The sequence below is a fragment of the Thermobia domestica genome, chromosome 3 (genome assembly GCF_964235325.1).
Source record: "Thermobia domestica chromosome 3, izTheDome1.hap1.1, whole genome shotgun sequence".
Taxonomy (NCBI): Eukaryota; Metazoa; Arthropoda; class Insecta; order Zygentoma; family Lepismatidae; genus Thermobia; species Thermobia domestica.
Genome location: NC_137456.1, coordinates 72,344,409 through 72,416,497, shown reverse-complemented (window position 1 = coordinate 72,416,497; position 72,089 = coordinate 72,344,409). Strand labels below are relative to the sequence as shown.

At 36.5% G+C, this 72,089-nt stretch overlaps 2 protein-coding genes and 3 non-coding genes across 5 annotated transcripts in view; 2 read left to right on the top strand and 3 right to left on the bottom strand.

Moving 5' to 3' along the window:
* Positions 1-9,820, bottom strand: part of retm (real-time) — a 157,947-nt gene extending 148,127 nt beyond the window's left edge. The window contains exon 1 of the mRNA XM_081751096.1: positions 9,559-9,820. Within this exon, the coding sequence (XP_081607222.1) occupies positions 9,559-9,621 (63 nt within the window). The 5' untranslated portion in view covers positions 9,622-9,820. The remainder of the gene's footprint in view (positions 1-9,558) is intronic.
* Positions 9,821-34,126: 24,306 nt separating this feature from the next.
* TRNAR-UCG (transfer RNA arginine (anticodon UCG)) lies at positions 34,127-34,199 on the bottom strand. Its single transcript has one exon. It is a non-coding gene; the product is annotated as a tRNA-Arg (tRNA).
* Positions 34,200-38,174: 3,975 nt separating this feature from the next.
* TRNAR-UCG (transfer RNA arginine (anticodon UCG)) lies at positions 38,175-38,247 on the top strand. Its single transcript has one exon. It is a non-coding gene; the product is annotated as a tRNA-Arg (tRNA).
* Positions 38,248-45,136: 6,889 nt separating this feature from the next.
* On the top strand, positions 45,137-45,209 carry TRNAR-UCG (transfer RNA arginine (anticodon UCG)). The gene has a single exon. It is a non-coding gene; the product is annotated as a tRNA-Arg (tRNA).
* A 22,265-nt stretch (positions 45,210-67,474) lies between these two features.
* pths (probable ATP-dependent RNA helicase DDX47) overlaps positions 67,475-72,089 on the bottom strand; it is a 39,672-nt gene continuing 35,057 nt past the window's right edge. The window contains exon 9 of the mRNA XM_081751095.1: positions 67,475-67,664. Coding sequence (XP_081607221.1) covers positions 67,533-67,664 — 132 coding nt within the window. The 3' untranslated portion in view covers positions 67,475-67,532. The remainder of the gene's footprint in view (positions 67,665-72,089) is intronic.

Here is a 72,089-nt window from a genome sequence, read left to right as displayed (position 1 = left end):
CCCCGAGAAAGCCTACGCACACAATATTTTGTATATTATTATTATTAGTAATTAGTATTAGTAATTATTATTATTAGTAATAATAATAATAATAATAATAATAATAATAATAATAATAATAATAATAATAATAATAATAATAATAATAATAATAATAATAATAATATGGAATTGCATATTAAGAAACTCACTGGGTAAATTTTAAGAAAAGGTTTCATTCTGCAAGTTTTTGGCCAAGCGAGATTTTGGTCCGCGAGGATTTGACCAGGCGAGATTTTGGCCCGGTGAGATTGTCCCGCGAGATTTTGTCCATATCCCCCAACTGTGACGTCAATAATTCGCTGCTCTTTCTCTCTCTCTCTCTCTCTCAGTGAAGCACATCGTGTATCGATATCTAAAGTGACCCCAAATCTTCATACTTAATTAGTACTAAATAAAAGTAAAATCTTAACTTCGTCCAACATGATGAAACATGTAAAAGACGGGGTACAACGCGTTAGAAGGATTTAAGTGCAACAAGTAGTTTCGAATATAAAAATGTCAGACAAGCTGTTTAACTTAGCAAAGTCTCGTCACACACTCACTTATCACTTGTTTGGAAGTCTTTAACTTTCATGTGAGAAGACTGTACAATACTTAATATTCACTTCTTAATTCTGTTATGATTCAAAGACAACAGCTACTGAGAACCATAGCCTTGTTACATCACCAGTGTCAATATAGGGTGAATGTGCCAGTACTCAGCCTCCTAACTCAAATTTTAAGTTCGAATGTCATTTTTGATTTTAATTTTGAACAGAATGAGACTTCTTCATGGTATATGTATTCATTATTTAGTCTAGTTTACAATGAAAGGAGTGTTTTTAATGTTATTATTAGGATTTTAACAATATTTATAAATTTCCTAAAAATGCCGAAAAATACCAGTACTCAGCCACTACATTCTAGAACTCAGCCATTAACGAACCTAAAGTCAGCCAACAAAATTTGAAACTAATGATAAAAACAGATGTAATATCATGGAGCGTTTTTTATTTTGCTACATGACACTACAAATATAACAGATTGCATTATAATTGTCTAATAAAGAAAACACATCATTTATTTCTCGGAAAAACAGGAACAAAATTGTATTGAGCGGACCCTTCGTAAAAATATAAGCAACCACGAAGCTAAAACATTTCAAATAGAACTAAAGTTGTTAGATCATAGCTAAATTTCATGACCAGTATATCGCAATATTATTTGATTACTCCAGTTAAAAGTTAGAAAACGCCAAAAGAAAAAAAAACTCACAAAAATATAAAATAAAATCGAATTATGTCTTCATAAAAATTCTACGAAGTTAGGAATATTTCTCATAGAACTAGAGTAGAAATATGTCACAGCCATCAGTTTATCACCATGTTTGAACACCTTTATTAAGTTAGAAAACGCAAATAAAGCATTTACTTCTTACAAATAATAATAATAATAATAATAATAATAATAATAATAATAATAATAATAATAATAATAATAATAATAATAATAATAATAATAATAATAAAATTGTAGTAGTTGTCTTTTCACAAAAATTCCAGGAAGTTGGAATTTTCTTTTTTGCTCTTTTTCTTTCCTTTTCTTTCTTTCTTTTCTTTTCTGTTTGGCTTTAATTGCTTTCTTCCGTTCTAAGATCTTGGCTATCATTATATTTCTCCATTCATCTGACGATATGGCACTTGATAATTTATTTTGCTTCGTTGCCTCTTTGAAGTCTTCCAATTGGTTCTGGCCAAAATAAATTATTTTCAAAATTTGGTGAGACTTGTCTACTGTTATTTGAACTTTTTTCGGGAGCTTTATCTATGACTGTGTATGACTTCTCAATATTATCGTTGGCGCTTTGAACTTGAAGTAATGTACCATCTTTCAAAACACCGTACCATCTTCCATTACATTATGGACCAATATTTCAGTACGATCTGCTTGACAAGGAAATAGAGAAGGGATATGCGAGGAAATCAGTCAGCCGATACACTTCAATCTTTTTCCAAACGTCTTTTCACTAAGCTATTTTTAATGTATTTAGAGTAGTCTACAGTATTTGCATTGAAAGGACACAAACCACATTTCCTGAAACCATTTCTAATTGAATGGGAGAGAAAAGAACGGTTTAATACTGTTGACAAAAGTGAAGAGAAATGAGATTTTGCTACAGACTTATGTTTTTGGGTTGGCTTTGCCAGTCATGAACTGTCTTCTTCCATTCTATCTTGAGGGGTTTGAAGGCACTAACATCTGCTGGCTGAAGAATGTGTATTGTATTAGGTGGTAAGGCATGTAGAATTATTCAGTTTTCGATGCAAAACACATTAAATTCCATAGTTGGATGTGTGCGATGCCCTTCAACAAATAAAATTATTGGTCTTTTAACGTTATTTCTTCCAGCCATTTGTTTATACCATTTACAATATACTCATAAAAAGTATCAATCCTCATCCAGGCCTGTTTCTGATCTTCCCCAAAACCAGACCTTTGGGATACTTTCTATGATGTCAGGCGATGGTTTAACATACGGGAAAATAACCATTGGAAATAGTTTCGCCGTTTGCCAGAGGAAACTAAAAGAACAGTGATTGTTTGTCAATTGCACGTCGGACTTCATAAACAATTTTCAAACCTTTCGATAGGATAACTTCACCTGTTTCGAGACAAAGGCTAAAACTAGTTTCATCACCATTAAAGATTTGGGTGGGATCTTGCAGAATATCGGATGCGTTAATGCTTTGGAGGTACCTCGAGTTCTTTAAACCACTTCCGAATAAATTCTTCGGTGACTGTTGCTCTTGCCTTCGGGAACTCTGCAAACTAATTCTGGGTTTCCTCGTAAGAACAATTTATACCATTTCTCTTCTAGATAGTTCTCTTTGAAAAGTTTCTTTCTATTGTCACTTTTACAATATTGTATACTCTATTAAATATATCCATTTTATTTTGCCCAAATCCAACTTTGGCTATTTTAGTGTGTTGCGAGAAACATTGAATGTTCTGCTAGCTTCACGTATAGTCATTCCATTTTCTACAGCCCTCAGTGCATTGTAGAGAGACTCTTCTAAGTACTGGTGAATTGACCACCGTTTTAATTTCTTAACTTCCATTTTTATTCCTTTTTCATTCATTTATATTTACTTCCATGAAATGAGTAAGTGGGAACCTGGCTTTTTGCAAATTTGGATATTGATATTTAAAATTGCAGTAAAATTAACAACAGGGCTGACTTTTGGCTTTCGAGGCACCAGTACTCGGCCTTTGCATTTTTACCGGGGCTGACTACTGGAAAAACAAAGCTTTGTGAGTCATGCTGTATGTTATTAACAGAAGGGAAGTGAATACTTGGTCTGGGCATGTGATGGACGAAATTGCACACATATGCTATAATTCCAGTACTCAGCCCCGGGGGCTGACTATTAGAAAATCACTCATTTTTCAATTCCAGTACTCGGCCCCCCCTATACAAACGAAATGCTCAAAATCTACCAAAATTTTTTTTCTGTTTTCATTTCCTTAATATATACAAATTAAAAAATAAAAAGAATATTTATTATTTTTACATTAGATAACAAATACACACTTGTAACAAAAAGTCTCGTCTGTTAGTTTTTACGTAGTAGATTCACGCATTACAACATAGTGTCTTCTTTGTCCACCTATTGCTGCGACACTAGGTGACATTTCGGTGTGACATGTGATCGGCTGTGTAGAGGATGAATGTCTAAAAGCTAAGCTTCATATTGATAAGGGTCAAAACGTAACGTTTTCTTATTTTTGTTTCGAAAATGCGTAAATGGCTGACTACTAGTGAGGGGCTGACTAGTGGCACATTCACCCTAATTAGTTTGTTCGTCAGTTCTCAATGACATTTCCATTTTCTTTCAACGAATTCTAAACCCTTTGAAAAGCTATTGCTTAATACTATTTCCTTGCTCTATCTCGCTTCTCCATTACATTAAGTTGAATATATACTAGAATTTTGAAGCTAATTTCAGTACAATGAACGGATTGTAAAAACTACCACTCCCACACTTCTTCACGCGTAGTATCATAAAAGAAGAAAAAGAAGTACACTCTGGTGTCTTAATCATTTAACTCCAGTATCAGCTACACATAATGCGAAATCTTGCCAATAATGTTCTAAATTATGTATATCCGTCTTCGAAGAGAAGAAAGCAAATACTAAACTACTCTAATTGTGTTTAGCAGAAGATATGAAAGCTTCAACAGTACTTGTCAAAAGTTCCGGGAACGGCTAAGTATCTCCGTTAGAATGAGTTAATCTGAAAATGTGAAAGTAAAAAGTTGCGGGATATCAACTGAACTAGCCCGTGCCAGTCAAAATATGTGCGGCCCTGTACGGGTCAAGTGTGATTTTTTAAATTACAGCCCCCATTTTTTATTCAAAATTCGGTATCTACGGAACAAACTACTGGTAAATTAGAAAATGTACTGTTTCAAGCTGTAGGATATGATTCCGGTGACATACTGGACCGGAAAGAGTAACAGCGTGAGAAGTGTGAAAATTTCCGGAACGGCTAAATATCTCGGTTAGAACGCGGTTTGGCTGAAAACTTGCAAAATAATCCTTACAGCAAATCAACAGAACTATCGAATAGCGAAGCCAGCCAAAATGTGAGCGACCATGTGTGGGCCTCATGGGGCCCAACTGAGTTTTTCAAATGAGAGCCTTCATTTTCTTATTCCAAATAGGACCTATATTCTCCTCCATAAGATGAAGTTGATCAGAAACCTTGAGATGATGTAAAACAATGTTCTTTCTTCTTATAGAAGATATTCAGCACAACAACGGCCTTTGCTTCCTCCAGTTGTAGTATGATCTTGCCTCCCTTATTTCTGTTTCCCAATCCTTGTTCTCCATTTATTCTTTCATATCCTGATCTTGATCGTCCCGTGTACTATCTCCTGCTAGGATGTTTCTAATATTGGTAACACCAACTCAAAACAGACGTCACGTATACTGTGAGATAAATACGGTACGTGTCACATCGTAGTCAGTTGTTATGCTATAATTCACTGCGAACCAGGCCCGTAGCCAGCCCGAAAATGTAGGAGAAGGGGCGATCCAAAAATATTAAAATTTATCACCATATTATAGTTCATTTGCAAGCCTACAGTGAAAATTTTAGAGGGGGCCAGTAAAAATTTAGGGGGGCCGGTTTCCCCTAGACCCCCCCTGGATACGGGCCTGCTGCGAACACTTACTAAACGCACTATAACAATATATTTCAATAGAGAAACCGCTTTGTTCGGTTTAAGGAAAGATAATGAATAATATCACTAAACTAACAAGTGCCTGATTCTTTCTCGACATGTCGAGATAACTTCCTCAGAACAACAAATCTGATGGTGTATATAAGTTCCGCTTAAAATCAACCTACTTCTTTTGATGTAATATAGGCCTATACCATATGTAGCCCTATTATAAACTTTTATATTATATTCAGAAAACATTTTTAGGTATGACTGCGAGATAGGCCTACACCTAATTTCTGGTTAATATCAAAGATCACTTGCAACTTAAAAAAAAAAAAAAAAGAAAAAAAAATCGGTCACGAACAAGACTAAGAATTTGTATACAAATGTCTATTTGGAATGCCCAGTTGAATTCTAAGAGAAATAAATAAAAATGCTTTTTCAACAGGATGCATGCTAAAAATAATTCATTCATGAACATGTGTACTTTTGGCACAGAGACAAAAGCAGCTCCATCAAAACTGACCTTAAGTTAAAGAGTGACAGTTAAATATCTCATGTCCATTTGATCTTTTAATCGCTGGGACACCTGGTTAAGTAATAAGTTTTTCAAGCACAGACTAGATTGTATTGAACGAAAAAATTCAAAATAGTAAATCTATAAAACAAAACACTATTCGCAAGTAAAACGACAAAATTGATCTAAACAAATCAAAGAATAACAAACAGAAATCTCGAGGCCCAAAGTGAAATACGGAAATGCAAGTTTTAATAAATCATTTCTAATATATACATTGCAAAAATGTACCAAGGTGAAAACAAGCTTGAAAAAAAAAAAATGCCTGGTAATGTTGTGAAACATGTTTATTATGCTGCATATAAATTCTTCGTTTCTTTGCAGACTGATGCGCCACTTGCAGTAGAAGTAAGAAGATAAGTTCTGCATGTAAATTACTTTGAGAATTTCTTTTAGTACGATACCTCAATTTTTGTAAATAAGATGGAAAGTAAAGTTATTTCTACTGTAGTTCATTATTTATATCAATCACTATTTGATTATCATATGTCAAAGAATTCTGGCAATACTCAGAGAATAATATCTACAGTAATTTCTCTAATAGCATGTTGGGTTGCAGCAAGTCTTTCACTATATTTGATTTTAACTTCCTAGACTTTCCGTGCACTGTACACCTGCTGCAAGCATTTTGAAAGAGTTACCCGCAAATGTAATTAATTTTCACTTGCTAGATTTTACTTGCCTCGGAGGCTTGCTGCAACTTTGTAGCAAGTGTGTCAGTTCTAGTTTCCACCAACAGGTGGCACAAAACTCTAATCTTAGAAATCTCTCCGCCAGGCCGCCATTTGTAGTAGGTGCGAAATGTGTGAAGCATTAAAACAAGTGGATAATTAAGATAATTACGTCCAGTATGTAGAGGTAATTTATATATTAAACGTGTATTGTTTGACAAAGTTGTTGAGAAAAATATATTGTGTGATTGTTCGTATACAGTAAATGTTCTGTCTGTAAAAGGCATCCAATGCAATGCAAGTATATACCTGCAGAAGACTTCTACACACACTTGCTGAAGACCTGCTGTAGACTTGCAGTGCAAGTGGTATCCATGCAGACGCTTGTGTCAAACCTGCACTAATCTGCTGCCGACTTGCTGTGCACAAGCAGTAGGCTTGCTGTGCAACTAAACGCCTTGCAGAAACTTGCTTTGCAAACTTACCATACACTTGCATTGCAGGCGTGCTGCAAGTTCGAAGAGCGTCAACTAGGAAGTTTCATTAAACTTGCACCAAACTTGCAAACTTGCATCACAAGTTTGCTAGACTTGAATTGCAAATCTGCTGCAAGTCATTTTTGCTATCTGGGTTGGCTGTCAAAGGACGTAAATTGATGCATCTATTCAATTTTACATATTTTAAACTTTATATTGCAGTGCTCTGTCATTTTACATAATATTCTGACCCCAATCACAACACACACAAAATTTAAGTTCTTGTAATTTAATACAAAGATCTACTGTTACAAAAGCGAAATTGGGAGAATAGCCTTGTTTTACTTAAGTAACCTAATATTGAAGCTTGTAATATTAAAAAAAAAAAAAAAAAAAACAATTATTACACAGTCTACGTTTAGTAAGGTGTGTTTTAAACGTAAATGCCACAATTTAAAATATTCAGTCCAACAAGAAGCTGTCCAAAACGAGAATAATAAACTCTCCTGATTTCTGGTCATACCAAGGTCCCTTACATATTAAGGCAATAAATTTTGGATATAGAAAAAAAAAAAATCTATCGTGCTTCATTAGCTATTGCTCTGTCTATATTCAGGTAAAGAATTCCAGTAACTTTATTCGAATATCACGGTTTCAATCCCCGACTGAATTACCAAGTTATTTCAATTTCGATATAAATAAAATATTTCAGTTTAACGTCCCACATTTATGGCCTTTAGGCTAAGGGAGACGTGAATGATGATGGAAGAATCGGTGGAAGGAACCGGGACGAAGAACAATTTCTACCGGCTCATATTACGTTACAGTCTCTAGTCAGTCACAATGGAACATACGTTTAAAATTTAACCATTTACAGTACAACCCTTACCAGCGGCGTACGCACAAGTTCGTTAAGGTTGGGGGGTCTAGTTCCCAAGTTCATACAGTTTTAGGTGTCTGTGTGTCTTATGAACGAATTGTATCTGTAAGTAATATGGCAAATGTTTATTCTGCATAGCATCTTCAGTCTCTTTTAGCCTAACGGGCATAACAGCGGGTTAAACTGATTTTTTTTTTTTTTTTTCATTTTTGGATAGCATATTGCTGAAGAGGGAGAGGTTAAAGCTCCGAAACTCCGATTGAGTACCCATTGATCCCTAATGAAGACAATGAATAGTGAAAATGAGCTGACCTTGAAGACGAATTAAAAAAAAAAAAAAAACTATCAGAAATGCCAATAGTTGTACGGGAGCATTGAAAGTTAAAACGAGAAAAAGAAAATGGTCACGGCAAGATTTGAAAATAACACGTATCCTGGGGAACCTGATGGTTTAGAGGAGAGCAGTGGCGTACCCACAATTTCATTAAGGAGGGGCTCAAACAATCATACATCTTCAGTACGAGCGTGATGTTTGCATATATATCTTAATACAATAAATGTTTATTTTTCATAATAGCATGCTCAAGGGGAGGGGGAAGATGTAAACTCCTAACTCCCCTTGTATACGCCACTGGTGGGAAGCAAATGAGGGATGAGAAAGGAACAACAAAATGATTGCATCCTTAATCTGCGGCAAGTAATTTGACAGTAATGACAGTTTAATAAAGCTTAGGGCTGAAAATGAAACTTTACAAGGGATCATAGTAAACATTATATAGGACTATATGTCCATGTAGAGACTCGAGACTATTCAATATCAAATTGAGAATCTTGTCTCATTCAGAAAGTACGGTATAATATAACTTTGCGTGTAACTTTGAAATAACAATCTTTTTCATGTGTTTTAAGTAGCAAAAACGATGGGAAAAGATTGGAGGCCTGCGGAATGTGAGTGTGGAAAAGAATGGAGACAATTAGCTGGGGTCGAACGAAAAACTTATCAAGAAGTGTTAGAAATAGCAAGTGAGAAAACGATAATTTTATACATAATCGAAACGAGGAAGGAAGATAAATTGATTGGAGCATTCGCTGAAACGGAACCGTATCATGGGGAGGGGGTCGTGCTAGGTGTGGCAGGGAAAAGAGGGAGAGGCGAAAGAGGCTACAGTTGATGAACGGTAATAAAACAGGAAATTCCTACGTGAAGACGAAGAGGTTAGCTGATGATTGTAAGCCATGGACACTCCTCAGCTTGCTGCAAGTGACCTGCTAACAATCAGATAATACCTATGATAATGATTTAGTTATTTATTTATTTCGGGGGAAAGTTTCATCAATTTATTCAGGTACACTTACAAAACAAAAAATTCGCTGCATTTTGAAAACATTGTTTATATAGAAACAAAACCGAAAAAGCCATCATTAGCAAATATCTATTGTTAGCAATGTATAAACTATTGCAATATAACTATATAAATATTTTAAACTCATGTAACATAATAAAAGTAGTTTCAATTGCAGTGAACATTTGTTAAACAATAGTAAAACAAAGGAAATTAACTGCTACAGACGCTTGTCACTGCATGACGCAATCAGAAAAATGACGGAACAGCTGTCCTGTCAGTGAAGTCAAAGGTATATCGTGCTTAATGTTAGTTACCTTGGACAAAAAAGGCAAAGAAACTTTGCAAGCGATAAACTTACCGCCATAACTAATTCAAACGGGTACTTATATACCCTTACAGGTGACTGATACTTCTGGACCATCTTGATATAACGTTTATTTTATCACTGATGTAAATATAAACACAAATTAAAAAGATTCCAAATAAGTTTACACAACAACACACATTACACAAAAGATTCTCACGAGCTCTCACATAGTCTCTTTCCCTGACTGGACTGCTCCGTGCTCCCCTCTCGCTCGCTCGCACAAGGAAACCAAGCAAGCCAGTATCTGTGATTTCCCCTCCTCCCGACGTAAGCAGCATGGCGGATGGTGGAATTCATTGATGACGAGGTACAATGCGCAATGAAGATGCGCAATCGGGAAAGCAGAAGCCGCAACTCGGGACTGGGCAATCGATATTGACATTGAGCAAGGTATTTTCATAATTTAGAACAATAAATCGTGTACTTAGAGATGTAGGGGAGCGGTATGACCTAATTGACATTGCTACTTTAATAAGAAATAAATTAGAACAAGTTAGACGTTATCTTAACCACAGAGAAAATCACTAGTTATTTTCTCTGTATCTTAACCAATTGTTCTTCTAGTTCATTCACAATCTGACTTCTTTCGAGTACGGAGCGAAATAATCAAATTATAAGCTTGGTTAATTTATAACCTACACTAACTGAAGTACCCGTTCTTCACACGGAGAGAAGAGGTTTAAGGAATATATTTGAACCCCCCTTACCCCCTTATGATACGCATTTCAATTAAAGTGTAATTATAAAAACCTACAAGTGGTAATTTACTTTTGGAACAAATTTTGAGATCCCTTATGATACGCCTCTTGATCAATGTCGCATTTCAAGATTCATTTCAAGCGGGTAAGCAATTTTCCGCGATGCGACCACAAACAACAGACAATGTCTATTCCAATATGGCGAAAAAAAATTGAAATTGCACCTCACCCCCTTAAGACAGGAATTTAGGAATATGTTGGTACACTCACGTCCAAAATTATTGCCGCATATCTATAACTATCTTCTTGTAAGAATACAACTTGATAATGATTTTGTAGGGCAGTTTTAATACTGCTATTATGTAATAATCGGGAAAAGTATATTTGTGGTAAATTTCATAGGAAAAGAATTATAAATACGAAAATTAGAATGAGTAAAACAAAATGTTACTAAATGGACAAGAAAGTTTTATTTTCGTTTTATTATTCTTATTTACTGCTCTTTTGACATGAAATTTGCCACATACATGTCTTTGTCGATTATACACATACTAACATTATAAGAAATACTGGGCGAATTCGTTATCTAATTATATTCCTACAACAACATACTTATAGATATGCGACAATAATTTTGGATATGAGTGTACATATATCCTCTTAATTTGTAATGAGGAGTCTATATACAGATTTTCACCTTCGTAACTTAAGGGTGTCTTGAAACACTTTATTTTCCGCCACACTTCTTTATAATACGCTCTCAAATCAAAGTGGTGATTGAACTAGCACGAGGGAGATACTAACATGTAAGCATGTTCCAAAATTAAATTCAAAGTTTTCACCCATTTTCCCGTAATGTAATCACAAATAATAAATAGAGATCTGTGTAGATCCGGATATCCGCATCATTATAGTTCTTTTGCGAACACAATCTTAGATTCTGGGCCCGCGGTGACTCAGTGGTAGAGCGTTCACCTCTGGTGCATGGGGTGCCGCGTTCAAACCCTGCTCCCGCCAAGTGAAGTTTGTGATGGACAAACACCGTGTGCGTGGGTTTTCTCGGGGTTCTCCCGTTTCCTCCCACTTTCTTCATTCCACCATTTCATTCATTTCTCATAATCACCGTCTCCTTTAGCCTAACCGGCATAATCGTGAGACGTAAAACTCAAAGATTTACAATCTTAGATTCTACGCAAATAGCGGATAAAAATGCGGATATTCGTGAAAAGACAAGATTTTTAGGTATTGTTCTTCTAAACACTTTTATCATTAATCCTAATTACAGTATAAACTACGTGAACTCATTCACTCACTGACAAAATAACGGCCTACTTCCGGTTGACGTGGAAAGTTAAAATTTGACACGATTGTAGCTTTTCGGGACTAATCCGCAGGAAAATTTCCACACTTTAATACTTTTAAATTTTAGGGTTCTAAAAGAGGGAATAAAGAAATTCCCCATGTTATTTAAACGGGCGTTTTATTGAACATATAATGTCATGTTTTTGATTCTTGGAATTGGAATAAAAAGTGAAATTCGGTGTGCTTGTACGTTTTCATTAGCGTTACCTAAGTAAATCACCAAAAATAAAAATGTCTAACTTTAGTGCGGTTTTACGGACAATTGAAAAATTTTTCTCGTGTTATTTATATGGCACACCTACACCCCAACATGTTTAGGCCTGTAAGGCTAGAATGATTAAATTTGGCATGATTGTAGCATTCCAGGATTAACCCACAGAAAAATTGCCAAAATTGAATATTTTTAATTTTAGGCGGGCTAAAGGAGAGATAAAGAAATTTCTGATGTTATTTAAATGCGCGTTTTCGTGGGATACAAACGCTTATCTTTTTGGTATTTAAAATAGGAAAAAAAAAAAAAAAAACTTGAAATTCGGTAGAATTGTAGGTTTAAGAGGTGTGAGACCGTAAGCCGAGCTATGTGCGAGTCTGGGGCGAGGTCCCCCAGCTGACCAAACTCTTGAAGCAAAGGCTAATGCATACCCAGAAACTAATCTAGTCTTGTAATAAAGCGTGATTAGGTCTACCCTTTCGGAATAAATGACCACCAGAATAAAATTGTCTCTCCTTAATTCATTTATCCTTTTTCTCTGCTTTTTAACCTTATAATCAATATAACATGCTAATTTGATTCTATGGCAGTTTGTATAAAGTAGCTTATTCTTCTTTCTGGGGAATCTTTATCTCCATTTTGTCTGTGCGTTCTGAGCAAAATACTTTATGTATTTTGCTCAGAAAAATGATTTGGTCTAAAATTAATTGACAAATACGATATTACCAGTTTTATCATTTTCTTGATAGAAATATTCGTTTGAGGGAGTCTTAAATAAGTAGAAATGTTTTTCATTAATTTCGTATTTCTGTTTGCATAAGTTTTCTTTGGACTAGTTGCTTCAGGCTACAATAGGAAGAGATGGTATTGAATATTTAGCTTGAATATTATTGATATCATAGACTATAAAGGATATATTTAGAATTGTTATAGTAGGAATTATTTTTGAAATTCTGATTGTCATATAACGAACAAAGGGTACTATATTCTTGTTCTCACCCGCGGATGTTGAGTTGAGTTGATTTTAAATTTAACGTCCCGTTAAGAATCGAGGCTATATAAAACGTGTATCTGTCGATTAACGTGGAATCCGAACCACATGAGTTCCCACCGGGAATCAAACCCGGGTCTCCCACGCCAAACGTGCGTACGCTAACCACTTAGCCACGAAGGAGCAATAGGATGCAAATCGAGATATTATGGATCCGAATAGATGTATTACGGATGTGGTGCGGATGCGATTTGTTTTTATGACCGTCCAGGTCTCTAACAAATGACAATGTCACTTTCAATGTGGAAGAAAAAAGTAATAGTAAATCCCTCTTTTTCTCTTAAAACGGGAGTTTAAAAAAACACAGGAATACCTGTCCGCTTATTTTTAGTTGAGGAGTTTATACACCGAGTTTCATCTCCCTAACTTGAGGGATTTATGTGGTACTTTATTCTATGTTAATCGTCTTTGTAATTCTTAGCACAAGTATTTTTAAAAATGCTTTCTTATTCATTGCTCTCGGAACAAAAGGAGTTTCCTGTCCCAATCTTCTAGAGTTCCAATCTTCTAGGAGTTTCTATAGCCTGAATTTTCAATGAATCATTTTCACTCTTCCATAATCGTACATATTGCCCCTCTTCACCTTGCAGGAGCGAAATTTTCGAAAACGCTGATGTAGTCTTGCCCTTATTTTTAATTAATAGTTTATATAACGAATTTCATACCATCAACTTAAGCGGATCCTCTCGTTAAGCGTATTTTCTGATAAACTATAAGAAATTTTAATATTATAGAAATTGTCTCCCTTACCCGTTTTAGAAGCCAAATTTTCACAAACGCTGAAACACAGATTTAATTATTTTCATTTAACAGTTTATATACCAATTTTCACATCTCCAACTTAAGCAAATCCTCACAATGGACACTTTCCTAATAAAGAAAGGAAAATTTGGATATTATAGTAATGACCACATTTTCCCCTTAAGGAGCGGAACTTTCGAAAATACTGAAACACGTGTCCTATTTGTATTTAAGAGCCTATATACAGAATGTCACGGCTATAACTTAAGCAAAGCAAATCCCCACATTTGACAGGGGGGTGCACGCTGGTTCAGTGGTAGAGCATTTACGTCTGGTATGTAGGGTCCCTGATTCGCTTCCCGGCCAAGTAAGTTTGTGGTAGACAACATCGTCTCCGTGGGCTTTCTCGGGGTACCCCCGTTTCCTCCTACTTTTTCAGTCTGCCATTAATAACATATCATCATCACTTACCTTAATCATCGTCTCCCTTAGTCTTAAAGGCACGTTTCATATAGCTTCGTTGCTGAAAGGGACACTAAACAAAATCACATCAGATCGCTATTTCTTACCGTCTTTTGTCTATGGAGAAGATTAATATTGCAATCGGAACTGGTAGTCAATTTATACCCCTTCCGGTTTTAATAGACATTTGTAGGTAGAAATGGTACATTTTTTTTTTCAGACGCTGAATCGATCCCCCCCCCAAAAAAAAATCTATTCCCTTTTTGTTCTATGGCGGATAACATTGAAAGTGCAAATGATTGTTACCATTTTCGGTTTGAATATAGGGTTAGCTGGTACCTATATTTTGTGACACTGAATGGATTCCAAAAGACCACTCCTCGCTATTTCTTATTTATTTATTTTTTTTTTTTAATTTTGCAATTAAAATCGGAAATTGGTTAGTTTTACCACTTCTGGTTTGAATAGTTTTTTTTTTTTTTTTTTTTTTTTTTTTTTTTTTACAGAGAAGATGGTACTTTACCTTGAGGTGGGTGAATTTATTCAAGAGAAAAACAAAACTGTTTTTCACTATCTATTACTGGTTTTGCATTTTGATCAATTTCAAACCGGAAGTAATGGTTAATTTCACACTTCTGGTTTTAGTAGAGAGATAGGAGTGAAGATGATATCTTGAGACACTGAATCGATACCAGAAAACCACTTGATGCTATCTTATACCATTTTTAGTCTATGGCGATCAATCTTGAAACTGGAAATAGTTTATTACTACCATTGCCGGTTTGAACAGAGAGTTAACGGATGAGATGGAACCTTCTCCTTGAGACGTTGGATCGTATCAAAAAAAAAAAAAATCTCGATCTCTCTTACCGTTTTTGTTTTGAATCTATCGTCAGACTTCCAAGACTTACACATAGTGTAGTTTGACTTTATTATTATTATTATTATTATTATTATTATTATTATTATTATTATTATTATTATTATTATTATTATTATTATTATTATTATTATTAACGGTAATAGTGTATTTTGGTCTTGTCCTATATAAATGAAGCTATGTGTGACGTGTGTTCGGCACCACGCGATAATCAATCGAACCACAAGGAGAAAACACTAAACATGGCCTCCAGAGATCCCTAACCTTGTAAGTAAATTTAGAGCACATAATGGTTAAAATTTTAAGCTTTCAAATAATAAATACTGCAAATCAAATGGATCCTTCTGACTCCATTGCCATACATATTTCTGATAGGTTATTGTCTCAATGTTGTTCTCTTCGCTGGCTGCTGCGTTTGACTTTGATACACGACATCGCTGGTTCGGCTCCCGGTGCGAGATTTCACTACATCAGACTCATCCTGTATATAGCCTTACTGCTGACAAAGGACTGAAACATAAATCAATCAATCAATTTCCTCAATGTTCTGCCTGAAGACAAGTTCTTGCCCACTTACTCTTAGTATGACGGGATCACAAAGCCACGAAAATATGGCTAAGGGAGCAAGTTTTTATCTCTGTTGTTCAGAAGAGCATATTACAAAACTAAAAATTTCGTAGAATACAAGGATTGATTAAGAATTAGACATAGCAAACTATTCTTCATGCTTCCAGTTTGAATGAATTTATTGGGATCATTTCTCCATCAACTACTTGTATCGCCAGGATATGTTTTCTGTGCATACGTATCAGTTGTGCTCTGTTTTACCTATTTACATACAGACAAAACATAAACCTTCTGAATTTCTGTTATATTTCACAAAATATTTTTACCGTAAAAGAACTAACTCACTCACTCTATGGCCTATAACCCGGAGGTTCAATACCGCGTTCATAAAACCTCTCCAATGACTTCTGTCCTTACCCAGCTGAATCCAGTTTCTACTTTGTACTCGTATTGCTGCGAGATTCATCTTAATATTGCCCTTCCATCTGCATCTACGTCTTCCTAATGCACGTTTTTCGATTGGATTTCCAGTCAAAACTTTAAAAGCACTCCTGCTTTCTTTCATTCTCGCTACACAACCTGCCCACCTCAGCCTCCTAGACTTGATGACCCTAACAATATTTGGTAGGGTGTAAATTATGCAGTTCCTCGTTATGAAGTTTCCACCATTCCTGTTGGGTCCGAATATTCGTCTCAAGATTTTATTCTCAAATACTTTCAGTTTACGTTCTTCCCTTAAAGTAAGCGACTATGTTTCGCAACAATACAGAACAACAGACATGATTATCGTTCTATATATTTTGATATTCAAATTCATCGGCAGAATTCGCGACGACAAAGGATTTTGAATTGAATAATAACACAGATTCCTTGCTTTCAGTCGACATTTAATTTCTTCGTGGATATAATTTTGGTCTGTTAATATTGATCCTAGATACTTGAAAGTATCCACTTTATCGAAAATATTATTTGATACTTTGACGCATCCATAATTTGCAGTATTATAATCCCAGTGATCTTCCACGTACTATTCAGTTTTTTTCTGCATTTACTTCTAAACCTGCAAGCATTTGATAATGCCTCTACATTTCCTTCTATTGTTCTACCAGATTTACATCATCAGCTTACGCCATAACCTGGTGAATACCATTCAGCTCTAAGCCCTGGTTGCTATCTTTGATTTTCTTTATAGCGTACTCTAGAATAAAGTTAAATAATAATGTCGACAAAGCATTTCCTTGTTTCAGGCCATTCTCGACGAGAAACTCGTGGACAAGAATTTTCCTACACGGACTTTACTTTGGGATTCGTTTAAACAAAATCTACTGTAACTAGCTTTTTTCAATATTTTAAATTTTGAAAGAATGTTGTATAATATTTATCTCCTAATAGAATCGTAAGCCTTTCTAAAATTAATACCTGGGAGTTGTATTCCCATTTCTTTTTGAGTATTTCTCGAATGGTAAATATCTGGTCCATAGTTGATTGATTTCGTCTAAATCCACACTGATAATCTCCAAAAATGTCATCCATGCATGGATTCAATCTTCCTAATAAAATGCTTGAGAGGATTTTATAGGATGTTGACACAAGAGAAATGCCTCGATAATTATTACAATCCGCTTTGTCTCCTTTCTTGTGAATTGGAGCAGTGAGTCATTCTTTACAATCTTGTGGTAATTCCTCCTTGTTGCAGATAAGGAGAGTGAGTTTGTGCATCTTGTTCCACAATTTTCTCCTCTAGCTAAAATTAACATAGCCAGAATTTCGTTTACACCCGCAGATTTATATTTCTTTAATTTATTTATGGCAATTTTTACTTCTGTTCGGCTAGGCTCTGAAATTTATGGTTCTGCTGTGCATTTCTCTTTTCCCATGAACATTAGTTTTTAGCTGCGTGTTAAGCAAATCGTCGGACCCAAGAGGAACGGGAATGGAGAATGGCGGAAACTTCATAACGAGGAACTATATAATTTATACGGTTTACCCAACATTGTTAAGGTCGTCAAGTCTAGGAGCTTAGGTAGGGATGCATTCGAGTCGAGTCGAGTCGAGATTTAAGCCTGTCTCGACTCGTCTCGAGAAAATGTTGTCTCGACTCGTGTCTCGACTCGAAAATATGTTTCTGTCTCGACTCGTGTCTCGACTCGACAGTCTCTGTCTCGACTCGACTCGAATTCGAGTCGAGACGTCTCGAAATTCGAGTCGAGACAAAATGTACGAGTTAAAATATACGCACACATCAGCCAGACCATCATGACTACCTACCTAATTGTCAGTATGTCGACTTTTGGCATGGATAAAAACGGCGACACGTCTTGGCATACACGCAATGATCCTTGATAGGTCGCTGGAGAGAGCTGGCACCACATGTGCTCACTCAGGTCACCTAATTCCCGTAAATTCCGGGAAGGGGGGCGATGTGTTCTGACGTCACGTTCAATCACATCCCACAAGGGACATCACTCAAATGTCCGGCTCCAATTTCAATGAAACTTTTTTTGCTGATAGAAGGCATGTATGCATCATTACTTGTGATGACAAATTTTTGCCATGGTGCATGTTTTCTATTTTTTTAATAACTTTTAAGAGTTGTGATGTGTTTATTAGAGATTACCACAGAAGTCCCTTACTACCCTTTGTAAACGGAGCGTTAATGAAGAAAAGTGAAGAAAAACCATGTGGATACATATAAGTCCTGGGGGGAAGTCGTATGGTAGATATGACCTTGATGGCAGCCATCTTAAAATCCGCCATTTTGAATTAAGGTCAAGTTTTCAAAATGGGAATAGGGTAATATGATACATAATTTCGGGCTAGAATTTAATTAGAAAAATAATGGTGATTTTAGTTTTAAGATACACCCATTTGGGGGAAAGTTACCGGCATATTGTTTTTACTTACTGTGTGCGTAAGACCCTTCTTACTTTCGTCTCAAGACCTGTAAATCGATCGCAACGGCAGAGCCCGGTTTCGCACTAGTGTTCACTTGAGGCAATATTTGTGGATTATTGTATTGTATTTTGCCTTTAATTAAATTTGAACCCACTTCATGATCTTGAGTAAAGTATCACTAAAAGAGAATTTCTGTTTTTATGGAGAACGTAAGCATAGCAATTATAAAAGGTGAGTAAGGTGCGTATGTATTTATAAGAAAGTTTATTTTACGAGTCTTTTGTGGTTCCGCCAACCTATTCTTTAGTTGTTTTTTTTTTCAAAATACTCATATCTCATAAATAAAAGAGCTATTATAAAATCTCTTACCACTATTCTTTAATACTTATAAAATTTTATTTATTGTAAAAGCACTGGCGAGATATTTCTTATCGCCCACTAAAATTATGGTGGAGTTCCTTCGTGGCTAACGGTTAGCATACTTGCCTTTGGCGTGGGAAACCTGGGCTTGATTCCCGGTGGGAGTTCATGAGGTTCGGATTCCACGTTAATCAGTATGTCCACATCTCACATAGCCTCGTTGCTGAACGGGAAGTTAAAATCAGAATCAATTCAACTCAAAATTAGGTTTTTGACTTTATTATGATGTCATTAGTTTAAACGCCCAACTGCCCAGTAATTATAAACATTGACTACATTATAAAATTGTAATTTGTGACGACTAAAATATCAGAAATTAAAGATTATTCTTTGGGTTTTGGAACATTTTGAAAAACGTGAAAAACTGGTACTGCACCGATACAACACATCTTTTGGATTTGTCATTGTGTAAAGTGATACAAACTAAAGAAGAATTACAACTTTATGAAATTGTATTAGGACTTATTACTTAGAAATAAACACCAAATAAGTGTAATAGTTCATATCCGTATCAAATATCAAGTTTATGATGAATCAACTACACAAAGTAGGATCCAAAAACGCTCATTGCAATTTGTTCCATCCTTCAGTCTAACCAGGAACTGAAACATAAAGAGTGACATTTTCTTTTTAAAGATACTTTGTCCAGCTAAGTATTGTGAAGGTTTATGTCAGTAGAAGGAATTGCATTCCATTATACAAGCGCAATTTCACAACTTTATGTACACATTACTAAATATCGAACACCCTTGTCCATATGATTAGCGTACGCGTCTTTGGTGCGGGAGACCTATTTTCGATTTCCGATGGGAACTCCTGTGGTTCTGAACCCACGTTAATTTGTAAGTTCACGTCTCATATAGCCTTGATGCTGAAAGGGACACTAAACTCTAATCTAATACTAAATACAAATATTTAAAGAAAAATGATGACGCACCAAGATGACGTGAATTTGGCTATCAAATCCATTTTGTGTTTTCAGTTATTTTCTAGTAGTATTTTTTCTAGGCATCCTTTCAAAAGACAGTGATGCAAATTTCGTAACTGCGAATTCCTGTTAGAAGCCATGAAATTATCCGATTAGATGCAAAATTTCCCTTCCACTAAAATAGATACCGTAAATTTACAATATCTAACAATAAATAATTTTGAAAGATATCGCTTTCGAGGGAAAATGAAGTGAAATCTTTGAGTTTTACGTCCCACGGTTATGCCGGTTAGGCTAAAGGAGAGGGGTGATGATGAGAAATTAGTGAAATCGTGGAATGAAGAAAGTGGGAGGAACGAAAGAACCCCGAGGAAACCCACGCACACGGTGTTTGTCCACCACAAAGTTCACTTGGTACGAGCTGGGATCGAACCAGGGTCCCCAAGCACCAGAGGTGAACGATCTACCACTGAGCCACCGCGGCCCCGCTTTAGAGGGGCCATGACGTATAGTTGAACTCATTCTCGTCGTATGAAAGGCATTATTTATAATTATGCATGATAGGATCACAAACAAATTTTAAAAATATTATGTGCACTTTCTTTTAACAAACATTATATTGTCTTTTATGGTGTGGAAGGGAATGTTATGTTCGAAAAAAAAGTCCTTAACACGATTCTTGTTGCTACACCCTGCATGTTTCTAGCCACAGAAAAGATGCAGCGATAGGTAGGCTATTTTTCAATTGCTTTACATTAGCTTGATGTTTCAAGTCCTTTGTGTGTTTCTGAAGTTCACTTTTACCACAAAAGAGCTCAATATTAACATGTCTTACATAGCTTTGGTTCGATTCTCAACACGGACTGCAACTACCCGTTAAATTGTGCATCCGAAAGGCACTCTTTGTTAAACCTCGCTTATCACCGCTCATCTTAATAATATATATAACTTCACCTTGAAGCAAATGTTGCATTTCTCTCTTTCATCCTAACACAAAACAAAACTAACCACAGCTTCGACACGAAGGAGCTATTTCAAAAAGAAACAAGCTGTGCTTCATAGAGATGTGTACCAAATGATAGAAGTATAAAGTATTGTTTTCTTTCCTGTTTATTGATATCAGTTGGTGTTCTTAATGAGTTTACTCATTAGTTTAGAAAGAGTATATATGCAATTTGGACATATGTTGTACGTATTCTCCTAAGAAATTGATGAGACCAGAAAAATTATAAGGACAGATGGAATAGGTTTAAGCGCATCTACGTGACTTTATCAAATATTTATTCTCCATAATGGTACCACGCGGAAAACTTGGTATAGGCCTACTTTTATCTTTGCCTCCCTCTCTTAGCTGTTTTGTATCATATATATCGGTTGGTTTTGATATTTCTTCTGATCATTAAAACAACAATGGTACCTGTGTGCGTGCAGAAATGCAAAAGCACAAGGTAACTTCCTATTTGTTTTGGAAACAACAAACCCATTTCACGTGTGCGAGAAAAATTGAGCACAGCAAGATCGGGTGTTTACTCACGGACAGTTCGCAGCAGGAGTCCATGGTAAAAGATTTGGCTATCTCGAAAACACTCGCAAAACCTTACAAATACAAAAGACTGCGCTTCAAAGAAAGTTTAGACACAGATGTTTCAATTTTCTTTTAGCATCGTTCTTCAGCAAAAGAGTCGGTTCATTGTATTCGAAAAAGGGAAGGGAGAAAGGGTGAATTTATATTTTGTGTGGGGGGTAACGTTATAAGTAGTATAAACAATACATACCGCTTCCGACTCTGTACTGAAGCACTTCCTTTAGCGGTATATCACTAGATCTATCCTGACCCTCATCCCACCTCAAGTTGTAAAGTAGAAAGGAACAGAAGTATTCAACATGACTGCGCACTTGAGTTTCAGTTCACAATACTAAAACCAGTGAGCAAATAAACAGTCTCGTGTGTTACTTCTTGAATTTATTTTTGAACATTTCTGTGAATTCAACAACAGAACGCAGTAGAAATACGGACTAGTTTTTACTCCAACCATTACTTTCGCTCCAACCCAGGGATGCCACATTTATGATTTCGTACTAGATTTAGTGATTTTACTATTGAACTAGTGATCTAGTACGTACTTTGGGTAAATAGGCACATTCTAGTGATTTTTTTGCATTTTTCTGATGCAGACAAATGAGAAGGAAATGGTTCTTAAAATAAAAGGAAGAAGTATATTGCAGTTCAAAACAAATGTAGAAACCTTAAATTATTTTTTCTTTTCCCTCTGACTGAATGAAACCCCTGCTGTGTAACGACCTTAGGTAAACAACGGCTATCTTTGGTCTGCTACCTCCTTTTGTTAGCCGACATGAGATGGGTTACTTTTTTTTCTGGAAGAAAGTGAAGAAATAATTATCCAGTACATTTACGTTTTGTCAGGCACACAGGCGCAGTCTGTACTTGTTTCCTAACGAATTTTAGCAACATAACATAAATGAAACATATGTACCAGAAAATAGAGGCATACAAACGGAAATTTTCATCTGTGACACATTTGATGAGAAATATAGTTAGATGTCACGTGCAAGCACTCTAAACATGTCCTATCCTGTAATTCTATTCGTATGTTTATGTAGGTGAGACTGAGAAATCAAGAAACAATAATAACTGGTTTTCTTCCAGGTGAAAAATCTAAATGTGAAGGGGTGTTACACTGAAACTTTAATTGCGTCCTTTGTACAAGATTAACAAGTAATAGCAATTTTTTAATTTATTTTAGTTCTTGGGGAGACGAAGATGGAAGCGAACCCTCGTAAGGACCTCTGCAAGGAAACATGAATACTATCCGCCACTGTTTGTTACATTACACAAAATAGTAATATATATATTGAGTATGAGACAATGTATATATATTGAGTTTTAGTCAGGGTTTTCATTCTGCAGGAGAGGGGGGATAGTAATACCTGACGAACATTTTCTATTCTCAGAGTGTTGCAATGATAGCATTTCCTCCATTATAACTTGGCCAAGCTAGTTGCATTATATGTAAGGATTAAGTTAGCCTAAAAAGCTTAAATTTCTATGGCTGTTTTACTCTGTACCCATGTTTCTCATTTTCGGTCTACAGGACTCTGTGTCCGGAAATTTTCGATAGCTTCAAAGTCGGAGAGTAAGTGTATCAAAGGCATATATATTATATGTATGGTTATATGAGGCATGGATCTACAGTTTAAAGTGGGATACCGGTAACAACTTCATGAGCTTCCACCGTAAATCGAACCAGAGTCTCCCGCGGTCAAGGCGTATGTGTTAACCATACAGCCACGAGGAAATTCACATAAGCACACACACATATATATTGTTGAGTTGATTTTGACTTTACCGTCTCTTTCAGCAGCGAGGATATATGAAATGTAGACCTACTGATTAACGTGGAATCCGAACTACATGAGCTCGCGCCGGGAATTGAACCCGAGTCTTCCACGGAAAAGACGCATACACTAGCCGCGGAGTTCACACACACACACAGAATCAGAGTCCTCAAACACCAAGGGTGAGAGCTGTGCCACTGAGTCACAGCAGCCACGGGGCTAGGTCGAGTCCACTTTACGTTCATAGTTTCTTAGTACATAAATGTTACGATTATGAAATAGATTTTCCTTAATGAGCTGCATAAAAACAAAAGCTTTCCAAATGCATTAAACAATTAGCTCGATTTGAGTGTGAACTTAAAGTTATATCAGAGTGTAAATACGGATACGCATCAAAGCTCGAAAACTTAATACACTATTTCTCCTATATAGTCAGCATGTATCAAGCAATCATTCAGCTTTCATTTGAGAGGATGGAAATCGAAGGCCCCTGAACAACTATGTTACTAATGTGCGGAATGTATTTATCTTACAGTGAACTACTTTGATGCCAAGTGGCCTAACTCCAAAATTGAAATTTTCCAGGAGTGAAAGTTGAAGTTCAATATCTCATGAACAATCCATATTTCTTTTATGTTGGGAACCAAAACCATAACTACTGTATGTAGTTCATTGTTTTATAACTTAGTGTTTACAAAAATCCTTTTAAAAAATACCTATTCATAGAAGTGGATGGTACTTATCTGTACTAGTTCTTGGCATCCAAGCAGTCCATTTATTGTAATACTAGCTTAATATACCCATTCTTCGCATGGGGACTGTATTTGGAAGTCAACACCTGTGGAAGTATCACCATTCATTTCAGTGACCGTGAAAACTATGGATTTGACACTAGTATCAATCAATATGGGCTATTTATACATGTCTCGGTATTCCTCACCCGCTGACACCCGGCCCGCATACAGTAGTAGCTGAATTTGCAAGTCATCGCTGATGGAAGTGTCACCATTGATCTCAGCGACCGTGAAAACTATGGATTTGACACTAATGTCGATCAATTTGGATTACTTTTACTACATGTCTCGCTAAACGCCCCCCTGAGACCCCCTGGTTCCAATTTTAACAAAAACGCTTCGCCTTAGACTGGGACCTGGACCAAGGTATCCGTGACCAAAATTTGGTAACTCTCGGTCAACTTGTCTGGTCCCCAGGTCGGTCCCAGCAAACGTCCCCCCTGAGACCCCCCTGGTTCGAAATTTAAAAAAAAACGCTTCGTCTTGATCTGGGGCCTGGACTAAGGTACCAGTGACCAAATTTTGGGAACTCTCGGTCCACTCGTCTGGTCCCCAGGTCGCACAGACAGACAGACAAACACACAAACAAACTCTATTTTATTTATATTAGATAAGATATACTATGTAAAATAGTCTCGTATCATAATATGTGATGTACAACAAATGTTACATTATATATTATCCGTAGCTCGTGATATGCTGCAACATATTAAAGCCTCAGAATAGTTGGGCAAGCGAATAATCCAGAAGTTACGTAACCCTATTGCGTTCATGGGAACGAAAACACAATAATTATAACTATGCTAAATTACTATAGACTACCAACTGCTCATTCAGAGAATGAAGTTCACTCTATCGCAATAGTTTTATACAAACTAGATTTAGACTACGGATAATAGTTTTATACAAACTAGATAATCAATTATTATTATTATTATCATTATATTTGCAGTACAACCAAATACAACGACATTAACTATTAGTTCTAATTAACTGAATTGAGCTGAAAATTAAATCTTGATCTTTAAAGATTAACTATTAATTTTATGCGTTCTGTACCTTTCTAAAGGAATAAAAGCTGGAATTGGTTTCAAGGCTGTTTCTGAGTGAATACTTTCTTCAAAATAATATTAAAAATTATAGAAAGATTTTCGAGACATTCGAGTCGAGTCGAGATTTTTAAGAGCCGTCTCGACTCGACTCGTGTCTCGACTCGAAAATTCGAGTCGAAAAATACGTTTGTCTCGACTCGTGTCGAATTTTACAAAGTGTGTCTCGACTCGAATCTCGACTCGAATTCGAGTCGAGTCGAGTCGAGATTCGAGACATGTCTCGACTCGAGCGCATCCCTAAGCTTAGGTGGGCAGGTCATGTAGCTAGAATGGAAGAAAGTAGAAACGCTTTCAAATTCTTGACTGGAAGACCAATCGGAAAATGACCATTAGGAAGACCTAGGCGCAGATGGGAGGACAATATAAAGATGGATCTCGCAGAGATTGGAATACAAAGTAGAAACTGGATGCAGTTAGCTAAGAATAGAAGTCAGTGGAGAGTTTTTGTGAACGTGGCATTGAACCTCCGGGTATGTTAGTTAGTTAGTTAGTTAGTTAGTTTATATCATTAACAAGTTCAACCCGTTTAATTGCTGATATTAAAAGAATCGAAATTAAAATGCTATTTGTGTGGTCACATACAGAATAAAATTACAGAAGTTTACAATTATTAGTGGAAATTAATGGTGTCACTCATTTTGAACATTTTAAAAGTATAAATTTCTAATGTATTGAAATTTAATTTCTTATCGATAGTATGAAACGTTACAAATAGTTGTATTGTAAATTTCCGTAATTGTTCTTCAGGTGGAATTGTGTACAACCAAAGGTAGCTTTGTCAAGTTTAACAAAAAGTCCAAAATTCGCCTCTTGAAAACAGCTCTTATTTGTAAAAGAATACATAATGATCGCTTTTGGCTGTTGCAATGGTCTGCCCAAGCAGCTTAATAAGAATTCAGTGTAATATAACAATAGCTGCTACTTTTCTTATACTAAGTAAAAAAAAAAAAAGGGGGAGCTTGGTGTGGTGAGTGTAGGGGGCGCCGAATTCTGCTTCGCCCCGGGCGCTGAAATCTGTAGCTACTGCTCTGATGCCATTACACATTTATAACGAAGGGAGTGCACGTTCACCCCCAAATCCGGCCCTGGGAATAGGGTATTATTATTTGAAAAAAAAATAGAAAGCATTGGGGTTGATTGGGGAGTTCAGAGCATAAGGAAATCAAGTTCAATTACCTAAGTTGCGACAAAAAGAGATACAGTGCACTAAAGTAGATAGAAATTTACTCTCTTTTTTTCATTTTAAGAGCTAACATTAAGAAATGTGTCGTTGGACGTTCGAAAACTATTTATTAAGACGTTGATATGCAGCGTGGCGCTTTACGTATCAGAGACGTGGACATTTAGAAAAGTTGAAATATCCAAGCTGGAAGCATTTGAAATGTGGTGTTGGCGCAGAATACTGCGCATATCATGGACCAAAAGGAAAAGGAATAAAGACGTACTAAAGGAAGCTAATGAAGGACGACAGATCATGAAGATAACAGGACAAAGAAGAAACAACATGCTTTGCCATCTTATTCGGCACTCCGATTGGATCAAAGTGCTGATAGAGGAAAAGGATGAAGGAAAACCAATAATCTAGAAGGAGGTATCTAGATACGGTTACGAAGAACCCTAGTAGCAAAATCGATTGGCCCAATGTTGGGAAAGTGGTGGCGATGCGACGTACCAAAGGTGACCCCAACGTCAGATCTGGCAACAATTCCCCACCCAAACCATTTCCCAACGAAAAGTGTGGTTTCCCGACATTTAGCCAACGCTAAAGTAATGAATTTCTTGGTTGGGAACACAGTCAATTATCGTTGCGTGAAGGTCGGGAGAACAGTTAGTTGGCCAACCATACATTTAACCAATGTTGGGCCAACGTAAATTTCTCCGCTATAGGCTCGCGCCGACCATCATCCACTGTTTTGACCAAATCCCACTCAATCCCTAACGGTGGGCCGACCAACCTTATTACTAGGGAAGATACCTTTTCACAGTATAAAACAGCTCCCCCAAAGAAGACTAAAGTTTTAAAATTTCCATGTTGCTCACCAAACCAACCTATGGTTGAGGAGAAAAGGAAGAAGAGTTGTTTACAATATCTGGTTATGAATATTTTACGTTCTGTAAAGAAGCTTCAGATAGAGATCTTAAAGATGAAACATACTTAAAATGATGAAAAGGTGACATAATTCCTTTAAGTACTGAATACGCCAATTTTAGTTACAATTTAAGCATAATCTATCATTCCCAAAGAGTGAATAACCTAATGTTGAAATTGATCCCGTTGCATAATACACGTGTTCAATGATAAAAGAGTCTTTCCAAACCGCTTCCAAGCCTTAACAATGCTATTGATTATTTATAAGTAAGAATCGATTGTAAGTTCCTAAAATTGAAATTCCATATGCAATTTTCGTATGTGAAAATTTAATGTGGATTCTTACAATATGTCGATTAACTCAAAAGAGTGTTCGCTTCTTTTAAGATAGAAGTGTTTCTCAAACTGTGATCTGCAAACTGCAAGGTGGTTCTTTTACATTGAACATTATTCAACAAATAAATAAATAAAAATAAATTCGATCGAATTGCGTATCATACACTGTAGTTCAGAATATCAAACAAATACTCTGTATATTGTAGATTATACAAATAATAGATTATAAGCTACTTTTGGTAGCCTTGAATTGGGTGATCTGTAGAGTAGGCTTCCAGGTAACAACCAATAGCATCATTTCAGGTTTTGTTTGGGAGGAGAAAGGGACAAAACTCTCTGACATAAGTATATTTTCCTATGTTTCGATAATATGTTATTACATTACTGACTAAAATGTATACATATCACGAACTCGAGAAAACGGAGAGAGTACGGAAGGCCCAAAATGATGCTTTTGGGAAGAAGTAGTAGTAATGAGAAAACGATAATTCTCACCCTCTTTGTTCTTTATAACATGTAATCACTCTTTCTAGATATAAATCGGTCACTTGATATGATTTTATCGCAAATGTTGAAAGTAAAGTTTTTCTTTTGGTTTTAGCTGAGTAAACTTAGATTCATTTCCTTCCGGAATCACTTGTTCATTTCTGACACGATAAGAAAAAAAAAAAGTTAGCAACATTTTATTTCTAGTTTACTCTCTTGTATATAAAAGTTTGTTAGCTACTAAATCTCTTGAATGTTGAACAATCGTTCTTCTTGAATCGAGCGTGAGAAAATATAACTTTATGACTTCTTCCTCTTTAAATATGGCTACTAGTTTTGCACGCATATTTCATGGCCTTGAATCTAACACGATTTTTCTCACGAACTCTGCATAAAGATTTTACATATACACATAAACATATTAAAGGTTTTTACCTTTACATCGTTTTACTCATTATGAATCTTCTATTAGGTCTATCTGTTCAGTACCATAGCTAGGATTATTTTTAGGGACCAATGAACTTTCGAGAAGATCATTTATATCTAACATGCTTTGCAAAAGAAATTGAATATAACTGACACACACACACACAGTTATATATATATATATATCCAACGCAATTGTGTATGTGTATATTAGTTCAAGAAAACTGGCAATCTACTCACCTACAATGGAACTCAGGTTCTCTAAAAGTCCTTGAAAAAAAACCTCAACAAGATAATGGGCAGGTTTCAAATAGCTGTTTTTCACTTGTTATATCGTTCAGTTAGCATTAGAAAGGTCCTGGTTCGAAGTCCGATATCATCTTGATTGAGGTCTTTCAAAGGATTTGCGAGTAAAGTAATTGAATTCCATTATAAACAGTCAGTATTCTTTCTTTTTTGAAATGTAAAATCAGAAACAACCGTTAACTTTACTTTACTTCTTGAATAAAGTGAAAACACTGAAAAGCAAAACAGAAACAGAAATCAATAACATAGTTTTATAACTATTATTACACTCCAGATTCATTAAAGTTTTATAACTGTATCAAAAGTAAATGACAGAAGAGTCGGAACTACATACTGCTAATTACTGTGATCTTCGAAGTAGCCTTGTCAGAAATTAAGCTTTGATTACATATATCTATGACAAAACACCTTGGATCACCACCTGGAAGACAGTACAGATTTTAGTTCATTCCCTTAACTATTACGTAATGAAACGTTACATTTAAATATTGAACCATAAAATAAAGTTACGTTTCAGCTACAATATAATATACTGATTCATTTTGTTAGTATTCTGAAATCGAAAAGAATAATCAGACAAGATAGTACTTGCTGTTAGATCTTGCTAAATCCGTGCTCAGTTTTGTGAAATATTTATTTGTATGTGTAAAGTAGTGTAACACTTTCAATAGACCACCATTTTTTTCCGGAGTGAGAAACATTAATATATGGTTATTTAAGTTGTTTTCATATACAGAGAGAGAGAGAGAGAGAGAGAGAGAGAGAGAGAGAGAGAGAGGGAGAGAGAGAGAGAGAGAGAGTCTATTTATACATTATCGGCAAAAAGTTTAGGAACAAGAGTATGTGATGAATTTTGTTGTAAATACGTCATTATTTATTCAACTGAAACAATGTACAATTTCTGGGCATTATATATTACAATACATAAATAAGAAAACAACAAAAGAAAGGTATATAATGACACAACTAACAGAAGAAAACATTAGATTGCCGTTTCATCGATATGTCCTCCATTAGCTTTGATGACAGCTTGGCACAATCTCGGCATTCTCCGGATCAGCTTTCGCAGGGTTTCTTTGGAAATACCTTTCCAGGCATCCAATAAAGCTTGATACAGGTGTTTCACCTTTGTTGGTCGTGTACTTGTCGATTTCTGAAGCAATCTATACAGTTCGTCCCAAAGAAGCGCGATCGGATTCAGGTCCGGCGATTGTGGCGGCCAAATCATGCTCTTTAACTTTTTCTTCTTCTCTAAGCTTTCCAGATATTCCTTGCAGAATTTGGATGTATGCTTTGGGTCATTATCCCGTTGGAATGTAAATCCAGCTCCAACAAGTCGTGTGCCGCAGGGTACCACATGATTTTGGAGAATCTTCTTGTGGTTTTTGTTCATTTTCCCCTCGACTTGAATTAGATCTCCAACTGAATCGCCCGCAAAACACCCCCAGACCATCACCGATCCTCCACTATGTTTGACTGTGGGTTGTACACAAGCAGGCAGCATTTTCTCTCCTTTCTTACGACGAACGAATTGGCGACGTTTGTATGAAAATATTTCAAATTTGGATTCGTCCGACCATAAAACCGAATTCCACTGTTCTTCAGTCTAATTGCAATGTGCTCTAACCCACTGAAGACGTTTCTTTTTGTTTTGAAGTCTGAGCAGAGATTTCTTTACTGCTACACAACCACGTAGTCCTGCGTTTAGAAGACGATTGGTGACAGTTCGAATGCTTACAGGTGTTTTTCGAGTTGCATTCAATTCTGCAGTAATTTCTGGAGCTGTTTTGCGTCTATCACGTTTCTAGTTACAATAATAAACTTTTCCTCTTCTTTTGAAGTCGATCGGGGCCTTCCAGAACGATGTCGATCGCTAAATGTCCCCGTTTGTTGGTGACGATGAATAACTTCCCACACAGCATGGAGTGATGCACGTAGTGTTTTTGCAATTTCGCGCATCGTTTTCTTCTCTTTCTGAAAAATTACAATTTGGGCTCTTATTTCATTAGTCAGAGTCTTTCCTCGACCCATTTTTTCCACGTTTTAGGTGCACTACGTACTCTGAAGTGAAACCTGGAAAATGAAAAATATTTGTTCTAACAATTGAATATAAACCGTACATAAACAACTGAGTATCAACAAACAAACGACGCTTTAAGTTTTATTTCACGTATGAGTGCTGCCATCAATCACTAGATAGCGCTGACTCCAAAAGAACAATACAAATAACTTTTTTGTTGCATGTATTAAATCCAGGCTTTGTAACAAAATTACCATATTGTTCTTATGAACAAAGATAGTCCTTTTCAACATGATAAATATTCTTGTTTTAGGTTGTTTAAAGTTAGTAATACTAATAGTTTAATACACATTAGCATAGAATAGGAAATATATACAAAATACCAATGCGTACACTCGTGTTCCTAAACTTTTTTTGCCGGCAAAATATATATACTACCGGCAAAAAAGGTTTAGTAACATTTTCCACTGATATTGTTACGTGGGACCTATACGTCCCAGTCGTAGTGACATGAATGATCATCTTGTATTTTCAAGTATGATATGTATATTGTCAGAAAAACAGTTGGGTCGTATTTATAATTACAAATATTTTACATTTCGGCATCCTTTTCCAAATGACAGTGCATGCAACCACTGCTTTATCACTAGCACCTTGTTCTTCACTTTCATCTGTTCCATTATCACCACGTTCATTCCACTACTGTCTATTTGATAATGTTGATAAGAATTCTGTAAACTATTAGCAGGCTTCTCTTTACCAGTGGAACATCGATTCATAGCAATAACATGCTGTAAATTACCACGAGTTCTCTGAGAATGTATCGTGGAGCACATATGTCCCAGTGGTAGTGAAAGGGTTAAAGTGATAATCTCATTACGAAATAGGTATGTTGATTGATTGTTTTTCGTGTTATGTTTTACATTTTATTCAAGTATTAATTTATATTTAAGAAACTAGATTTTGAGAAGGAACTTGCGCAGAACACCATAATGTGTCGTTGCCAAAATGTCTATGTTTACTGTTTGAGTCTCAGTACGGAAGTTTCTTGTTTGTATAATAGCATTGCAGTTCGACAATGTGACAGCTAGAATTATGGAAAGGTAATTGCAAGCAGTAAAAGGTTGTCCTGTTGATATGTAATTACTACATTGCAGATATTTTATAATTACGTTAAACAATAGATAGAAAGCTGCTGCATAACTTGAACTCGCTTTAATAATCATTTATGGTGATATATATGTTTTCAAGGAGATTGGTTTACTAAAACTCCTAGGCTTGTTAACCCTCTACTAAAACCGGAGGGTGAAGAATTCCACTAGAACTTCCGGCTTCAATATTGATTTACATACAGCAAAAAGCAACAACAGATAGTGAGAAACTATTTTTTTAATAATCGATTTAATGTTCTAGGAATAGATACCATTGTCTCTCTTAATATTCTATCCAAACCAGCAGAACTAAAATCAACCACTTCTGGTTTCAACGTAGAAAGTCATTGAATAAAAACCGTAATAGATAGCCAGAAATGATTTTCTATAATTAATTAAGCGTACTAAAAATACGTTCCATCTTCATTCTAATCCCTCTACGGAAAATGGAAGTAGCAAATATCGGTTTTAACGTTGATCGTAATAGAATGAAAATGATAGATAAACAGATGCAGTCTTGTACAAACGATGAAGCATCCCAAAAATACACCAGGCCATACGTACACTTTTTAAACCTCCGTCTAAATACAGAAGTGGTAGATATCCATTAGAACTTCAAGTTTTAATATTAATTTAACAGAGTAAAACAAATCATGTACCGAAAAACTGTTTTTTGAAATCGATTTAGCGTTCTAAAAAAGGTATAATCTTTTATCTGAACCCCACTACAGAACGAACGAGTTGTTTAAAAAAAACGGTAATAGATAGCAAAAAAAAAAAAAAAGTTTCCCGTAATCAATCAAGGGTCCCAAAGATATATTCTATCTCCACTCTAATATCTCTACTGAAATCGGAAGTAACAGAAATCAATCACTTGAGTTTTTAACTTTCAAAGCCTTCCATAACTTTAATTTTAAGTTCTTTTCTTCCTTACTGGCAATTAACCCAGCTTCTAAACATTGGAATGCCACTCGTATATAAAACGAATTTCAAAGTAGCTTGTACTTGAGCAAATTGCTATACGCCCTATCTATAGTTCTACTTGGAGCCCGAATCATGGCGTTGTTTTAAATCTTCGTAGATATAGCTACGTATTCCCCTTTTTAAAAAATCACGAAGCGCAACTTAAAATATTTGGTTTTCCAGACAATTCTCCCTCACTATTATCGTAGTAGAAGTGTTTTGGTAGCAGAGACCATGTGACCTAATGGATAAGATGTCGGACTTCGGATCCGAATATTGCAGGTACGAGTCCTGTCACGGTCGCATGCAATTTTTCTGCAACTGATAATTAGCTAATTATAACAAGGAATTGTCATAGTAAATTGTATGCGCTAGGAATACAATATAATGACTTGAAATAACAACAGATTCCTTGTTTGGAAAGAAATGTATAAGCGTCGAGCTTCGTATTGAAAGACCAGAGATTGAAGTTATGTCACGTGTTGCGTTCATTTTTATCGTTCTGCTAATGTTGTTCCACGATACAGACTCATCCTCTGAAGAGATTATTAAAAAGCTCGTGATTTTGGAGTTCGAATTAAAACCGGTGCGAATTCACCTGTTTAGATCTATTCCTGCATTTTTCCAAACTATTTCAAATATTTCAATTTCTTCGTCATTATCCCCCCTCCCTCCTTGTATTCTTGTATTTTCCATTACGTTTTTCCTGAATGAGCAATGTATATATTCTTTCTTAGTTTTACTAATTCCATTCCTCTGCACTTCAATGCTTCTCTCCATGTATCTAATTTCTCTTGTAGTTCTGCCTTGGTCTCATTCACCAGTGCGACTCGTCAACAAATAGCACACTCTAAAGTGCAAATTCTTGGATATCGTTTGTAAAATCGTCCATCACAACTTCGTAAACATATGAACTAAGACCAGATCCCAGACGAAATCTCACTTTAACTGTGAATTCTTCTGTTATTCCATACACGCTCCTCACTCCTGTCCTACATCCACCATATACAAATGTCTGGAACGCACTTTTTCTTCAGTGCCCAGTACATTATCATACACACACTATTTCGATGAAAAATACATTGACGTTTTCCTGATGTTCTCCGTACTTTTCCATTAGCAGGGTAAGTACAATTACATCCCTTGTAGACCGTTTTGCCATGAAACTAATTACAAGGAATAATGTCCTTAATCTTGGCATAATTTCACGCTGTCCTGTATAACATGATTTCTTCGCTTTCATACGATTTACTATAACAATTTCCTGAAGTAATTAATTATCAGTTAGAAAGAAAAAATATATGCGACCGTGACAGGACTCGAACCTGCAATCTTCGGATCCGAAGTCCGACGCCTTATCCATTAGGCCACACGGTCTCTATTAACTCCTTCCTTCTAGTAGGATTATACGAGGTGTATCCGGAATGCAAGTATAGTTTTGAAAAAAAGAAATACTAAAACAGGTTTCTTCAAGTCAAATTTATTTTTACATGAAAGAACAAACTTTTTTCAATATAGTTTCCGCCAATGTTCAAACACTAGTGTTCAACTCGAAGAAACCTTCCTCAACGAAATATTCCGCCAGTGTCCAGCAAGGATGCATCGTTTCGTTTGAACGCCGCCGCAGGTGCGCAGCTCTAGTGTCGGTGCTCTGCGCATGCGCGCTAGATTCATTGGTTCATTGCTTCTCCACTGACGACAGTACGATAGATTTATTGCGAGTGTATTGTGTCCTGTGAACGTTAACAATGTTTTAAAAGAATTACTGAACTCGCCAGTGATCAGATTCGTTCTTTTCATAGACGGCGCCACAGTGGGTGCAGCTGCACCCACATTAACTTCGGTTTTCAGATTTCCTGTAATAATCTTTTCTATTTTGTATATTTCTTGTTTCCTATGTTTGCACATATTTGAGTGACTTCTTAAGTCTCTCATAAGTTACTTGTTATCATACCATGTTTTTCTAGATTCTTTTTTCTCTTTTAGTAAAACTGAGGGATTATTTTGGGGCCATTTTTGAGGTTTTAGGGCTCAATAGTGCAGAGCGTTCTTTTAACCAGTGGCGGCTAATGTTAGTGCTGCAGCGTTTCGTAACGACCAAAGTATTTCAAGAAAACAAATATTATTATTAATAGTAGTAAAGAACAGAAAAATACTCTTTAATACTCGCTACTTCTGTAACTGTCCCTTCCGTTAATCCATTTTAAAAACAATCCGTCACAGTCTCTAATTTATATTGTGTTGCAGCGAGCATACAACGACCAGATTCCTTCAGCGCGGCAATTGGAGCGAATGTTAAGTCTCCTTCCCCCTATCTCAGAAGTTAAAGGGACTGGTCGTTGCAGTGCTTCTGCAACACAGCACGGTTTCCAGTGAACGAGAAGGTTTTTCATGCTAAATAAGATTTCTAAATTTTATTTCACTAGCAATTAACAAATGGAATTTGTTTTTATGCATTCATATTTTTAAATTACAGGACCATACTGAAGCAAATCAATATAATGACAATTAAAAAAAAGTGATTGCAGAATTACAAAATAAGAAAGAAAATATCTAGTAGAGCAAAAAACAAATGAAAGTAGACCCGCATTTACAAGTTAATTCTTAGTTTATATTGATAATGAAGGCTTCTTCCACAGTAATTTGTGATTCAAATATTAATAAGCCAGTATGTAGAATCGTCCCCCTCCCCATGTGGATAACCTGGTATTTTAGTATATACATATTTCTTTTATAAAATAAGTATATTTTATACACTTGATAATTTCCACATAAAATTGTATGATGGAGAACGCCACGTTGAATTTGGGGCTAGTTAGCAATGCTCAGGGGCGTAACCACGAGGGGGTCCACCGGGTCCGGACCTCCCCAAAATTTCGAAACTTGACTAACATTTGTAGACTTTCCTAACGAACTATACTTGTTTAACAGAGAAACGATTGATGTAGGCGAAATATTTTATTTTACGCCTCATCATGTACTCTCTCTCTCTCTCTCCTTAAAAACAATTGTTCTATCATTTGTTTTTTTTTTTTTTTTTTTTTTTTTTTGCTAATAGAAAGCTACTGGCGAAATGATATAGGGTAACGTGTAGTATTTTATTTTCATAGCAGCAAGGAGCAAGATACTATCCCGCAGAAAATATGCATTTATTTGTTTGACATACAATACCTGGAGAGTTTACCTAGTATGATCTAGGTATGTTCTTCCCCATACCGTAAGCGAAAATTACTCCCCCAAAATATGTTACATCTCTTTATGCATAATTTGTTTACATTAAGACGAGTCTAAAGAGTACTTTGAAGAAAAAAGTGGGTGGGCCGGGGTGGACGCGAACCACCAACCCTTTAATTACTAGCCGCGTCCTCTTCCGACTTGGCCACGAAGGCCATGAAGAAAACGTCCCTTGTAGAGGGATAAATCGTTGGGGTCTTTTTAATTTGGCTAATTAGAGTGCTCTTGTAACACTGTATATTCGACGTTAACCGTTTGTGATCAGATAAAATCCTCTCGCCATGTAATTTTATAACAAAATGACTCGTGTCTTATTACTTTATTTCATGGTTCTTCCATATTCACTTGCAAATGATTAGCATCTAAAAAAAATTACAATAAAGAAACAAAACATACAATACTTTATATCCCTAACTACGTAAATAATTAACTGTTCATATGTATGAAAGAATCATCTTAATTTTTATTCATCAGTTATGTTATCTCTTTCATCTAAATTTATCTCCCAAATTTGATGCATTTGTAGCTTCTTTTTTCTAAGCGATTGTGTTCTAGGACAGAAATTGGAGCAGAAAGCGCGAGAAACCGTTGCATGTTATTGCGAATGAGCAAATGGAAACAGCTGACTGTCAATTGTGTGTCGCTGAAGATATCAATTTTGTGTCATAAGTATCTGAAAACGTATGCACCTGAAGGAAGTACCTCGAACATGAAAGATATAGGTCCCAAGTGATGATATAAAAAACAAATGACTATCACAGTGCGAAACTGAGCCAGGTACATAAATGCTACATTTGTGGTACATAATCGCAAATATCAATTAGGTGTAACAAGCACCTAAAACTTTAGGTAGCTGAAGAACATTCTTAGCACATGAATATCATATGTACCAAGTGTCAGGTACCTAAAAAGTAGCTGAGACACCTAAATGACACATGCCCAGCACATCTTGTGCTGTTAGGGACGGTCCCGAACGAATCGCATCATCGGCGGGTTCAGCAATTGTTTTAAACATTGTGAACGATCACAGGACACAATACACTCGCGATAACTCTACCGTACTGTCGTCAGTAGAGAAGCAATGAACCAATGAAACTAAAGCGCATGCGCAGAGCTCCGAAACTATCTCTGCGGTGGTTTCCAAAGGAAGCGGTGCAGTGATGCCAATCCATTGGAAAAATCTCATATTGTGGGATTTTTTGACAATGATTTCTCGAAATGTGATAAAGGGAATTTTCGTAAAACTTCGCAGAATTTATGGGACTTTTTATATGTCTATTCCATTGACACCAACAAAATTGTATATAGACGACGAGTAGACAAATGCGGCTTCAATATAGTTAAAATTATTGCTAACTGTCAAATTTTGTTACTATAAAATGCATGTTAGTGTTACAGTGATTTATGCAGCGACTTGTGGATCTCAGAAATCAAGTGCCAAAGAACGTTAATTGTACTCTGGTCTTTTTAAAAACAGGAAATGAAAGAAAGAACATAATTAACAGAATAAAATAAAACGAGAAACTTCCAACAGCCAAATTGTTCCATACGAAATGACTGGAGAATGAAGTTTATCTAGTTTTATTAGATTCATTAGAAGATTATGGCACAAAAGCATGATAGAAATACTAAACTCAAAACAAAATATACTAATTTTCATCAGCATCTTCAATTCTCTTTTTCAATTAAAAAGAATTCTCGTTCATAAACTGTTTGAGAAACGTAGATGATAGGAAATTTTGAATAATACACTCATATATTGAAGAAAATGACTGATATACACTAATTTTACTGTTTATGTTTTCTAAGTTTAGAAAATTTTGTTATTAGTATAGCAAGGGAAATTCACGAGAAAAATGGGAATTTCTGGTTCTCGAGATGAGATTTTATAACGTTTCAGGTTGGCATCACTGAAGCAATGCAAACTTGTCGGACACTGGACAAGTTTGTCATTCGCTTTGATAAGTACTTGAACGTTCGTGGAAACTATGTCTTAAAATAGCTAAAGGTTTGCTCTTGCGTGTAAAAATAAATTTGGCTTGAAGAAACCTGTTTTAGTATTTTTTTTTTTCAAACTGGTACTGGCCTTCTACACACAGCTTGTATGTGGTTAGCAGAGACCGTGTGGCCTAATGGATAAGGCGTCGGACTTCGGATCCGAAGATTGCAGGTTCGAGTCCTGTCACGGTCGTATATATAATTTTTCTAACTGACAATTAATTAATTACTTCAAGAAATTATTATAGTAAATCGTATGAAAGCGAAGAAATCATGTTATTCTGATGGACTTTCTATCCCAACAAACAGGACAGCGTGAAATTATGCCAAGATTAAGGACATTATTCCTTGTAATTAGTTTCATGGCAAAACGGTCTACAAGGGATGCAATACTTGTACTCACCCTGCTAATGGAAAAGTACGGAGGACATAAGGAAAACGTCAATGTATTTTGCATTGAAATAGTATGAGTGTATGATAGAGTATCACGGGGTCTAATACTGGGCACTGAAGAGAAAGTGCGTTCCAAACATTTGTATATTAGTCCAGTAAAGATAGCCCATTTTTCTGCCAAGAAAGGAACAAATTAGTAACAAGCTGAAAATCGGTATGGAAGTAGGGGGGAGTATCAGGAATAACATACTAAAAGTCCCCTAAAATCCCACTGTAGCTTTTCCCGCAATTTTAAAAAATGTCCGCCATCTTTAGACGATGACAAGGAATTTATGGAAATCGTCACCCTTTATGTTTATTCCTCTAGCCACCGTTCTAATTATCACAAAGCCATGAATCATATATGGTTGGAAAGCTTGAAAGACAGACAATCTAAGTAAATTACATATATACCCATCATGCTAAATTTCTAGAAGAAGAGGAAGAAGAAAACAGTTTTTTATTTAAAAAAGATATATTTTCAGAAATCATGAGAAGTTTGCAACACTGACAGTTATTGCACACCAACGAAACAACTCCAACAGATGTCCTTAATATTTATCTCAATCATAGCCAACAATGACACAAATCGGTACAATACAAGCCGAGAAAAAATACAACTAATGTTACTTTCTGACCTCTTTGTACAAAAGTGCATAAGGTGACATACACTTTCACGGTTCTAGTCACCTTCTTTTATCACATAGGACAAAGAGTTATATATCATTCGAAATCTTAAGAAACGTAAATTCGAACGAGGTAACACTTATACTAATCAAGCCCAATTTGTATAAGAAGTGGAAAACTCAAAATTTCGGGACAAAATGTGATTTTCGCATAAATTCTTCAAAACTTGCAACACTGACAATTATAGTATGTTAACAAAACTCAGCCATTGTTTTTACTATCATCACTATTAATTTACTCTTAAAATGACCAACGTTTTTCCCCAATGGAGTAAGCTTTTATGACACATAGTTTGACATCAGTTAAATATAGCACAACAATTGTTTATTGACAGCATTGGAAAGTAGCAGAAATTGGTAGTCTCCTATTCATAGGAAAATCGTAATTCACACACTTAAAATCACCCTCAATTACAATAGTCCTTTGAATGTATTTTTTTTTAAATGTCTTGTTTAAACTAGAATGCAATTTTCCTTATAGTATTCTTCAAATCAACTTAATATTTACATTAGAAGTTAGTATGCACTTTAAGAACATTTTTGTAACTAGTCCATTCGGACTTATTTTATTAGAAATCAATGAGGTTACCATTATCTCGTTCATCTCTATGGTCTTCATCATTTGGTTTTGCATTCACACATCGAATTCTTCGACCATTACATAAATTAGAGCGCACAATTCCTGCTTTCCGACAACCGTACATACTTTCACAGCCCTTTTTTACCGTTACAGGATATTACACGGAGCGGATTCCTTGGTCATTCTTGATGGTACAAGAATACCTCCTAATGTTGTCCATCCATATTTAGTCGCTCGCAAATCATTTCCACGGAACAATTGAACCTGATGATATTGTGTTTCGCAGCTTCACTGGTGGGTGGCCTTGTTGCCAATTGTATTTCGTTCTGAATGGGGAGTGAGTTACTGCAAGGATATATGAATGATACTGGAATTCATCAAGTAAGGTTACTGTTGCTGGTGAATCGTAGTGTGTTAGTAGAAATGATGTGCCAGCTTCATAGATTGTACACTAGCATTATCATTGTTTAAAACTTCAAGTGATCAGCATAAATCTTCCCGTTTTTGAAGTAATCGCAATGGCTTTTTCTTTCCCTGTCGATACAAACCACATGATGTGTCGCATCCAGTTAAAGCATGGTAACTTATCAAAACAGTTAGTATAATTGTCTGTGTATCTTACAACTTGTTAGCACTAAATTCTTTACTCACGTCTTGTCCACGTCCAAGCTTTCGAAATGTGATGTCGTACTGATTATTACCTTGTTCAAGCAAAATTATTAAAATGTCAACATCCTCGCCAATTACTACGACGTGCCCACAAGGATTTAACGATTTGGCTAGAGCAGTTTTAGCTATAAGTGCATCAGCATCGCTTCTTGCTTGCTGGCTTTGAATTCCAGCTTGTGTCAAATGAATCATCAACTCACGGGCAAAACGATCCTTATTTTTGAAATTACATAAGAATGTATCATTTTTTTGTTAATAATGCGGTTTCATTTGTGAATAATACCAAAGCTGATTGAACCTTTGACCACGTTGCTCCCGCTCAGCGGCTTTTGTAAAGTTTTCAGTGCAATACCCATAAAAAATAATTGTTGCTTTCGTTCCTGAGTTTGTGAGTACATAGGACACATACGAGTTGTACACGTCAAGGTATGTTCCATGTTGTGGCCAAACAACATGATGTAGAAGCCAGCCTCCATCTATAACGTACACAGTGTTTTCAATTTGAGTTTTACAATTTGTCAGATATTCAAACATGTCGTACAAAACGGACTTTTTCGTCTTGCTCATGGACATTTCTGTGAAGAGAGAAAGTGAATAGGGTGCAAGCTCGTAATCAAAACACTGCTGGAGTTCTTTTTCGGACTTCTACTCATATGATTCAGTTGAAGTATGGTGTTTACAGCCAGTAGCTCATCACGGATACGCACGACATTGTGCATTACGGATAGTGGGATGGCTTTATCTTTTTAAGTTTTACATTTCCAAAAGTCTGTCCAAACATTCCTTCCATAGCAGCCAATCCGATTTCCTTAGATTTATCAGTTGAACATTTCATTACCTACCATGCCAGTGCTTAGGGACGCGAGCTCCGGATATGAAGGGAATGGAGAATGCTGGCAAAACCAACGCAAGAATTTCTTTAGATGTAATATATCACGCGATTGACTGCTTTGGTACAGGTCCGCATGCCGACCAGTGTGAAGTTCATGACTATCTTTGTTTAATAATTTTTCAAGACATTCTCGTAAGTGGCACGCTGCTGGCATACTTGACACACACCTAGATATTATATTTTCAGTCATGCCTCTCCCATGGGTCAGTCCACCGCTACTCTTCATTGCTCTCGCTAAAACCTGCTCAATCGTCATATCAGACCATGTACCACTCCAAAATATATCTTTTCTGGGAATAGTGAAATAACCGTCTCCTGTAAATAGCTGAAACTCATGAAGATCCATTTCATCCTTTAACCGCAACATTTCTTGTAAGTACAGATGTGCGTATTTGGCATACAAAAGATGCCCAGCTGCATAAAACTATGGTAACATTTCTCACATGCAGTGAAGATGAAGATTCAAGTCTCCAGTTCTTTCGAATTAAAAGACGCATAATTTCTACAAGCTGAAAGTACAGAGCGAATAACTTACAGATACGGCTTGTTTCTGTAGCAGCGTCAATGAATAACTTCAGGTCATTTGCAATCTTGATTGACTATGTTTGAATGTTGAACAACTACATCAGTATCGATATCTTCTTCAGTCATCAGAGGAATACAAATATCTCCCAATTGACGCACAAACTCCTCAGTGGCGTCTGATTCATTAAATATACATTATATATTGCAATTGCTAACTGTGTTTAAAAAAATGAGTTCGCAAAGCACGAGCAATAAGAATAGTGCCAACTTGTAATTGAAAATCGAATCCTGACAATTGGAACGGAACAGAAAGATGTGCACCAAAATTATGCATTGTGTAGAGACGCGACACTAGGACGAATGGATGTACAAGTTTCAATGACCGATTACTGGTCGACCTTGGTACGCATGAGTGACATATTTTGGACAAGAAGTCGTGCTTTACAGTATTTGTGTACCAACAAGTAATTGCAGTACACAGATGTGTAAGTGGAGAAAAGGACCTGAGGGTGGCACTTGTTCACGAAGGCAGTATGTTCCGAACGAAAGCTAATAACTTCATGGCCGGTAGTAGTAGAGCGTGTTGTGGGATGGTAGAACCAACACGACGATGGTGTAGGTGATCTGCGAAGGATTCAGTTAAAGTGTGTAATAAAGCTCCGTAGTGTTAGTGTAATGTAAGTAGTGTAAGAATGGTCCGTTATTCTTATAAAGAACAAGCCGATATGCTATTTGCATGTGGCAATGCTAATGGAAATGCTCGGGGGGCTGACAGACTGTACCAGGCAACATATCGGCGACCACAGCAACCTAATCAACGAACATTTGCAGCAGTGCATTATCATTTACGTGTGACAGGGACTGTGGCACCTATATATGCGGACGTAGGACGGACACGTACGATTCGGCCACCGTGGATGGACGCTCGTGTGCTACAAGATGTTGCGGAAAGCCCCGGTGTGAGCTCCAGGCAGCTAGCCAGTGTGCGTACAATTGGTCAAAGTATTATCTTACAAATTCTACACGAGAATACCTTTTATCCCTATCATCTACAACATGTGCATGGTCTCCAGGCTGCTGAGTTTCTCCCACGAGAGGCATTCTGTCGCTGCTTGCTCCAAGAAGTTAAAACTATATTGTCATTTCTATAATTATCCTGTTCTCTGATGAGGCTGCCTTCGGGTGGACGGTATAATGTACTTCCACGACAACACTCAGATCTGGGCGCAGAAAATTCCACAAGAAATGGTCGCGTTCCATCAACAGCAGTTTCAAATAAATGTCTAGGCTGAGATTCTAGGTGACCACGGCGATGGCTTATGAGCTGTTGTGCTGACATTATCGTTTTGAAATTTTGGTTTATGTGATATTCTGTGTGTCGTCACTCCATTGATTGTTGTTTCGATTCTGGGATGACATGCGAACCTGCGTTTCATCATCAGTCATGATTCGGTTCAAAAAGTCCTCTTTCCCTCGCTGTAACGCATAAAGAATTTCAAAGGACTGTCAAATCATTTGGTTTTCTGGAGGTCTGTGAGCATTTTCGGAACCCAGCGGGAACAGTTTGTGATAACCTAAGCGGTCGGTAAGAATCTCAAACAGTTCTCGAAACCTGTGGAAACTCATCTGAAAACATTGTCATTGTGTACCATCTATTCTCACGAACTTTTTCATCCACCCCATGAGCAATTGTCCGCCGCACATCGTCGGGCCGATCGCTACTATAGCGGTATATAAGCGGATTTTGAGCGGGAACGAGGCAGGACATCGAGTCGGTTGAGTAACTGCAACTACTGGCGGACAGATGACGCTTTTGACGGGGTACCCGCGAACGCGGTACTGCGACGGATGTAGCCTTCGGATCATACGCTGATCGTGCTTACGGTCGTGTGGCGGGAACGGATCGGCTTTGCATTACCCACAATTCTTCACTCTTTGCGTGGTGAAAGTCATTTGTTCTGGTTTTCATATGAACAGAAGAGAACTCGGTAACGTCTGCTGACCTAGGATATAAAAGGAACAGGCGACAGCACTGTACTCATGTAACTATTGTCAGACAGTTCGTTGGCTTACAAAACTATTTTCGTGACCGGTTACAGCAGAACATGTTACGTTATTATTGGCAAAATGTCAAATATACTGCCTAAAGCTTTGCTCATTGCAAACAATCAACTCCAAAATTACAATTCTCACTGACAATTACGAGATACTTCAGATATGCTTGGAAGGTATTGACTTCTACACCCCATTTGCCAAAGAGAGGGCGTAACCCTCTGAGAGGCTGAAGAAGTATATAATTTTCCAGAAACACATGATTTGTATAATTAGTAAATTTTTCTTTTCTCCTTTCCGAAAAAAAAATCTACACCCCACTCATCCCCGGATGGGAATGGAATTCTTAAAAAAAAAAAAAAAAGTGTTAAATCTTTGTATTTTAGCCATGTATTGGTATAAAGGTTTCAGCGCTTAAGAGTCAATACGTTCAACGTTGTTGCCAAATTTGAGAGTAGATAATTAAAGGCTGCTTGAAGAGAAATTTTGGGGGTCAATCCGCCGTGGTTTGCGGTAGATCCGCCGACACTAGAGCTGCAATGGTGTTCCGTGCATATTTGCCGGACATTGGCAGGATATTTCGTTTGTTGAACAAGTTGGTCACTCACTTTGCAAGTTTTTTACATTGGTGGAACTATGTCGAATAATAGCTTAAGGTTTGCTCTTTCTTGTAAAAATAAATATGGATTGAACTAACCACATGTTTATATTTTTTTAAATATATTTTTTTTTCAAAACGGCACTTTCCGGACACGAATCGTGTAATCGTAGTAGAAGATACATTTATCAGAGACCGTGTGGCCCAATAGTCCAGTCCCTAACAGTTCCTCTGTAGGAATTTCATATTTGACGACATTTCTCTTCATGTTCATGGAGAACATGTTTATTTGAATAAAAAAATATAAGCCCGGGCATAACTTCAGAATCCGCCATTTTGGAAACTTCAAAATTTGATTTTCGAACTTATGTTCTCCCTTGTTGGCAATTAACTCAATTTGTAAACCTTCGAATGCCACTTGTAAATAAAATGAATTTCAAAGTAGCTTGTACTTGAGCAAATTACTATATTCCCTGTATTAAATCCATAGTTGTACTTGAAACCCGAATCATAGCGTTGTTTTGAATTTTCGCATATGTATTCCTGTTTAAAAAGAAAGGAAAAAAAAAACGAACCCCAGCTTAGAATAATTGGTTTCCAGACTGTGCCCCCGAATTATTTTCGTAGTAGAAGTATAGAGTTAGCAGAGACCGTGTGGCCTAATGGATAAGGCGTCGGACTTCGAATCCGAAGATTGCAGGTTCGAGTCCTGTCACGGTCGTAAGTAATTTTTTTGCAACTGATAGGGCCTAATAAGTTAATTACTACAAGGAATTATTATAGTAAATTGCATTCGTTACAAATCGCGAATCATGCTAAAAAAAAAAAAAAAGTTAAGATAGGCTACGTTAAAGATAACTGTAATGCATAGCATATCCAATTTAGTCTTTAACATTGCGTAAATTTCTTAGAAACTTCATGTCTAGACCTACTAATTTTGCTAACAATATCGCTACAATCACATGTTTACCCGTGCAGTTTTAAATACCAATTTTCTGTATTTTTCAGTATTTTCAACTGAAGATATTGATTAATTTTACATATTGGAACTTTTGTTTATTTATTTCCTTTTCCGCCTTAAGAACTCTGCCTTCATGGCTTCGTCAAGAGATTCATTATTTTGATTAATCGTACAAATATTATACATTCAAAATATATACGTAAGAACATTAAACTAAAAGTGTATTTTTAAATATTTAAATTGTATTTTGTTTTATATATTTAGAACATTCAAGTAAATCTTAATATTGATATATATATACAGGGGTGTAGCCAAGGGGGGGGGGCATCGGGGCCATCCCCCCAAATGATTTCCTGGTCCCCCAAATGACCAACTTTTAAAACATCATCGTAAGATTACCTCGTTTCAGTCACTTAAAAATAACAAAGTTTACATATAATTAATAATTTACTGTAAAATAGTATGGAAAAATACTATTTTACCATACCAATCGAAAAACAGTATGGTATCTATTTTTTACACCGATCGGAAAATACTATGGTATACTTTTTTCTTTTCACAGCAGATTACACAATTTACCGCGATTTATACTTGACAGTTTGAAAACAAATGTTTTAACAAGGTACCATAAATACTATCATACAACAATGGTAGTAAACTGATTTGTAAGTAGGCCTGCATTACCTTTTTGTATGCTGTAACTAATGTTAAAAAAAAAAAAAAAACATATTTATATCAGATGGAAAATTTGGTGAAAACAATGTTATTCGGTTTTTTAGTTTGGATTCCAATTAATCGGTAATTTTCAATTATTTTTACGTCACCATCCCGCTTAGGAGTACTAATGGGGACTAAAATTTGGATTTAAATGACATCGGAAGTGTCATTGTTCATATCATACACCCCGAAAACTATGGATTCGACATTAATATTGGTCATTTTCGATCATTTTTACATAACTTCCCCTTCTCTTCAAAGTGCATCTTCAAAGTGAAGCGATAAAATCCATCCCAGGCCCGAAACTCATCTACGCGTATGTTGAAAATTTCATCGTGATCGGTCGGGTGGTTCACGTGTTAACTTACAAATGTAGTCACTTTCATTTATATATATATATATATATATATATATATATATATATATATATATATATATATATATATATATATGTAGATAGATAGATAGATAGATCCATTATTTTTTAAAGTTGTGAACTATAGCCTATATAAATTCAATCATACAGTAGGGATTCCAAGATGCAGTAGACACCAGCATGACTGATGATGAACTCTGTGTGTATTGCAATACAATAAAACTCCGTTTTGTGGCTATCGCAGCATTGCATTTACGACACACGCTTTTCTGGAGTTAGTTGTTAGTGATAGTAACCACCGCTTTAAAATCCCTTCGCGTCCCCACTCGTATTGCTATTTTTGAGAATATTATTTAAAACTTTTGATTCGAATCGTTACCCACTCTTTTCTTCTCAGAGGTTTCGCATGTGAAACATAAGGAACTCTTTTTAGTGAAATAATATTTTCCGTGACGGAACAATCCACGATTTGCAGACCAAAAGATATTAAAAATCGAAAGATATTATAATTCGTCCGATATTAATATCGTACTATTTTTTTCAATTTTGGATTTGAATATTTCTGAAGAAATCGAATTTATTCGCATTCTCGCACTGTTTTAGGACAAGAAGAATTTGTAAAGTGGTAAACTGAAATCCAAAGTCCAAAGAAGATGCTCGAAAAATTGTTCTCAAACGTGATGTCCCTGCTCCTTCACGTGTGCAGCCACTTCTAATCACTAAGTGAAATTTCAAAGAAAATCAGTCTTATGAAGATACAAGGGCTTAAACTAAAATAGTTATGCAGAAAGGTATAACGTTTGGCGGGGACAGTAGTTATTGGTTAAACGTAATAAAAACTACCTGGAATATAATTTATGGAGAAAAACGAATAATAATAATAATAATAATAATAATAATAATAATAATAATAATAATAATAATAAATAAGCTAAAAGCCAGCTTTTTAGTTTTCCGGAAGGAAACTAAAATTTTCCGTTTTTTCCAGGTCTCAAGAGCACTAGCTGCAACACAATTTCTTTGGCTTTGTACATTGTAGCAGCTATATATATAAACTGAAGGCATTCCTCTAGACTATAGAGAATACTATTTTATGAACTACAACTTGAGGAGTCCTTTAAACTGCAAGTTTGGGATTTGTTTGACAATCCGGCAATTGTGGTGTTACGAATTTTGAATTTTTGTTTAACGGAAATTTTGTATATGAGTATGGTTAGTTGTTCTAGTAGTCTAAAGATATGCCACATTGACTTGATCCCTAGTCTTCTGTAGCAAGCGCTGCTATCGGCTGAAGGAATTCCACTCTTTTTCTCTCGCTTAGCAACAGCTGAACCCTTATTGGCTCAACAGGTGGGTGTGTGAGTGTGTGAGCTTTAGTTCGCATTTTTCCCACGGCTCAAGACATTTTGGCAGCACAATAGTTGTCTAGTGTTGTATTGGTGTAGGTCCGAATTGAGTGGGAAGTTTCTTTTATTCATATGTATCAATGATGTTATTTCGAGAATGTATATACACGGCAATGGTAATATTTTTAGTTTCTGAAACAATGGTCTACTTGGTGTATGAAACGGAACTGATAGCATTATTCGTAGCAGTTTCTTCTGCATTGTAAATACTTTTATCGTATGTCAGGTATTACCTCAGAAAATGATTCCGTGCGATAGAATTGTGACTGAGGAAGCCGAAATAAGTTGCTTTCAATGTTTCCGTAGTTAGAATCTTAGTAATTTTACGTATAAAGTAGACTCTTGCGTTTAGTTTCCTCAATAAATCATTCATATGTTCATCCCAGGCAAACGTAGAGTCTATTTTTAATCCTAAAAAATATGTCAAATACCTGACCGTCTATATGTTTTTCATATATATATTTAGAGAGTTTAGTTTTCCCTCATTAAAATTTATTGTTATTATTTTGGCTGTATTTAAGTTGATTTGGTTTGCTTTTATCCATTCTGTAAGTTTATTTGTCGTGTTCTTAAATATGCATTCCTCGGAGAAAGGATTATTTGGGATTTCAACTAAAATGTTTGGGTCATCAGCAAAAAGGAGGCTTTTTGTTGGGAAATATATAATCGGGAAGATCATTAATATATATAAGGAAAAAGTACAGGATCCTTGTGGAACACCGTGCCTAATGTGCCTAACGTGACTTGGTTGTTCGTATTTCCACACATTTCATGCGGTTAGTTAAATAGAATTGGAACCATAAATTAGCATGACCCCTAATACCATAACTATATAATTTATTTAATAGAATTTTGTGATTAACAAGGCCAAAAGCTTTTGTGAGATCCAGAAAAATTGCATATATTTCATTTCTGCTGTCTCTTGTTTATACACTGTATATAAAGGAAAGCAACTACAGCATTGTTAATTGATCTGCACTTCCTAAAACCGAATTGACAACTTATGAAGATATCATTCTTTTCCAGAATGGGGTATCCATCTATTATACATAACTTTTTTCTAAAATTTTGGAGAAAACAGATAGAATAGAGGTAGGACGATAATTTCGTGGGTCACCGTTTTAAAAGAGGAATTGCATACATTAGTCAAAGGTGTTTCCGTTTCAAGAGAGGAATTGCATACGTTACTCAAAGGTATAAGAAAATATTCGAAACATATTTTAAGCAAATAAGAAATGTCGTCGGCCCCAGACGATTTTTTCGTCTTCATTTTTCATCGCAGAAATACGTAGTTTTTATTCTTTAACCTTTACGTCTTATTGGGTGTTTTTAATACCTATGCACTCATTCGAGTCATTTTCCTTCAAATTTCCCAGCAATATTCCTCACATAATTGTTTGATTGACTAAGGCTTCATAACAATAAAGTTTTTTTTGCTAATAATTTTCTTATTTTGCTTTATTTTTTCTTAAAAAATCATAACTAATTTATTCATTACTACACTGCTTTGTTAAAGAAAGCACAAAGAAGCAATACTATATGAAGAAAACTTAGTTACTATTGAAAATGCGGAAGTTACAGTAGGCCTATATGCAAACTTTTTTTTTCCAGATGACGGTACACTTCTCCAAAATATAATTCCGTGGCTAAATGTTTTTAAGTTCCTTAAAATTGTAGGTTTGGCAACAACGCATTCAAAATAATAGGAGAGGAAGTCATAGGAAAAATGTAAGAGGACTTCCGAACACAACTGACAGTTTGCTGTTTGAAATAGGCTACTCACAGTCAGTTTTTCTTTTGTAATTTAATGTAATGCTATTTTTTTTAGAACAAACTAGCAGCGTTCACCCCGCTTCGCTGCGGTCACCCCGGAACGCAATAAACTTTGTTACTTAGATAATTTTTACTTTTTCGCTTTCAAATTGCAGTAAATGTTAACATTATAGCGCCTGTCATTTATGTTAACCCGCCGAGTGACACGGTCATGCGGGTTGCATATAAATACGTTTATTTTTACCTATGATGAACTAATAACAAAGGATTTGTACGTATGGACACTTGAATGGTCAATTATCTCAAGACACTGGTAATTAAAAATTAAAGTGATATGATAAAAACCATCTAGGGTCCAAATCCTAATAACCCCCCAAAAATAAAAGAAATTGGTTCAGCCGTATTAGCGTGATGAGCTAACAAAGGATTTGTGCGTTCTCTTTTATAATATAGATTAGTACTTTTGGCAAATGCAGAAAACTTGGTTGTAGGTAAAACACACACACGCTTTTCAACCACAAAATTAGTTAAACAAACACAAGGAGAGTTGTTAAGAATTTCATTAGCTATCGATACAACTGGAAGAACATTTACTAGTTGTTTCGGTAACCATGTTGTAGGAGTCAATAGCCGAGTGGTTTCGAGCATTCGGCTTCGGATCATGAGGCGCAATCCAGTGGCGTAACTGAGGGGCTCGCAGGGCGTGCAGTGCGCGGGGAGCGCAGAGTTTGGGGGCCCACCGCGAAGCAAATACCAAGAACTATAGGCTACAAAAAGTGAGCTGAATACGGAATATCCCTTTCCCTGAACAACATTATTCACTTTAGAAAAGAAAAATATGCTCTGGGTGAAAATTCATCCATTCTAGCAACATCAGTTTAAAAAATCATCTTAGCTCTCGAAAGTTAAGGGAAAATAATTTTTGCCTTTTTCGATAATTTTAATTGTAATTTTTATTATATTCCATGGATTTACTAACCATCGTCTTGTACAGGGACATAATATAGTGGGAAGTTAATGGGCATGGGAAGGGGGACCCAAAAATATTCCTGTGGGACCCGACATTTTTGTGTTACGCTACTGGCACAATCCACTGGGAGTTCGAGTCCCTCTGAAGAGTATGATTGGAATTTGAACTGTCCTCTACATTTTTGTGTTTGTGTCCTTGTCGTGTTTGGATTACGTAAAATGTATGTAAGGTACCCATGGAGAACAATATCCCTGTTGGAATGAGCTTAAAAAAGAAAAAGATGCGTGTTAAGTGGTTTCTTTTTGTGACGATTCGAATCCCACTGATTCCTGGTTCGAATCCCACTGAATGATTTTATTTATTTTTATTTTGTAACTTTTCAGGTATTCTTGCCGTACCCTTTTACCGTTTATGTATTATGTGCTGTCGATTGGCAATTCTCTGACCTATTCAAAATAAGAAATCCCTCAGGCGTAAAACCTTTTCTATGTATCCCAATGTGACTCCTCTTGGTGCAAATAGCTTCTTACATCGATCCATAAGATTATCTAAGCCTGAAAATGAGTCCGTAGTTCTAGTGTTTGGGAAATCATTATATGAGGCCAAACAAATCCTTCATCACCACTAAAACGTAGTTATTATTATTATTGAGTTGAGTTGATTTTGAGTTTAATGTCCCGTTCAGCAGCGAGGCTATATGAGACGTGGACCTACTGATTAACGTGGAATCCGAACCACATGAGCTCCCGCCGGGAATCGAACCCGGGCCTCCCACGCCAAAGACGCGTACGCTAACCACTTAGCCACTTATTATTATTATTATTATTATTATTATTATTATTATTATTATTATTATTATTATTATTATTATTATTATTATTATTATTATTATTATTATTATCATCTCTGTCTTTGGCGTGGGAGACTCGGTTCAATTCCCAGCGGGAGCTCATATAGTTCGAAGCATCCATTAAACTGTAGGTACACGTTTCTATATAGCCTCGCTGCTGAAAGGGACGCTAAACTTAAGTCAAATGAAATTATTATTAAGTAGGAACAGAAAAAAAGATTTGAGAACATTAAATTTGGAGAGACATCATTTTTTTTCTAAGGAGTTTGCTGTTACACCTGGGAACTTTATGTTCTCTTGGTGCATCAGAACCATTTTCTATCGTAGATCTTCCGAATTAGAATCCACCGCTCTATTACATTATTATTATTATATGATCGACAAAATTGGATTGTTTACCTTCAGGCCAAAATTCATTTTATCGGACCGATAAGTGAATAGCGAAGTACAAAAATACACCGGCACCTCTCGTTTTCCATTTCGACCACGACTACAATACACCCAACTGCTGCACAAACCCCCCTTGAAGATCCTCCTGAGTCCCAAGTAATGGTTTTGGGTATGCAATAAGACGTTCAAGGGCATCTCAGGTATGTTCAATTGGATTAAGAACTGGAAAGCGTATTGGCCACTCCACATGCGTGATATCCTGGTGTTGTAGGTACTCTTCTACTACCTACGCGCTCCGTTGATGAGCATTATCATTAATTAGACGAAACCTAGAGTCACATGCATTGTATATATTGTTACAGAATAACGTCCCGCTATAGATCACATCCATCACTGTGTATATGCAGAAGTGTTCGTACCCACTAACATGATGTCATCACAGACCATAAACCCGGCACCACCATAACGATCTTGTTCCTTAAAATCGGTAATGCGTAGTGCAGATTAGGAAAATGTTATGAATATCTAGAACATAAGAATATCACGCGTGTGAAATGGCCACCACGATTTCCTTGTCTTAATGTAATTGAACATATCTGGAGCGTCCTTGGAGATCAAATTTAACCCGAAATCCACCACCTGTTTCTCTGGAGGACCTCGGACTGGTATTTATGGATGTATTACCATAGAAGTTGTTTTCTGGCCTCATGCGCAGTGTCGGAACACTGTGCGCCTGTATAGCCGTTTGGGTGATCAAATTTAATACTGAATATTTCTGGCAATGTCAAATAGACACATGAGATATTGTCAGTATGAGCTTACAGAAGGTAGAACGTATTATAATCATAAAGGTTGGTTGGTAGAAAACTCTATTTAAGATCTTTATTAGGTTTTTTCCGGTTATTGTGCCCATAGAAAGATACGAAGATTAGAAATATCACATATTTAAGAAATTTAACGTAAGTCATTTTTCCATATGGAAAATACGGATTCCTTTCAATTTTATGTTATTCTTGTGCAGGGCATATTTTTCAAATAGTGTGAAGCCACCTTGTTAGATTTTGCGCCTACCTTCTGACTTGTGAGAAAATTTTCTGGGAGAAAGCTTGTTTCCGACACACACTTCAGTTGTTCCAGCATGTTAAATAGTATCACTAACATATATTTGCTGTTCGACGTTCTCTGTGAATGTTATAGTGCGGCAGTATACAGTGCGACCGTTCCTGACTGATTATTACTGACTAAGACACATCCAAAACGGTCCGCAATGAAGCTGATAGAATTAAGACATCGATGGCGTCGGAGAATCCAATGCCAGCCCAATAGAGTACTTGTACTTTTTCATTGAAACATCACTCTTTTTATAAAGTGAGCACAGTTACCGGACTCTGGAAAGATATCCAACAGGAGTAGAATTATTAACTTTGTTCACTTCCAAACAGTGATTATTTTAGGGGTGACCTGGGTAATGTTCCTCCCTGGGTCTCAAACTTCCACACCCAAAAGCCTACCTTCGATCGTGTTCAATATCTTTGTATGTAGGAGGCGAGGGGTAATACTAAATGGCAAGGAATGCCGAACACACTAATTTCCAGCAAACTTCCGTGCTCAGTTGTTTCTTCGTGTAAGACACTGAAGTGTGATGATATCAAGAAATTGCATGGAAAATTCAGGGGACTGTCTGTCATAATAGTGAGTGATTACTTGTAGCTATATAGCACTACTATCATTTCGATAGCCTAATAGCCTAATAATTTGTAACATCAGTTTAACACTGTTTTTCTTTTTTCCAAGTGGGAAGTGGAAAATAATTCGAGTAGGGATGTGCGATGCGGGATACAGGCCTTTCTGAGGATAGAGAAAACTTAGGAGAACAAGGGGATAAAGTTCAAATATTAATGTAGTTTTTGTGATGTGTGAATTAATGACTCCAAAATGAATCAAGTCTTCTGGAATTTCTATAACGAAAAGTATTTCGGCTTCTTTCAGGGAGAATTGGATTCAGTACTGTAGAAATATGATGTGATGCCATGCTGATAGCAGTGTAGTGTTTTCGGTCCAGAAAGCTCGGGGAAAAAATACACTCGTAGTCTCTGCCGTTAAAAATATAAAAAGTCCACCGTCGTGGACTAAGCCTACAGTTAGTTAAGATGGTTGCGAAATGAGCTCCCACAAACGTTAGAAGTGCATAATCAAATGTATTCACTTGTGTAACTTATTTTTCACTTTTTGTTAGGTAGGATAGGATTAAGTAAGTTGTAATATTAATTTTATGTGTATTTCGTTCTATAAGTAGTCGTTCAGACTCCCCACGCTAGTGGAATAAATCCGAAGTTTTATATATACTTTTTAACTTGGCTTGCATTCTCTACTGTTTACGATAATAATCACATAGTAGGCCTATTCTGTATCAGTTTGAAACACAATATACCAATCTTTCATTTAACATATAAATCTTTCGTTCGTGGTTTACGGTCTTCCAGAAAAAAAGTAGAAAATCTTAACCGTTCCGCATTATGCTTCGCTTCCCTATCAGTTTTCACCCCTGTGAATTAAAAGTAATCCCTGAGGGAAATCTGAAGTCACCACTGCCTGTAAAAATGTCTTCTCCAGTGGAAAGTGCGCTGTCAGGCAATTGTTAAGAGTGGCTGTCGTCACAGAGCACAAACGGTAGAAGAGTGGATTGTCATAGGTGAGTGAACACTTCAAAGTCGTCTATATTTAACCTTATAAGCCTCTGTAATTACCAAGAAATAATGAAGATTAGATGAAACACATTTCACATATCACGTTTAATTATAAACGTCATTTTCTCTCGAACAAAAACATCCTTTTCAGTTCATCATTTTTACAGCAATTAATAATACGCGAAAGACAAGTTCTGGCGACATGATGAACAATAACTAGATCAAACAAATATTTGATTAGCTGATATGCATACAGGTTTTTTCTTCTCTAAAAGGCTGTAAACACTGGAAACTTGTAATTAAAAACAGAAAAGAGCTGTATTATTTTCCATTCTTCTCGTATGTGACCACAAGTCTTTTAGGAAAAAAGAGAATATTTAATCATTGTTCCTGGAAAGTAATGCAGTATTTATATTCCTTTGCATATGGCAGAGTTTCATGCGACCTTACATCGATCAACTGTTATCACATGCAATATCTCAATCATTATAAATGAAAATTATACGTGTCTTCATAAATGATTAATATTTATTTTTAAAGTAAATAAGTAAATACAATTATTTTTCCTCGATTCGTTTTTATTGCCACCTGCTTTTACAGTTAAATGACTTCACACAATCCTTATGGTTGGATTTCTGTGGAATTGCATGAAATCGTGATATGTTGTAGATACCTGTATTGTGATCCTGAGAAGTCTTAATGGGCGCAACAAACGATCACTGACCATTTGACCACTACGAGGTCGCTTTTTTGAAAACAGTAGAAGGTAACGGTATTCTGGATTTCGGTGGAATTACTTGAAACCTTGATATGTTGTAGGTATTGTGATCCTGAAAAAAGTTTTCAATGGGTGCAACTACCGATCACTGACCGTTGATTCCATTCCATCTTGCCTAATGATTTACCAGCTACTGATGTCTCCAAGATAAGAATATCCGCCATTCTAGGTGAGATGGGAATTCCCATCTTACCTAATATGGCGGTAAGATGCAAGGATGGAATTTTGCACTAAAGAGGAAATTCCTGTGCTAGTATTTTAACCAGATATTTCAGTCAATATTGACAATCTCTGTCCACTACAATACAAATATATAGGCCTAATAAGCACTGCACAACAAGAAAGCACAAGGAGGGAAGGCGATACAATGAATTTAGTTCACTTTTGGTTTGTTTTGGGTATGCTGAAAAAGGTGATTAGCTGATAAGAGCCAATCAGAAACAGGATAGAAATATATACTTTTAATGAATTGTGTTGCTTGTATATAAAAGTAGCAGATACTCTTTATGAGATTGAAGGGGCCGCGGTGGCTCAGTGGTAGAGCGTTCACCTCTGGTGCTTGGGGTCCCGGGTTTTATCCCAGCCCCCGCCAAGTGAACTTTGTGGTGGACAAACACAGTGTGCGTGGGTTTTCTCGGGGTTCTCCTGTTTCCTCCCACTTTCTTCATGCCACCATTTAATTCATCACTCGTCATCACCGTCTCCTTTAGCCTAACCGGCATAACCATGGGACGTAAAGGTCAAAGATTTCATTTGATTTCATTTTCTTTATGAGATTGTTCTAGTTAAACATAGCTGTGATTTGCCTGCAGAGTATACACGGTTGGAAGTTAATGTGCTATGAATAGTGTATACTATATATCGTATTAATAGAGTTATTTGGTAATAAAACCTATTGGAAGTGCATTGAAGGTTGCTAGGCTACTATTGTTCTAGTGGAAGATTGGATTGTATGTACGTTGGGTCTACATGAATATGAGCCCAATACTGCAAGGGAACGAGGCAAAATAGTGGTGAAGAAAGTGAAAGAAGTAAGAAGAAATCCCACCTGCGCTATGCCAGCAATATATAAATATGTTAAAGTCTAAAGTAAAGCTGAATGTTGTGACAGAAGGATGACAAAAGCACAAAACTGACGGATATTATCATGAAAAGGAAAGCATTGAAGCGGCAATAAGTCAAACACATTGTAAGGAGAAATGATAATCGGTAAATGAAAGCAATTCTTGATAGATACCGGGAGACAAGAAGGCATTTAGGAAACGTCTTCAACAGTGTAGTGTAACAAAATCAAGAGACACTTTGAAATAGCGTGGAAAACGATTGCCCAATATATATAGTTGAGAAGAAGAGTTGGAGGTCTTCATCCAGCAATAGGTTGACAATGATTATCGATCACATCCTGTGTCAGGTGATAACAATTTCTTTCAGTATATCTCAAGTAACTAGTTTGCAGATGTAGTGATTGCGTTAGTTGTAGGGATTGCAAACATTTTCTATAGGATTCATGTCAAGAGATTGCAGTAGATACGGCGGACTTTGAATCAACATTTTGCCTCTTCTAGTGGATTTTCAGCTTTGTCCTTATGACATGGTGCCTTTCCATCCATAAATCGCGTAGCATCCCGCGACAGTTCGTTTGTTTCAAGGATAACAATCCACTTTGCAATACCTTTGTTTCCCATCATTCATATGACCATCTTAAAAATAAATATTAAGAAAATACTTCAATCACCTTTCCAAATTATACCCCATCCCATGCAACTTACAGACGTGTTCAAATTATTAAGTTCAACATTCAAATTCTGAATATTTTATTGTTCTTACACTATAATTAATACGTGAGAAAACACATTCGAACTTAGTCAAAATTACTGCTTCGTAATTCTGTCCTAATTTCTAGTGGCTGTGGAACATGCTTTTCAATATCAATAATACAAATGCATACGTGACATTCAAGTATAATTACTGTACAGTGTGTATATCCAAATTGGAAACAAAAAATGAAATGGAATACTTAAAAAGAAATTATTTCTCACACATCCCTTATTTTTTCCTCTGTGGCATTGCCTTCAATTCAGCATGATAATACCGCAGATTGTTTATCATCTCGATCAATTGATGTTTGGTTGTAATGTGCTTCTTCTTTAGCTTTTCCTTCATGAAGCTCCAAACGTTTTCAATCGGATTCATATCAGGACTATTGCCCGGCCACGGAAGAACACTAATTTCTTTGTCCTCAAAGAATTTTGCCACAGCTTTGGCCCGGTGGTATTGGACTCCATTATGCATGAAGATGAAGTGTGCGTCATCAAACCAGACTGCAATCTGGGGAAGCAGTTCTTCTTGAAGAACTTGTAGATATAGATATTGGTCGTGCTTCATTGTTCCCTCTACTATATACATACATACATACATCACATTCCAGATCATGACTGAAGTAGGTTGCTTCACGGTTTGTTGCAGACATTCCAACTTGAATTCCTCCTCAGGTTGACGTCACACATATTGTGAACATTCATCAGACACCAAGTCACATGATTAATCACTGAAACACACTATTCTCCATCAGCATTCCAATGTGCTAGGCTTCATGCCTATTCGAGACGCTTTTTGTTATGATTGGAATAACTTTTGCTTTCTTTCTTGGCCTGCGTGCTTTTATTACCTCAGCACAAAGAATCCTTCGAACACTTTCAGAAAAAATATCTGCACCATACTCAGCCATTTTTATGCTTAAGTCTCTAGAGTTGCGTTTCTGTTTCCCAGAGACAATCTTTTTAGTTTTCTGATATCTCTTAGCGATGGCTTTGATTTTCTCCCACACTTCCCAACTCTATTTTGATGATACATTTGTTTCTTGCTCACTGCAACAGAGGTTCTACTCACAGATTTTTGTCCTATCCCAACTCTACTAGCACTTTGTCGTTGTGTATATCTTTCTTCCGCCAGAAGTGTTTTGATAACTTCCACTTTACGCGGTCTATTACTTTTTCCATTATGGTGTGAACTTCACAGAATTATACAAAAGACGTTACGATCACTTTAAACTGGCCCATTTGAACTGTTGAACGCTTTGAATGTCGTAACTGCTTACGACTGCAACCGTAACACTTCAGACTGTAAATTGTTGATGAAAACCACAATATCTGTTTACAATCGAAATACCACTTTCAGAGCTCCCCTTCCCCACTAATACCATCTGCTGTTCAATGGTGATAACATCACTTCAACTGTGTAGTAGGCCTAAACAAATGAAGGATCCTATATTAGTGGATTAACCATTAAATTGCATGTTCTAGAACTCCGAAATTAGGACTGCAACATCAACCTTCCATTTTTCGATCGTGAATCTAATGATTTGAACACGTCTGTATGTCTGCGTATTTGACCTTAAATGATGGAGATGTGGAGAATCGTGGCCTAGCAATCACTTCAACACTAATTGTCGACAAATCAATTTTCATCGGAGAATAAAACATGGTTCTGAAACTGTTGCAGGTTATTACACATTGCGGTGATCCAATTGTCTCCCTGCTATTTATAATTTTATAAGCTAAGGCTTATTTTCAAAATGCGTTGGTATATTCCCATACTATGCAAATACTAATGTACGAGGCCTGTATCCATGGGAGATCTAGGGGGCCGGGCCCCCTACATTTTTACTGGCCCCTCCTAAAATTTTCACGGTAGATTTGCAAATGAACTACTGTATAATATGGTGATGAACTATACTAAGGTTGGATCGGGCTCCCCCTAACTTCTACCCTCCCATACATTTTTGGGCTGGCTACGGGCCTGCAATACACAATTCGTGTTGATCTATCAGCTTCGACTGCGATGCCATCGCTAGATATGGATGGCTAGGTCTTTACACTCCGGACGTCCACATATGTCGCTGGTCCCGGTTTATCCAATCTTGGGTCTATGCCTTATTACACCGTCCCATTTGAATTGCACTATAATCTTATGAACAACTGCTAACTGTATACGTAATGGCATTAGTGCTGTATTGCAGGAAAAAAGGTGCCAAAATGTACTGCATTCGGTTCAGGGCATCCGAACAAAATTTTCTAGGGAGTAGCCCATCTCCATGGCTGCTATATTACGTCTGGTATTTAATATACGAAGTTTGCTATATTACGTATACACTTCCGTGAGCCAGAGGGGAGCCCGGGCCCAATCCTGTCCTCCCCTTCGGGCGCCCATGATTCGGTTATATTTGGTTGGACTACATACGTTAGATTACGTTACATTAGGTGTGCAGTTTTACTATACGGATCCATACGGAGTGCCCAATCCTGTCCCCCCCTTCGGGCGCCCATGATTCGGTTATATTTGGTTGGACTACATACGTTAGATTACGTTACATTAGGTGTGCAGTTTTACTATAAGGATCCATACGGAGTAGTAGTAGTAACGGGTTGGAAGCCCCGCAACGGGTTCTGTTCTCGACATGAAATGGGCAAATTAAAGACGCCCAAATTTTTGTGTACATTTTACAATCTATGTCACAGCCTTAACATACACGAGCCATTTCGACACTGCCTTTCGCGCCACTATATCATAATAAGTGTACCTCTCCGCGAAATAGTCCATCCGCCTCCACATACAGTGCGGCTAATAACATCAAAAACAACCAACAAATACAATCATTTTCTTAACTTTTACTATTGATTTTACCTGACTTTTGTTCATTCTTCCTCACAAACTCAAATAAATTTTCCAATTGACCCGGTAAATTTCCTAAAATTGGTCCGGCGATTCAGCACTTAACCCGTAACACTAATATGTGCGTTGACTTTTCGACTACTTTCGACTTTCGACTTCCACTTTATGTGACCTCAGATACACTCTGTCAGCACCTCACTGCTATATTCACGCTCCATGGTATATTTCCTTCGATATCCTCATGTACAGTTGTTTTCTGATGCCTAGACACACCGTGGTTGGTGGAGGATGTCACCAAACTCACTCTGGGGGATTATTTATGGCTGGTCGAAGGAAAGTTAATGAGAGTGACAAGTTTTCTTATTGCCAGATTCCCATTTTCGTGTTTTCCCTAGAGGTCTTAAAAAAAAAAACTAAATTAAAACGTACCGTAGAACGGGGTGGTGCCGATCATGTGGGGTGAAACCGATCATTTGCACGTACCTGCGTTGAGAGAGTGCTGTCATTTATCGTTTGAGGACGAGTGTAGGAAAAATATCACGAGAAGGGTGACTAGACACGAGATCTGTGAAGATAGGAAGTCAGAGCATGATGCATGCAGATTGTGTATATAGTACAAATCTGCTTAATGGTAGAAACGTAATTATTGCGGAACTCTTTGTTTCCGTTATATTGGTGTGACTACAGTACGTAGTTTATAGCTTTTCGTAGGACACTATATCGTAGCAAGGTAAAACAGCTTCCTTCGTGTAAGTTTGTATAACAGTATCAAAACTGGTGTAGTGACGGTGGGTTGTTTTACAAATTCATGTCAAGTTTAGGGGTGAAACCGATCATGCCGAGAAAGTGTTTGCAACAAGTCCGCATGCTCGGCGTAATTATAATGTAAAACAACTTAAGAAAAATGCGAGAGGCACAAAAGGGTGGAATAAGTATCCGAAAGGCAGCAGAAAAGTATACGTCCCATATATATAATGCTTTGTGACAACGCTAAAAATAAGTACAACAAGTAATATGGGGCCTTATGCAGGTACATTCTGACGCGTGACTAGTGCCATACTAAAGAGTTCGACTAACATATGTTTCCTGCAGTAGTCAGGCCTTTAGTATTGAGCTAATCATACGTCAAAACGATTCTGCATAAGGCGCATGGTGTTCAAACAGTTCTCAGTAAGGAGGAGAAGATGCATCTTGTTGAAGGGCTATTGTGTGCTAAATGGCCTGTAAAATTTCCTGTGAGCAAAACACACATATTACTTTATTGGACAATCGACGCAAGTCCTTGAGTTCAATAGATAAGAGGAAAGTTTCTTCATAAAAAATGTGGGAAAAAGCAGGTTATATTTGTGTTCCCGGATACTCCTGATGTACATGAATGATCTTCACCAGATGTCACGATTGCGACTGAATAGGTCTGTCGGCGAGGTGTCGAATTTTAGGTCTCGGTTCAAGGTGTGGAATAACTGTCAGAGTGAACTTCTTTTTTACCACCATTGTACGTTTCTATTCTTTGTAGTGTGTTCTGTAGTCTGACATTTACTGATAATATATGTTTGAAATGTTTCTTCATGCCCTGTATCACCTCCTGCTCAGTCTTATACCGATTAGCCGCAGCAATACACGAGTGATCGTAATCACCCCACTATGTGGAGTGATACCTATCAATAACTCGTACGTCATCTTTTAGCATCTGCTAGAGAAACAACATAGGAAACTAATATCTATTTTTCAATATTTCTGTTGATTTTCCTGCAGAAAAGTTCAAATAAAGCTTGTATCCGCTTACGCCTCCTGTCACAATTTTGTCCTTTCCATCAAGAGAAAATGGATCCTTTGCAGTGACAATTATTTTAAATTGTTATTCATGCTAAGTCCCCCTTCACAAAACCACAATGCACGTAAAGAATGAGTCAGAAAAAACTTGGCCGCTTTCCTCCCGCCATATTTTCTAGTATATAAGATGAACATTGGCAGCACTGTGCATAAGCAAGGACAGACTGCCAATCTTACTCACGAATAGATTGTCAGTTGTGAAGTGCGCGTGGTGTGGTAAAGAACGATGAGTCAGTTAGGAAAACAAAAACCTCGAAAATCCAGGTATGTCCTTAAGTAAATTAAGCAAACTCGTAAAGTACCCTCGGTCTAGTGTGAAAAATGTAATTAAAAAGTACACACAAGATTTAACTGTTGAAAGAAAACCTGGCTCAGGTAGAAAACCGGGTACTAGCCAACCGAAGCTGGAGAAAAGGGTTACTGCATTGCTGCGTCAGAATCCGAATTTATCGGAAAGAGCAGTTGCTGATGTGGTCAAAGCATCCCAATCTACAGTGCACAGAATTAAAGCAAGGAAAGGTTTACGATCTTTCAAAGTGCAAAAGGTACCTAACCGAGACGAAAAGCAACAACTGACGGCAAAATCCAGAGCAAGAAAACTCTATGATCAGTACCTTACTCAATATGAATGTTGTATTATGGACGACGAAACCTATTGTGTCGCTGATTTCAGTCAAATTCCCGGAAAGGAGTACTACGTGGCACTGAAAAGGGGAGATGTGCAGGATAAATTTAAACAACGGAAGGCATCCAAATATCCCAAAAAATATTTGATTTGGCAAGCTATTTGTTCATGCGGTAACAAAAGTAAGGCGTTCATCACAACAGGGACAATTAACGGCGACATTTATACGAAGGAGTGTTTACAAAAACGCTTGTATTCATTTGTGATGTCACACAGTAACTCTGTTTTCTTTTGGCCAGATCTTGCTACCTCTCACTACTCTAAAGCAGCCACTGATTGTTATAAAGAAAAGGGTATCGTCGCAGTTCGAAGAGATGCAAATCCACCAAATCGCCCTGAGCTTAGGCCAATTGAAAAATATTGGACCCACATTAAAAGAACATTGAAAACATCAAAAGGCAAGGGGCTGACTTGAAAACTTTTCGTCGCAAGTGGACTGCAGCTGCCAATCAAATAATAGAAGAAGATGTGCGAACTCTTATGAAGCGGATTAAAAGTAATGTACGAGCATTTTTCCATAATTAGTTCTTTATGATATCTTTTGTGTGTTTATTTTATTTGTATTTATTTATTTTTTACTTTATAGTCAACTAAAGTATTAAAACGGCCTTTCTTCTTTTCATTTCTTTATCTACTTTTTTGGTCAAAGTTACTGGCCAAGTTTTTTCTGGCTCATTCTTTACTTCACGTGTGATTATAGTATAAATAAGGTTTGATTATGCCATTTTCAACGAGTTCTGCATTTATGATTTTACTTTAGGCAAGACGTCATTCAAACTGTATCCTTCGAACTAAGAAAAGTATAGAATTCCGTTTCATTTCAGGTTGCTGAAGTCTTTTTCGATGTCTTATATGTCGGTTTGTAAATAATGAATGTAAGATAAATAAAGTGGAATTGAGAATTTGTGTTCTTGTTTCGTGCAAGAGCAAATCTTTTGCTAACGAAAGTAATACTACTGCAATTTAAATAAAAAAAATAATAATAATTAATAATAATAATAAAAAGCAATGGCGTTGTTCTATAACCGTTCACTTGGAGGAAAATAGTGTTAGGAACTGTGAGGGTTGATCTTCCATTATAGTCTATGCATCTGTAGGGTTGCCATATTTCAAAAATGAAAATCTGGGACGCTACTGTTATGAGAATCTTTGAAATCCTTAAAATGAAAAGAAGTGTTGTATACTAATTTATTTGTTTCCATTAGATAGGTGTTCAAGTATTACGAAATCACATTTTTAGTCATTTCAGTAGACCTTCTCCTTCCTAGTTAAGCAAACGTAAGCAGATGATTTACCCCTCAAGCCTGGTATTTTTTTTAAAGCATTTTTCTCAGGATCTGTTATGTTTCGTGACTTTCAGAGTCAAGTGGTGGCTCAGAAGGGGCAACTGTTGCATAAAAAGAAAAAAGAAATTGCCCAAATAATAATAATAATAATAAAAAAATAAGTTTTCCTCCACCTCATATCCTTCTATTAAAAAAATACTCCAACATTTACCCATTGTTGTCTGTTCAGTTTTATTAACTAAAACAATATATTTTTCTTCTTGAACGGTCAGCGGAAAAATTACCAAAAGTATCGAGCAGGGATTATTGATTGAAATATTTCAGACGCAAGATGCAGATTGAAACAGGGTGCTAATGATAATAATAAGATTGAGCAGTGAAAAATTTTGTCCCTGGCCCAATGAAACGAATGCTTCGTTCAATGTCAAAGTAGTTAAATCGTGAACTTAATTAAAGCCATGTTTTATGTATTCAAGTTTCTTTTAACTTTTTGAATTGCCATAATTATATACCTAATTCTGTGAAAAAAGCAAAGTATTCCCTTCCTTTCTTCTTCGCTGAAATCCAGGATATTTAAGTATCCCGAGAATTATTTTCGGGACGCAGATCTCTATTCCGTGACTGTCCCAGGTTTTCCGGGACGAATGGCAACCTATAGCATCTGCCAATTGTATCGGATTCAAACCCCGGTCGTGGTTAGAAGCCCACGTTAATGGTAGGTGCCACCCTTCAGTGTTGGTGTTGCTTGAAAACGCAAAACAATAAATGGATAAAATTACGTAATTATGATTCCGTATTTATGATTTTATTTTAGGCAAAAAAGCATACGGCATTCAAAATGTATCCCTCAAACTATATAAAGTATTGAATCATGTTTCTATGTTTGAGGTTCGTTGCAGTATTTTGCAGAGTACTAAAAAAATGGCCAATTTTTACGCGGCGATGCAGTTATGTGCATGCAAGTAACAGTAAGGTGAAATGACTACCGTAATACAAAATCCCGCCAAATGTGAATTGAGATACTGACAGAATATAGCTCTCATCCATTGCGAATTGTGTGCCATTTATGGACCGATGGTAATGAATGAAGAAATGGTCAGGCAATAGTGCAAAGTTTCGGGAAGAGCGTTTAAATGTTCATGATGATGAACGTAGAGGAAGGCCTAGTGTTCAGACGGACGATCTGGTAGAATACGTTAACGAAAAAATGTGATCCAATCTCCGATTCAGAATAACTGAACTCGCCAAAGAGTTTCCGAAGTTTCTGCGAAATAAGTGCATCGAATTGTGACTGACAAGCAGTGTTACAATAAACTGTGTGCAAGGTGGGTGCGTGCCAAAGATGCTGACAGACGCACAGAAAGAGCAAAGAATGATATCTGCACGTGATTTTTGGCCCGGTGCGAGGGAAGGGATGACATCTTTTCTCACATAGTGACAGGGAATGAAAAACTTCAACATCGTACCCGTTGAGGAGTCGAAGGAGTAGTCAATGCAATGGCGGGATCAAACACCATCAATTCACAAAATCACGACACCTGTGTTTTGGGGCTAAAAGGGTGTGATTTTTGTGGTATTTTTTGAAACCAGGACGAATAATTATGCAGATGTGTATTGCCACCGAATATGTGACGTGCCATCCAAAATCCATGCCTGGAGGAGAGGAATCCTCCGCCCTGGAATTATTTTGATCCATGACAGCTCCCGCCCATACACAGCTGCTCGTACTTTTGAGATAATTCAAAGATTTCGATGGGAACTATTCGATCATCCGCCTTTCAGCTCTAACTTTGCCCCTAGTTATTTCTTTTTTCTTCACCTGAAAAAAGTGGTTTATATTGAAGCGTTTCAGCAACAGTGAAGTGCTCAAGACATCAGTATTGGACAACCTGCACTCTCCGGTGATAGATTTTTACACAGAGTATATGGAAGCTTGTGCCACGCTACTAGAAATGTCTGGAGGTTCATGATGGCTACGTCGAAAAATGGCCAAGGTATGTACAGGGTGGTCTGGAAGTGGGCGTATCCGCATTTAGTTTCAACAGTATAGTGTTAGTTACGGTAGAATGTTTGTACACAGTTACCTTGAAGTCTTCAGTATGATCACCATCCATGTCGTAACACAGCTGAATTCTGCGCCAAGTTCCCGCAGATGTTTTGCGGAGATACTCCGGAGTCACGAGGGTGAAGGCGTGTTCCATAGCTGCTCGTAATTCCTTTGTTGTGTGATATCCGAAAGAGCAGATCGGGACTTCTTGGAGGCCAGGCAAAGGGAGCTGGTGAAGATGCACAACCTCTTTCAATCCAGCGGCCAGGAAGCGTCTGATTCAAGTAATAACTGTTACCGAGCAAAAAAAGGATAGCAATGTTACCAAACCAATGTGGGTAAAACCTAAAACTGTCAGAAAACACCAATTAGAGGTACGCCCACTTCCGGGCCACCCTGTAGCTGTATATCAATCAGAATAAATTTCTTCTGCTATTTTTTTTCTTTCTTAATATCGGCCATTTTTTTTTCATGCGCCTCGTATATCCCATATTTTTCTTCTTTTAAGTAATAATTCTCAATGCAAGCTGGCTACAATTGCGCAATTTGCAATGGATAGGTCAAATAATTTAGTTATCTTCGATGTCAACGCAAGTAAACAGCTCACAGCTCCAAAGTAGATGGTTGCTAGGTAGATATTGCACTCAATGGTATATTTCATATTTATTTTCATGCAAGGTTGTTTCCTTACTTTTCTTACCTTTCATTTGTTTATTCTTAAGAAACTTTTTTCTTTCTGGAATGTAAACACAAATTACTTGTATAATGTTTATAGGTCAATAACAGGTAAACAAGTAGGTTAAGTATCGTATGTAAAATGTAAAGTTTCGTACGTAGGGCATTCGTTTTGGAACCCAATGAAAATTACGTCGGAAGTACATCATGTGGTAGTAACTTGCAAAATACTTTAAAGCATTATAACTCTCGAACTAGTACAAGAAAAGACGCGCCATGTCATGGCATTGGAAACGAGCGGGTAAATCTGGTTCCACATTTCAAGTTCGTTTCTAGTTCTGTTTTCATTCTCAAAATATAATCGAAAACATCCGCAAAGAAATAGATTTCTTGTGATGTCATTACTGGACATTATACGACTAAGACTGTAAACGCCTAAATACCAGGTAATCAAAAGTATTGATTCCAAATTTGAAGTACTGTATACCTTTTGATAGCATTTAAAAAGAAAGATTAGGATTAGGAATTAGATTTCTGGGTTTTCGGCATCTATAATCATGTTAGCCCATCATGTATGACGGATGACGTCACTCTGCGATCACACTGCCCGGGGAATTGGAGAGGAAGAAAGGGATAGGAAAGGAAGGAAGGAAGCGGTTTGGGATTATTATGTTCGGTACCATTCCGGCATTTGCTCAAGGAAAAACCTCACACTCAGGATGGCTGGCCTGAAAAAGCTGTTACACCTTTTCGACCAAGTGTCCGCACCGGGAATCGAACCTACGACCTTTGAAAAATATTCCAAGTGGATTTTGAAAGATCTGTATTTTTGCATGTTGATTACCTCTCAGTAGTCTAGACCGCAACTTATATGTAAAATATTTAATTATGTACAATCATATTTATTATTCTTATATAAATACATAAATATAAGGACATTCATTTGTGTTTTCCTTTGTTCTTCTTCTTCAATCGTTTCCGTAAACCCTGAGCTTCTTCTGTGTCATCCTCATCATCTTTGTTTCTCTTCTTTCCTTTACCCTTTTTCCTCTCTTCCAGCTGCTTCAACTCCTGCAAACGAAACAAAGGAAGTTTAAGAAACAACTTTACTTTTACCCTCAAAGTTCAACTAATACAAACTTAACCTCGTAATCACTGTAAGTTTAAATTTATAGATATTAACAACATAGTATTATAATTAAATATATAAAACTTGTTGATATTTCATCCGTGTTTTATTTCAACTGACGTTTCAAAGGCAACCGACTCCTTTACAATCAGAGTTGCACTAATTTGCAATTTAAATTATAATAATATACATTATTACCACAAGATCAGACGTTACGCCTGAAATCATCTGTCAGGTAACAGTGTAATATCAACCTCCAATAACTTAATTTCGTTGAGCTACAGAAGTAGGATTTTTTTTTTTTTACATATAAAGTTATACCAGGATTCACTATAGTTTTTGTATACTCTTGCGTAGATACGGATTGTAATAGTATTTGAAGTGATCGAATTAAATCAAAGCTATTTAAATCAAGTTTAGTTTTATTTAAAATACAAAATAAAATCTAAGATTTCTCAGCATTCTGTGATATGAATTGTATACAACTAAAGGATATATTAAAATTGGTACCAGAGTTTGCACACTATCTTATCCTTTACAGTATGACATTACACGCTAAAAGAGTTTTGGACTGCTGAAATTTATCAGGGTGTCTACTAGAATTCAAAAATGAAATTTCGTGTCTTTTTCGTGACCTTTTCTTTACCGAACTACAAAATTTCGTAACACTTTCTAGAGCGAATTTGGATGCGAATTAGTCCGGATTTTCATGCATGCGATAGAAGCGTGCTTTGCTTGCGATTTGCTAGCGTCTAAATATGACCTTTGACAGTTTTGGCCGTGAATTTTGACGTTTTATAGAACAAAGTGTTTCAGTCAGTATTTATGTGTGTACAAATTTTAAAAAATCGTGACCCAAAAGCTGAATTTCTTGACTATCATGACCGTTTTTTGATTTCGTGACTTTTTCGTGACACTTAATGACTTTCGTGACCGATAGACACCCTGTTTATGTCTCTCTTCAACATATGAGACATGGACTTACAGTTTAAGGTGGAATCCGAATTACCGTAATGTGTTCAAATGCTCTCCCATTGGGAATCGAACCATGGACCCCGTGCATCAAAGACACGAGCGCGCTAACCACTTCGACTACCGGGAGGTCTAAATCTTACGATTATGCTCTTTAGACCAAAGGAGATGGATTATTAAACAAAGTAAATGATTATGTTACTTTCATGAGTTTGTGGAATTGACAATGTTACAGGAAACGGTAGAACCCCATGAAAACTCACTGTTATGATGTCCATCACACATTTACACAACCTGGAATCAGGGCCGGCTCTAGGCAATTTGTCGGCCCCTTTCTCCGAAAGAACAAATCTTAAAATACACGATTTTAAGTGTGCTACCTCATCATGAACAACGAAGGGGAGGGAAGGAGCACTTGCATTCCAAAAGGCCTAAACGCTACAAATACAATCTCGTTGTGTCTGTTCTTTTTTTCTTTAAATAAATAATGTATTATGTTAGTGAAAGATAAAGCAAACACACATGCAGAAGGAAGGAGGTAATCCTTTTTATAGAATTCAATAGTAATCTCAATATATCAGTTTGCAATTCCAGTGCAATTAGTTCTTTTATCTTTATTTCTTGATTTTCCTTCTACATCTGTTGAAAAAAAAAAAAAAATTGTTTCCACCATCAATGATAAGAAACTTATTTATGGGAAAGATAAGCTTAGTTTTCATATCAAAACTGTGATAACGAACTAAATGGAACAGGTGTTCGCTATTGTTCGAGAATAGAGTTCTTGTATTTGACAATAATCAAGCAATTCATGCTGGGATTTATTTGACCATGTAACCTTAAACTAATGTAACTAATGTAACCTAAACATGATTTATGAATGTAGTATTCAAATAGAAGGTCAGCTTAGTAAATTTAATTACCATCATCACGAAGTCTGTTTTCAACAAGAAATATTTATTTGAAATAATATATTTATGATAGATTTTGCCGCCCCGTGCAAATGCACGTGTTGCATATATGGTATAGCCAGCTCTGCCTGGAATCGAACTAGGAACATCATGTACCAGAAATAAACGCTCCACAACTAAGCAACTATGCTTCCCATTCGTAAAATTAAACATTATTAGCATTTAACGAAAAAACCTGTCCAAAGGAGAGGAAGACAAACTAGAAGATGGATAGATATTGAGCTGAATAGAACAAGTCACTATAAAAGTTCATGAGTAGTTTTCAAGAAAATCAAATTTTTATGGTTGGCGCTAAAAAGTGTGTCGTTCGTTGCCAATCTGATGCAGTAGATACTTTATATTCTGCTGGAATAGATTATTTAATTATTTATGAACACGTGTATTATACATGAAAAATATACACTACTAACACACTGTATCTATTGTTTGATTTCTCCTAATAGTGACACACACACGTCTTATAAATCAAAAAGATTTTAAACATGTATGATTTTGTTTAGATGTGCACTACAAATATCCATAATATAGATGTCAATTTGCTCAAGAAACGTACATGTGTGTGAAAAGTAAAACTATCTTATGTGTCACCCTATATGGTTGGGCACAAAAGCTGTGAGGTGCCAATCTATGTCCAAGTCTCTCATTACGAAAGTCCAGGTTTCTGTACGGAGAAATTTTATTTACAGCTAATACAACATCTTCAGGTTTATTTCATTAGTTTCAACGTCATAAACAGTTTCATTCTGGGATCATATCTATCATTTTTGCTATCATTTGAGACATTACTTATCAACACACTATCCTACTTCGGACTCCTGACAATGAATCAAATCTCAATATTATTATTATTATTAATAATATATATTTTTAAAAATTTTTTGAAGTTTCATCTTAACCCTAATCCGGGCAACCGGGGCCTCCCAGGCCCAGTAGCTTCATATTTTTCTTCGAATTTCTTAATAACCATAAATATTTCGATGTCATAAAATTCTGAATTCTTCTATCTTTAGTCGAAGTTAAAGTTATGAACATATCGAGTTGGTAAGGCCCCAGTTGCAGTCTACGTTACAAAAATAGCTTGCCCGGATAAGGGTTAAATTCCAGCCTTAATTTGAATAAATCCAGCACAGCATCAAAAAATACGGTGAATAATTTTATTAGAAACTAAGTAATAAGCTTACATGGAATTTGATTTAATCTCCTTCAAAGTACTGTCCTTGGCTAGCAATGCACTTCTTCCAACATTGAAAAACCTTTGAGTTTTACGTCCCACGATTATGCCGCTTAGGCTAAAGCAGACGGTGATGATGAGAAATGAATGAAATGGTGGAATGAAGAAAACGGGAGGAAACGGGAGAACCCCAAGAAAACCCACGCACACGGTGTTTCTCCACCACAAAGTTCATTTGGCGCGAGCTGGGATCGAACCAAGGACCCCAAGCATCAGAGGTGAATGCTCTACCACTGAGCCACCGCGGCCCCCCCTCTTCCAATGTTGAATCCATGGCTGGAAGCATTTCTGGAAAGCCTCTTTTGAAAGGGTGTTCAGCTGATTTATCGCTCTCAATATCAGGAATGGTGTGCAAACGTTTTCCTTTAAGCACGGTTTTAATTTTGGGGAAGAGACAATCGCGTCATGTTATATCTAGAGTACGGTAGAAGTGGACAGACGGGAATATTTTTTTGGCCAAAAACTCCTGTTCGTCAGTCAAAAAAGTCGGGGAACGAATTTCGCACTATCACACAATCTTCTAATTTCCAAATCGGTGGTTAAAACGCTTTGTACGAATATGTACGAAAGGTTTAGTTCTTTAGAAAGATTTCGAATAGTTATTCGCCTGTTTGAATGAACAATTTTTGCCACTTTTTGTATGTTTGCTTCTGTTTTTGACGTTAATGGATGTCCTGAACGTTGCTCGTCTTCTACCGACTCATTTCCACTTTTAAATCGCTCATATCACTTGTAATCAGTCTTCTGACAAGTCAGAACATGTTCTAATTTGACGCTGCCTGTCTCAATGGATCAGGCTATCGGACAAATTAAATCAAATAGTTGTAGCGTCAGTAGTTGCTGCTGCTTAAAAAGAAACATTCACCGTATTTTGATCACACCTTATATTTTGTTCCAAATATAAATTACATTATAAAAACAAATTCGCAATTTCGATTAAACACAGAGAGAGAGTCTTTCGTATCAAATCGTTTTGCCAGTGTGAATAAAATAACCACTGACAGGGTATCGATCCCTGATATGTATATTATCGCGTGGATTATAAATTAAATATATTATGTTCTATTATTTCTTCTTCGCCTTTTCCTCCTAGTTAGTTGGGGTCGGCTTTTCGGATCGCTCCCCTCCACTTGTTTGTCTTATGCCATATCCACCATGCATCTCATCGTTCTATATACAATCTTTCCATTTCTTTG